We start from the raw sequence: 70,474 nt of genomic DNA, 5'->3' as shown, positions 1-70,474 counted from the left end.
CAAGAGCCTCCAAAATTTGAGGTAATTCATATTTTAAGGTCATAGCTGTCAAAACGAAACGTATTGGAAGATGATTCATTTACTTATTTCTTTTTTGTATCATCTTTGAGGATGAAGAGGAGTTCCCTGGCTTGGCTGTCGCTTTCACTGGGACTGATAGGTTAATAACCAGCAGCAATACAAAGCTATGCAGTCAGGTAAATCCCAGCAGAGTGTCGTTTCTGTCATGGATTTAAAAAAAAAAAAAATGACAAAGACACCGAGCTTTTCTTTGTATTTGTAAGGAAAACCAAAGAGAGGGAGGCGATCACCAGTTTGCAGAACTGAACAAGGAAAGGTTTCCTGCAGGAAAAGCTCAGTCTACAGAAGCTGCTAAAAAAGGACAGGTTTGTGCTTGTTGTATGTTGAAATTGACCCTTGACATAACTGTTATGCAAAATTGTACAAAATGAGTCTAGCTCTTTCTTGCAAATGCAGCTTTCTTTGTGGTCTTCGGATTTGTAGAAAGCAGAGAAAGTTTCTGGGAAGAAGAGCAAGGCTCCTGTACAGCTGGACATCGGAAACATGCTGGCTGCCCTGGAAAAGAAGCAACAGTCTCAGAAAGCCAAGCAGGACGCGAAGCCGGTCATTCTTTCAGGTTGCTTTTGTTCAGCTTCTCTTTGCTCAACTTGATACTGATTATTTTCCCTGAAAATGGCTAGTTAAAAATAAAGGATCTGCTTTTCTCCGCAGTTGGTGGCGGACTACCTGTTGTCCAGAAGCAACCACCAGCTCAGAAGAAGCTGACGGATAAAATTGCACACAATCCCTTGGACTCAACCAGCCCTTTGGTAAAGAAAGGCAAGCAAAGAGAGGTTCCCAAAGCCAAGAAACCTACCCCTCTCAAAAAGGCTAGTGGCTATACTCACTCTTGAATAAAGACACATATGTCGCGTTGTTTTGGAAAGTTGAGCCTTTTCTTTACAGCTTATTTCCATTGGATCCTCAGGTAATTTTATTTATTTATTTTATTTTATTTATTTATTTATTTTTCCTCAGGTAATTTTAAAGGAAAGAGAGGAGAGGAAACAGCGGCGCTTACTGGAGGAGAGAGGAGTGCTACCAGAAGACGAGTCCAAACTCTGCACTGATGCTACAGAAGAGCACTCTGATGCAAACGCCCCAGGTCTGAGCAAGCATGTTAGATAATGGAATTGATTTAAGTCTGATTATAGTAATTAATAATTTATTTGTGTTTCTAAAATGCAGATGAGGTTGGCAGTTCTACAGAAGGGTTTGATGATCAGCTGGAGTTAAGTGATACAAATCCAGTCATAGGAGAAGGGGATGAAGTACCCAAGAGAGAGGAGACCATCCAGCAACAGATCATCCATGCAGCCAATGCACCCAAAATCCACAGCAGGAAGTTCAGAGAGTAAGACTGCAAAGCAGCATGCGGTTTGTCTATAGAGAGAAAATCAACTCCATATTATTGTGTATAGGTGTGTGTGTGTGTGTGTGTGTGTGTGTATTACATGATTTGCAAACTGTATAAAGTAATTTGTGTGTAACTTTGGGTAGTTGTGTGTGTATATATTGCATCGTTTGTAAATCATATAAATCATTTTGTGTGTAACTTTGGGTACTTGCAAACATTTTTAAATGTTCATATATCTAGAAATTACATGCAAAAAAAATTACACACACAAATTGCAGAAATGTGCAACATTGATATTTTACTCACAAAATTTTCACCTTCATCCTCACAAATCTAATAGTTTATTGCTCTAAAAGTCTCCTTTGAATTTATGTCATTAAATACGATCATGAATCGCCTGGTACGCACATACAAAACAGCAACATTTACACGGATCAGTTTAAAAGTCTTCAGATGTTTGGTGACCATTTTCACTCTGTTTATTTATTTATTTTTTTTAAATTTTTCCAAGCCTGACTGCTTTGCACTCGATGGTATGTTTAGGTGTGTGTGGAAATCTGGGTCATCTGGGTTTTCATCTGATTTTCTTTTCTTTTCTTTTTCTTTTAAAATGGGAAACACAGGATCTATGGATGTCTTTCCCACTAATGCCATCAATGAAGTCATCTCTGATTGATATTTTCATCCTTTTTGTGTGTCAGCTATTGCAACCAGATGCTGAGTAAAGACGTGGATGAGTGTGTGACAACTCTACTAAAGGAGCTGGTTCGCTTCCAGGACCGCTTGTACCAGAAAGACCCCATGAAGGCCCGCATGAAGAGACGGATCGTGATGGGCCTTCGGGAGGTCCTGAAACACCTCAAACTCCGAAAGGTCAAATGTGTCATCATCTCACCGAACTGTGAACGCATCCAGTCCAAAGGTACCGTCAGACTGAGCCACTGGCTTGCAGCATGTGCAGAAGACATTTCATGAAAAAATAAACCAGAAAGCACTTTTATTATTTTATTTTTATCAATTATGGGTTTTAAGAGTTTTATTTGATGTTTTATATTGTTTTCTGCTGATGTACAGTACAGTATCATTTTACTACTAGATGTGTTTGAAGAGTCAGAATACTTCTTCATGTAGGTTAGAAGTTTAGTCAGGAGGAACAGAGGCTTATATTCAGCAGTGATTGGTGCTTGGATATAGCACACAGTTTTCCAGATTGGTTCTAAAACTTGAAGTTGCTAAATTAACTACTGTTCATTATAAAAGTTTTAGATCTTCGTCTTTTGACAGAGTGAAAATGACAATGGAAACCTTTATTCCTGTTCTGCTGTTATGAAGTGAAGCACAGAAATAACATATGATAATAATTATAAAAAAGTTTTCCATCTTACCTTTACATTCGACTTTATTTAGCGTCAAATCACGGCGATGCCATCTCAAGACGCTTTACAGACAGGAAAAAAACATAATGAAATCCAATAGCCTGTATAAGGAAACCAACAGATTTGAGTTGAAAGCCTGCTTTCTGTGCCCAGCAGTGTGTGCACAGTAGGTTTTGATTGTCAACCCAGCTGAGCATTTTAAACCTGATGGATTTGATGTTAATATGACAGCTTGGTGTGAAAACATGGCAGACGGAGAGAAATCGGATCCATTCAGTCGGTGACTCATTCATTCAGAGCAGAGGTGTATAAAGTAGAAGTAGAAAGTAGAAGTCCTGTCCGGCAGCTCTTTCCAACCAGTCACTGAACCAGGTGCATTTAATTCGCTCACTTCCACTGCAGGTAGGTGACCCTGTTAGTAAAGGCACCTGTTCTAAATGCATTGGTAGATCCAAAACCATCTACCGTACTTTATTTTTTACTTCTACTTCATACACCTCTGATTCAGAGACAAGGTAGACCTTGGACTAGTTGCCAGTCTATTGCAGGGTCAGAGAAATCTGATCCATCAGGAGGAATTCAGATTAAAGGCCCTGCATCATAAGTGTGCAGAAATATGCCAGGCTATCAAAGCCGCATGTTTGACAGACAATGCCACCTTTTGCAGGTGGTCTGGATGAAGCCCTCAACACCATCATCAACACGTGTCGCGAACAGGGAGTACCGTTTGTGTTTGCACTTTCCAGGAAAGCGTTGGGACGATGTGTCAACAAGGCTGTACCCGTCAGCCTGGTGGGCATCTTCAACTATGACGGTGCACAGGTCAGGGTTCTGCTCAGCAAACATATACACTAACATCAGACAAGCAAATTATTGTAGGAAAATCAGTACAGTATTATAAAAACAAAAGCTGAACCCTTTGGTACTCCAGGACTACTTTCACAAGATGATCGAGTTGTCGTCTGAGGCCAGGAAAGCCTACGAGGTGATGGTGTCAAGCCTGCAAAGTGATGAGATGGACACAGAGCTGGAGGCGAACGCTGAGGACCTGCATATCAACAGCCTGACCGACCAACCTGAGGCTGGTCCCGACACCCCAAAGGAACCAGAGTATAGTAAGTTATTTGTATATTCCTTGAAAACACTGCTGGGAAAGGTGGGAAAGGCTTATTTTTATATTGCCAATTAGATAATTATGTTGAGGAATAGAAGAGCTTTGATATGATTTTACCCAAAATAATAACGTCTCCTTTCTCTGCTCAGTGAAAATCTGGAAGACGGTATTGGAAAAAGAATGCAACCACGCACTTCTGAACTTTGAGGAGCAGTTAAACTCCATGCACTTGGACAGCGAATGTACAGAAAACAGTGAAGAGGAGAAAAGTTGATGGTAGAAAAGCCTTTTGTGCCTAAAAACTTTGGGGGGTGGGGAAGGGAGGGGGGGCACAACCATGCATCATTTGCATATCAAATAATAAAAACTATGTAATATTTGCAGCAAAGTTTAAATTCTCTTTGTAAGATGAACCAGAACAGAACCAGTAGCTTGAAGAAATCCCACAATATGACTGGTCAGCCATGTGACCCTGCAGGGAGGATGTGGAAGGGAAGCTGCAGCAAGAGAGGAATATTAACCCGTAATGGACAAATGATCTATAAAGATTTCACACTGTACTTTGAGCCACCTTGTCACTTTTTTAATCAACAATTATCAATGTTCAAATAGTTTCCTGCCAGTTTACAACAGTGAGCAGATGATGGGCCTTTATGAGCCAGACTTTTACGCAGCAGCAGGCTAGAAACAGGGTAGATATCATTTAGAAATTATGCATTTATAAGGTATTCTCTTTTTTTTCTTTCTTTTTTTTTTTTTTTAAGATGTAACATTTTTGCATTAAAAATTCAGAAGTCCAACAATGTGCAGAAAAAAATTTAAGAAATGTCAGCTCTCAAAGTTCCCACGCTTTCCTGTTCCATGAATGTTGCACTTCACTGGATTAGAAAAGCAGAAAAAAGTCTGACTTTAAATTTATATTTGTGCCCTAAATTCCATACTAATGTTAAACATTAATGCTGTGTATGCTGTTTTTTTTTTTTTTTTTTTTTTAAACGAGGATTTTAGTATTGATGTTGGTATATGAGAAACTAAAACACATTTTACTTAAAAGAAACAATACACTAATAAGATTTGAATGTAGCTAGAAGTTCATTCTTTACATCTCTACAGCAAGTATGTTTAAGTTTACCAGTATACACTTCAATTAATAAATATTATTTACATTTATTCCTTATTAGTTCTCAATTTTTCAACATTTTTTTAGTCCTAGTTTGTCATAATATGCTGGTAGGGATGCCAAGCTGGAGGGTATTAGATGAAACAACACCCCTGAAACAATGATGTTAAATAGGATTTTTTTTTTTGCTTTTTTAACTGGAAGAACCTTAAAATAAAAAGTGACTTTGAAACAGTTTTTTTCTTGTTACACAAAGTAATGAACAAGTGTAACGTAGTTTAGTTATAACGCTGATCACATAATATCTGTGCTGGATGACAATCAGGTAGAATAAATAGTTAATTGTAAAATATGTCAATTAGAGACTTTTCCTTATAAATTATTGGAAAAAAAATTATGGACGGTAAATTTATAACAGAAAATGGATCAAAATCAGTCCTGTTTTAGATGGTGGTATAGAATCAGGGTCATATGTACAATTTTCATGGTGTTTTCATGGGAAGCAGCATGACATGCTGCAGGAAGCTGGAGAATCATCACCATTCAGGCATGTCTGGCACATTTAATGGCTACAAAAAGGAAACTACTGATAATAGCCATGAAAAGCATATTGTGAAAACTAAATCATAGGTTTTATGGGAATGTTTGATGTCTGTGGTACCAAGAGACAGGATGTGAAACAATTTTGAAGTGTGTTGTTATTAACAGAATATATTCAAACAAGTGGAGATGTCCTGTGTTTCAATAATATATTTTTGATGCAGATCTTTTACAGATTTCATACAGATAAGGCAATGTATGTGACACAAATGACTAAAAACAGCAAATCCATAAAATGTAGAGGTTTTTTCTGTTTTGTTTTCAGTAAATGATGGGGAAACAAATTGGGACTTTTGAGTTGATTTATAAGTGGGGGGAAGACAATCACATGTTTTAAGTTTAGTGGACCAAGTTTCACAGAGGGAAGGGACTATATGATCAATGGTGGTCATTTAATCTGCAAAAATAAACAGAAAATGTATATTGTATTTTTGTCTTTTGTCATGTTTGTCAATAGATGCGACAGAGAATGAGATTTTGGTCCAAATAAAAAAATATTTGAAAAACAAATGTATTCCCTGTTTTTTTCATTAAAAAAAAAAAAAGATTTGACGCACAAATAGACATAAACAAAAATGATCTAAAATCAGGGATCAAACAAATTTGCTCATGAAGGCCTTTTATTATAAGTTTTATGTACACAGGTGATCTTGTTTAGATCAAATGTGAATATGCAGAAGAGTTTCCGCTTGCTCATAAATCTCCACAGGAGTTAATGTAGTTCCTGGAAGTGAAGCGGCTTCAATGTTTGTTTCACTTTATAACTTTTCAAAAGACCCGTTTACTGTCTTAATTTCAGTGGAAAAATTGATTAAATCTCCAGTCGTGGAGGATGTGAAATCTACCAAATGATAAAAACTAAATATACTTCATTTAGTAGCTCAATAAAGAGGCTTTGTTCAGTCATTTTTAATAGTCTTTTAAAAAAAAAGGGCAGAAGGAAAATTAACTTGCTATCTAATTAGCATTTCTAAAATGGAAAAAAAACTAAAAAATGAGTGCAGTGGGGAAAGATGTGCTTGCAAACTTTTTGCAACTCTTGTCTGATCAACACAAAACATCGACAGATGGAAATTATAAAACACACTAGAAGGTAATCAAACACAGCAAAGGGTAAAAGAAAATAGGAACAGAAGACTCAAATGAACAATTAAAAAAAAAAAAAAAATGCTCAGCAAAGGAAATGAGTTGAAACATAAAACATCACCAAGATTTAAACAAAGTAAAAGAAAAATAGTGAAAATAGGGATAAAAGTGGTCAATAAAAAAAAAAAAAAGCTACCCTGCAAAGCTGAGAAAGTCAGAAGCTGACTGAGAAATACCAGTGAAGTCCATCCATATGTACGTTTTTATATGTTTGGTTTTGTGGTTATTAATGTAGCTCAGTTTGTCCTCCTGCAAGTGCTCCCAATGATTGTTTGCTGTCTTTTCCTCCAGAGGCCTTAGTGGCCAACTCTGGTTCTCCAGAGCTATAGTCCTGCAGGTTTTAGGTTTTTCTGCTCCAACACACCTGAATCAAATAAAATGGCTCCGATTCAGATGTTTGGTAGCAAACATCCCAAACCTGTAGGACTTCTGCATTTCAGACAGACTTTGCTCATCCTCATGCTTTGGGAGGCGTTCTACTAAGTTTCTTTACAGGTGTAGCAGCTGATCATCTGACTGTACAGGTGTTGGTGGTGAATTCTTCCACTTTTCTGTGTTCCCTCTGTCAGGTCAAGCATTATTATGTAAATACATCCTTTTATTAACTGCTTCTTATCCAGGATCGGGTTGCAGGGTCAGCAGACAGAGCAGGGAATCTCCCCAGCCACATTTGCCAGCTCTGCAGGGGGCATCTAGAGGCTTCCCCACACCAGCTAAGAGATTTAATCCCTCCAGTTTGTCCTGGGTCTCCCCTGGCGTCTCCTCCTGAGGGGATGTGCCGAGAACACCTTCTCAAGGAAGCGTCCAGGAGGCATCCTGACAAGATCCCAGAGCCACCTGAACTTACTCCTCTTGATGTCGGGGAGCAGCAGCTCTACTCTGAGCCCCTCCCGGATGACGGAGCTTCTCTATCTCTACAGGAGAGCCCGGCACCCCTGCAGGGGAAACTCATTTCCACACCTGTAATTGCAATCTTGTTCTTCCGGTCACTACCCACAGCTCATGACCATAGGTGAGGGTAGGAACATAGATCTGATATAAATATGTAAATTCATCAATAAAAAAATTAAATAATACTTCAGTATGCGATGGTATGGTGACCTGTCCGGGGTGTACTTTGTCTCTTGTCCAATGATTGCTGGGATGGGCTCCAGCTTCCCCATGACCCTTAATGGGACTAAGCGGTTAAGAAAATGACTGACTTAAGTACCAAGAGAAACTTTCGTTGTGCAGTCATGATGCTGGATAGGTTAGGGTTACAAGTTTAAAGGGGGAAAAAAAACAAACAAAAGTTTTACATTTTACTACAGAAATAATTTATTCCACATTTTTCTCCATTCAATTTAAATAAAAAATGGAAACCACAAATTTTTTAGGATTTTTTTTTAAAAGCAAATAAATAAAAGTTTTATGTCTGTGTGATGTGTATCTTTTTTTTAATGGCTAAAACATCAAAATATCTTGGGTGTTTATCACTATTACTGTTTCATCATTTTATTTAAAAACGCTGCAACATACTGCTGTGCTTCAAAAAATAAATCATTTTCCAATTAATCTTCAACATATCATTCCATGCGTTTATTTGTTTGGGAATATCTATTTAAAATATGTGACTTTTCCCCCCAAAAAACAAAGGAAGACATGAATGGAGTGGAGGACTGCCAGGAAGTTATTCTCTAAGCTAGGGTTAGGGGATATTCACGCCTCGTAGGATCACTGTATTCACTTTCAATCCCAGATGCTGCTTTTTAATTCTGTTTAGATTATTTTACATTTTTCAATCGGGAGCATCTTTAAACATATAACATCCCATAAAATAAAGTATTCAAATACTAAAACTTAAAATTGTGCCTGATAGCGGTGATTTATATCAAAGCATTATCAAATGTTCAAAAAAGAAATTGTGACTCCTTTGCTGCTGTAGTGTTATATTACGATATAAAGGCAGCAGCACAGGTCTCAGATAACCCAGACTGACTTTAATCTACTGAGGCATTCAGTTGTAAAAAAACAAAACATTTAATTACTTTGACAACTCTTTAACTGGTAAAGCTGAAGACGTTCTCATTTGTTAACACGTGATCCTACTTACAAGTACTTTGTGTAGCTGAAGCTTACTCTACCTGGATGTAAAGTCAGTCATTAAAAGCAGCTGTGTTCCAACAAGACCTTGGGGTTGATAAATGAACAGCTCTAAGCTCTAATGCTTTGTGCTGTGACAGCTGATGTGCTGTTGGTGTACCAAACCTCAGGTTAAACATGTCGATAAAGCTCATGGAGCTTCCTTACATTTACCAGTTGGCAGCCACAGTGAGGATTTAGGAGTGTCATTATGTCTGTGTATTTACATACCTTTGACCGGATGATGGCCCTATCATTGCTATTTTTTTTAAAAAGTGTTTTGAGCTTCTGTAGCAAAAATTTCACAGCAATCCAAGAAGTACATGTCATTCAAGGTCAAAACTGTAAGATAACACCACAACATCATCATGCACACACTGTTTTACACCAAGGAACCAACCGCAAATGTCTGAACAAAAGCAAAACAACAACAAAAAAAAAAAAAATTCACTGTTTAAATAAAAGCTTAAAGAAAACTCAATTATCCCATTCTGGAGCACAAGTTGGACATCCCTGCACTTACAGATGTCTAAATTAAATGGAACATCGACCCATGCAGTGCTTTTAAAAACAAAAAGAAATGTTAGAGGTGTCCTTTAAAACAAATCACTTCACAGAAAATTTAGGAACAGCGTCTATGTATCCATTACTAATCAGTTCTGTGCACATTTTGCTGCATTCACTTACAAGAGGTTTGTTTGGTTTCTGAGGGGTCCAATCTATGTTGTGGTTATTCTGCTTACATACAGAGTTTTGGTGTTTCTGCAGGAAAACCATGTTGTTACCGTTCACCTCTTTAACTACGCTGTAGTCCTCTGGCATGCCCTCTTGCTGACTTTGAATATCAGAGCTGAAAGGGACCCTTTGTTTCTCAAGGATGAGGATATTCTCATTGTTCACCCCTTTAACTACGCTGTAGTCCTCTGGCGTGCTCTCTTCTTGTCTTTGAATATCAGGGCTGAGAGGGACGCTTCCTTTCTTGAGGATGAGAATATTCTCATCGTTCACCTCTGACACTCTGCTATAGTCCATCTGCGTCCCCTCCTGCATGCTGTCATGTCTGTCAATATCCACATAGCCAGTGCTTGCATGAGGTTGGATGGCGTTCCCTGGAGTTGCTTTATGCTGGTTTTCTCCACTTAACCACGGCCGTTTCTCAGCAGTCGGCCCAGGTGGCTTCACTTCCAACAAGTTGTCCGCGTGAATCATTTTATCTTCTCTGTCATCTGCCTTTTCAAAGTCACTTTGGCTTGAAGTTGAGTTGAAGTTAAAACTGGCAGGAATAGTCAAGCTTTTCTTCCTCTTGTTGGACACATAAGGATCTCGCAGAAGCCATTCATTGCTATCAGACACAATGAGAAAGTCCTCAACCTGGTCCATCCATACTGTTGTAGGAGGAAATGTTTGGTTCCCAGATAGAGCATTAGATACGTCTTCAGATCGCCCACTCTGGAATGGTTAAATGAGTATATTCAAAACACCAAATTAAAGGTTTTGAATGTTTTGGAAAAAATATAAAGATGTAATATTACCTTGAGAAGTTGAACATCAACTCCTCTGATCTTTGGACCAGGAACGGGAGGTAGAAGCCATTGCTTCATGCTGAGTAACAAAAAGAGAAAAAAAACCACTAATGAGTCAGATAACCTACATTAAAGAGTTGTAAAGTTACACACTGTATTTTTCTTGTAACAGATGCTTACGATTTCCTTTTTATGACCAAGATGCACATTACTGCTGACAGTGGAATTACGGTGCAGACGACAGAGACCAGCATCCAAACATGGTTCTCATTCTGAAAGTCTAGATGAAAAAGAAACATTGTTGTTTTAAGTTGCATGCTGGTGTTAAAGCCCAAGATGTAGCAATGAGACTTACAGCTTGGTATTTTCACAGAAATGGCGGTGCTCCACTCGCTCCAGGAGCTGTGGTCTATTGTACAATGCACTTGAACAACATAGACAGCACCAGGTTGGACATTATACAGGTTGAGAAAGGTTTGTCTCTCCGACTCGTAGAACTAGATGAAAGAACAGATGGAAAAAAAAAATGACCACTTTTATACATTTCACTATCATTTTTAAAACACACCATCTTCAACTATAAGCTGGAAAAATAAACCCAAAACTAGAAATACAGTTTAGATATAGCTAATGTTGATGTCCAATATGAATAAACATTTAATTTGTAATTTAGGCAAGTTTTTCCACACCTTCCAATCTTTGCCATCTTCTTGTTTGACTCTCAGCTGATATTTAACGGTTACCCATCCGGATATTATGTCTATATTGGGGGGATGTTGCCACTGGATGTGGAGGTATGGATTGTGGTTCCGCTCCTTCACGTGCACCGTGACGTTTTCAGGAGCATAGGGCTTCACTGTCAAGCAAAAACAAACAGGAATCAGAGTCTAAAGTTACACTTTGTGGGGCTGCATTAAGACAGAACACATCTATAAAAGTTTGATAACTCCCTGCAGCATGCCTGCATGCTAAACTCTGCTGTGCAGCACTGAAAGCAGATTCAAGCTAATGCTGATAGGAATAATCAGCTTTAGTATTTCGGGTGCTGTGTCAAAATCAATACATTGGACCTTGTTAAAATAAAACATGAATATACAGAAAAGTAAACCTGAAACATTGTGTCACTATCTACATTCAAAACACTAACAAGAGGTGTGCATGAGGAAGGGAACAATTTCACGCGGTAGTCTTATAGACCTACCTTTCTACCAACTTTTTAGAAAATGTCTTGTAACTAATTGAGAAAGCATTAATACTAGTACTCTAATTTTATTGCAATTAAATGTTGCTGATAGAATATAATTGCTGGTTGAGATACAGAAAATCTTGATACCTGTTGAAAATATCAGTCCTGATCAACAAACAGCCCAGTAATGCTATCCAAGGATGATGGAGTAAAAACTCTGATACTGTCTGCAAACCTAACTTTGAGAGCGTTTAGATTAATGAAGCATCAGCAGCATGCTAGCTTCAGCGCACAGTCTTGCCCATATGGTAGGTGTTGTGTCATCCACATCAAAGCAAAGATTGCAGACACTGAGTTTATCAGGAAGAGGTTTGGAAATGTTTTAGCAGGTTAGCTATAACTAGAACTCATTTAACAACTGAGAGGCCAATGGATCAATTCCTAGTCTTCGCAGAATATATGCCAAAGCATCTTTGTGACAAACACTGAACCCCATGTTGCTTCCTGATGTGTCTATTGGGGCATGAATGTGTGAATTAGTTACAAGCATTGATTATAAACCAATATATTTGCTGTATGGCTGTGTGTCTCATTGAGTGAATGTTGCATGTAGTGTAAAATCACTTTGATTGGGCAGCATATGACTAAAAAAAAAAAAAAAAAAGCATATGACTAGTCTAAAGTGGAATAATATCCACTTTACTACAGTCAGGGATCTAGGTTGTAAGTCTCAACTTGGCATCTGATATAGGTCTTCCAGAAGTTATTCATGGCTTCAATGCATTGAGAGCATCAAGGAAGTAAAGTCAAAGTTATGTGTAAGGGGGGTTGATGGAGAGGCTTGACTACCTCACACATGACAGAAGTCTACCTAGGATTTTCTCTAAATGGGACAAAACATAAAAAGAAGAGGGGGGACTTGAAAAAGGATCAATGAACTTCATACAGATCATGATCATAGGTGAGGCTAGAAATATTGACTGACTGGTAAATAGCGACCTTCACCTTTCAGCTCAGGTCCTTCTTTGCTACGACAGACCCACGTTGAGTCTGAACCACTGCAGACAGTGAACTGATCCTATGATATCATATGATATGAATATGATATCATATTCATATGATGTGCCAGTTCCAATCATATGAATGCCGTCTGCTGGTTGTCAAAAATAATACAGATGTAAGGAACTTTAGTGCTAGTTTAACTTTTCAGAACCAGAAGCCACATCCATTTTTGTTTATCCAATTCAATTCAGTCTATTTGTAATGCACTTTAAAAACAAGTCAACCAAAGTGCTATTTTTACAAACAGAGTAAGGAAGGAGTTTTTACAGTTTATGAAAGGGGTGTAAAAGGGGGTTTTATAAGACTGTTCTTTCCAATCCTTTTAGACTGTTCTTTATGTTGGCTCTTTTAAATTTTCAGACAGAAGTAGGACTGAGCTGTAATCTTTCAGATGGAGGTCAAACTTGAACTTTCATGTTCTCCAAAACTGGCCAGTGTCCAAAATGTTAACTACAAGACACACAACTTATCCTGTGGACTAATAAACATTAAGAAGTGAAGGATCTGCAGCTTTTAGCGTCATGCATGAAAAACCTGCATGTTTCTCAAACATGCGGGTGCATAAACTGGTCCTCATACAGTACAAGAATGTGTCCTCACTGGGCAATGACAAATATTCTGTTTAGCTCATTTTTATTTCAAGGTTTTATCCAAATAAAGTTTATATTCCTGCAGGAAAAAAAAAATGGAGGTACAGTTTGTTGTGCTTACACATGACAAAAATCACATATGTTTCTGCCTGCATAACCAAACAAAAGATATGAAATTTGATCTGCAGCTTGACACGAGTTTTACACTGAGCTCAAACCAGTTCCACCTCATTCAGTTCAGGTTTTCATTTGTGCCTTGTGCCAGTCACTCAGTACTTTTCCATTCTTCAGTAAGCTCAAGACTTCAGGGCAACCAATAAAACTGAGCCAATCATTAGCTCAATCTATACAGATAATGCTCAGTGCTTCTGATTTGCACCCTGAAGAATAGACACATGGAGTAGAGGTCAATAGTTTAAACTTCTTTAACAGTTTTTAAGAGTAGTTTACAGTGAACAAAAGCCAGAAAATCCTTATTAAATACATTCTGATTCAGTGTTGTAAGGTAGGTTAATACATATTTTTATTAACTCAAATATATATATATATATATATATATATATATATATATATATATATATATATATTTTTTTTTTTTTTTTTTTTTTCCTTCAAGCTTTTAGATTTTAAATGACTCCTTTTTCTGAAGTATTTCTTTTTATTTATTTTTTTTGTTCTCAGTTCATAAAGTTTGAATAATTTGTGATTCAAAACTTACAGATTTTCATCACATCAATCTTTGAGAGGTCTGACGAGGCATTCCCGAGGTCATTGTAGGCCACCACTGTCAAGTAGTATTCTTCCCAGATGGAGGTGTAGTTCTTGTCAAAGAAGCAGGAGTTACTTCCTGCTGAGTGGTAGTCTGGACACTCGTAGATCCCCTTCAATCTGTAACAGCCATGACAACACTTATTCTGACAAGCAAGTGGACACAAACTCCTCAGTAGAGTTTAGATAACGGACACATATGAAAAAGTTAGCATTTAAAGCAAACTGAGGCAGAGGGCAGTAAATAAATGGCAGCAATCTGTAAACATGCACATATGTTCATGTTATGAAACCAGCATCGCCACTATAGACTCACAAATTGCTCTCCTCTCTCCTGAAAGTAAAGCCTTTATGGACATGTTAACAAGTCCATCAGAGAGTCCCCCCCCAATTCTGTTACAGAGGATTTCTGCTTCGAATCTGAATAGCACCAACTTTAGTCTGAGAAAAATGAAAAACATTTAGAAATGAGAACCTAGACCAGATTAAACAGGATATGAACTAACCAGATTTGGGGGAAATAAATAGAAAGTGTCTTCTGCTCTCAAGTAAAGATGATCAAAAGCATTTAGAGTCAGGCTTGATAAACACTTTTAATATTTAAATACTACAGCTAAAACAAAAAGTAGAGTAACAGACAACAACTAGACTATGACATGAAGTAAATTATGCTTAACATCCTAGTTAAACCTTCTACAGAGCTGGGTTTTGGACTTAAACCTAATTTATAAAAGCCAAGGACGTCATAGCTGTAATTTTTCACCTTTCAAGGATCATTGGTCAGTTTTGTGGCAAGTCTTCTTTCAACAGTCCTAAACAGCTAGTACTAATACTTCACCCTCCAGCCAGGGTAGGTGGAGCTGACCCATGTGTTTGAAGTGTGCAAGCGTACTTGCACAGCAGCAGATTTATGCTCACTTCACTAAGCACATAGGTCTGAACAAAAGACCTGGTAGTTTTCCACTTGCTTGTCCGGAGCAACAAGGAGAAACAAGTTTTATACTCGTTAGCTCTCTTGGGTGATAAACTTATCTAAAACTCAATGGGCCATCTGGTGGCTTTGTGGCAAAGACAAACACAGCATTTCTGGTCCAGCTGACACCCAATTTTGTTGTATAATTCCTATTTTTGCTCCTTCTTTATTAGAGCTACTCAACTTGGTCCCACAGTCCTGGCAATGTTTCCCTGCTCCAAGACAGCTGACTCAAATTAATGCAGAACTTCATAAGCTTTTAGATCTATTTAATTTGAGTCAGGTGTGTTGGAGCAGGGAGACATTGAAAACATGCAGGACTGCTGCCCTTGAGCAGCCCTTGAGTAGCCCTTCTTTATATCTACTGTGACCTGGTTAACTGAACGGAAACAAGACAAAACAGACTGACTGGTCTCTCTCGTAGAAGAGGCGGTGACTAGTCGAGAGCCCTCCATCTGAGCCTGGTGTCCACCAGCAGGTAAATGTCTCCTTCTCAGGGGACCTGCATCCAACTAAAACTGGCTTTCCCGGTGGAGACGCGCCTGGCAACAAAAGACAACCATCAGCTTCAAATTCCCAGTGTAACACCTGGATAATGAAATATTTACTGCAGTAAGACAGTGGATTAAAAGACACATTAAAGGACTGGTTTATTTCCGGATTTTGTTTCAGATATTCCTCTGCCAACTTGAAGGCGAAATTAATTGGAGCTTAGAGCAGTTTTTCCAGAAATGCTAGATAAATGGTTTGGAAACTGTCTCTGAAACGAGCAGATGAGAATAGACGTTAGAATACTTTTAGGTTCCCTCCCCACATACTCCAAACCCAGTCTCAGAGTAATCTGTGAAGCAGTTATGTAATATGACTAGCCGCGCTCTGCATTCCTCCTATTCCATGTGAGCAGTTGATTTTTTGCACAGACCCCATTATCACACACTATTAGTTAAAGTTAAGACTCTGGACATGCATCATGTGATACATTTAATGCTCTTTTGCTCTTTGGTTCTCTGTACTTTGGCCTCTCTTGCAGTTTTTTTTTTTTTTTTTTATTGCTGCTAACATATCCAGTGGTGGCACTATTTAAACTAGATGTTGCTTTTCTGACAGTACCACAGAAGTCTATGAATACTTTATTACAACAGTGCACTGGTCATTGCACATCAGTAGCTGCATAACATTACAATCAACTGTGCTGCAGTCACAGTATTAAAATTTTTCAAAGTGTACTGAGCTGAATTTTCTGACTTTTCAGCAACAGCCAAAAGAAGCTACTGAACCAGATCCTCTACTTCTATTTGGCAAACTAACTGTACGAACTTTACCCTGAGAGCCACAGTTGAAGGTGCCCTCTTTCTTGCTTTTCCCCAGCCTGCAGCAGTGGACTCCAATATAAGAACAAAACTGTGTAATAATCCTGTTTCATTTTTCTCCATAAAGCTGAGGTCACGGCAGGATAATGTTAGAGAGGGCTTGAAAATATAGCCATGAATGAAAACACCAACCAGATGTCATGGTGTGCATTGGTATATAGGACCCTCCATTTAGTCTCTCCTTTTAAACCCTTTAGCAGCATTCATAAAGCTTAAAGCTCAGTTCAGATCGAGACAGTTTCCTTTCATAGAGTGAAGCATACCTTTTCATTATTTTAATGACATTATTATTTCATTTTATTTTTATTTTGTGATATTTGACTCTGTGCAGCACTTTGGCGACATTCTGTTTTTAAAAATGTGCTTTATAAATATATATGGATTGGATTGGAAATCTGATCATACTTTGAGATTTCATCTGTAGTCATGTTTCATTATTAGCTACAATTTTACACCGAGGAAAACAAATGTTTGCTTCTTGGTCACTTTAAGGGAGAAGTTTAAGTATCAAATATTATGCAATTAAAGATATTTAAGAATCATTCGAATTATATAATTAAATTAATGTAAAATCAAACAACCTTCTCAGACGATTGTCGGTAAATCAAATCTTGTGTTTTATGATCTTTTTAACACCCTGCTTTTTTCTCAGACATTAGGGCATATCCAACAGAGTTTTTTTTAATGGTACATAAGTGTGCACAAAAATAATTACTTAAACCAAGAATTACAAATAAGAAATGACCAAAAATTAGTTGATTGAAACTTTAAAAAAGTGTTTTTAAGAGGCAAAAATTAGTTAGTGTGTTTGAACTTACTTTTACACTTTACAGCTTCAGATAGCATCAAGAGCATCACCAGGCTGAGCACCCTCCTCATCCCCCCAGCAGCCATCATGTTCATAAGACAACGAAGTGACATCACCAGCATTCATTTAATGAACTTGTATAAACTCGTGACTCGGCTGCATGTCCTGTTTTCACCTTAAACAAGGCGCTATGAAGGGAAAACAGCAAAAAAAACCAGTAACTGTTTGTGCGTGTGTTCGTTGACATATACAGGCCGCCTCAACAGTTGCAGCAAACAGTAAACAAACACGTTAAACGTTACGCATCTCCTTTCAAAACTGGATTTACTGAATCTAAGCACATGATTAACTTGATTTAAGCTGGCAATGTTGTTCTGATTTCAGTCATAAATGTTCATTGCTGGGAATCAATATTTTACTTAATTATTCACTTTACAAGTGTACTTTAAACTATTTTTATGTACTTCCTGATTCCTGAGAGTTCATTTTCATTAAGATTCACAAATCCAGATAAAAGACAAACAGGTAAAAGCATTTATAGTGCGCATATTGATGTTAGAAATTCATGTCAGAGTGACAACTCCAAAGTGCTTCAGGGTTTTGCACCCACAGGAAATGTACCAACCCTGAAAAGTCACAATACTTCAGAGTTTGAAATACTTGTTTCAGTTACTCATCTTTCTTGACAAACAACATGTAATTTAGGTGTTACATGTTTCCAGAATTTCTTCTCCCTCTGCTGTGCAGCAAACATAGTGATAAACACAATTTCCTGCTGCGACATTTGCTCTGACAAGTTTCAACAGGATCGCTGGCTTGAACTAGGCGGGACTTGGATGAGGCTTTTTTCCTGAAATCTGCCAAAAGAGGAGGACTGCATCTAGAAAAATTGAGCTTATGCTAAAAAAAATATATAGTTTTATTAAATTGTCAGTTGAAGGAAATAAGTTAATGTTATGTCATATCATCTTTGTGCAGAATGAATCAAATGGCTGAAGCTGAATGAGCTTTTAAATTAACAGTAAGTATTAAACTGGGATTTCTCATTCATTTGATTTGTACAAAAAAATTATATAACTACCAGAATTATAAGCAAAATGTGAGAAGAAATATTGTCACCAAGACAATTATGTTGCCATGTTATTATATTTAACACATCACTGTAATGCATCTTGGGCTTGAACAAACAGCAGGCCTTCCACAAATGAACTGAATGTTTATGTTGTGAATGATTAGATGTAAATAAACTCTTTAAAAAAAAAACCAAAAAAAAAAAACAAAACCCCTTTCCCTTTTTCTTTCAGCTTTTTAGTTAGATCTTGTAATAGTGAATATTGTTGAAAATGATCATACAGAATAAAACTTTTTCATCATGTGGCGGCAAAGAATTATTGACATATAATCGTCCTGGTATTATAAATTACTCACGGATAGTGTCTAGGCCTTGTTTCAAGGTGTTACATTACACTGGACAACTATTTAAAAAAAAAAAAAAAGGTAGCCTTGTACAAACAAACTTGTTGCCACACACAACACTCCAGCAGGAAAAAAAACAACAACTTTCAAATGATGGAAGTTAATTTATTACTTTGCAAGGGATTTCTATCCATGAAACCATCAAATCAGCTGATCACAAATAAAGAGTAGGACTCACCCAAATCAGGAGTCAAACAGCTTTGGGAATGATCTTCATTCAACTGATGTTCACACACACAGGTAAAAACCAATAAGAGGAAAAAAGAGGACCCTTCTCTGTCATTGCATTGCAATGCAACGAGCACCTCACACCTGGCAACCGTTCCACCCGACGACTCAGGTATGATCGCCTTTGATGAGGAAGAGAGGTGTCCTCCGAGCCACTGGAGGGATGGGCCTGTTGTCGTCACGACTTGCTCACCTGAGAGCAGCCAGAGATTGTAGACGAAGCGAGATGCCTCACTTCACCTTGATTTTTTTTTTCCCCATCCACTTGTTTATCTTAGCTTCAGATTGGTCCCAATCATTAGTCCTAAAAATTAACTTACCATACTCGTATTTACCAAATGTGGTAACTACAAGAATGGACGTCTAACATAGTAAACTATGGGCTTTGAATTAATCACGAATCATCACCCTGTCGATAATGTGAGAGTGCGCGCGTTTTTTGTTTTATAATGATTAAAATCTTTGGTAGAATGTAGCCAGACAGGTCACCACAAACTCTAAACAAACGATCAATCACATTCTGACACGAATGACTTCTTAATTTAAACATGACAAGAATTTAAAGTTAGTTGTTGGGATTAAACTGACTGGCCACTTTATTAGGGACACCTGCTCCATTGCCAGTCAACACAAATAGCCAATCAGTCATTCTCATGACAGAAAGTCACCGCCTTTAGGCATTAAAACATGGCCAAGATGACGTACAAAGCGAATATAAAAATATGGAGGAAAGGGAACTAAATGACTGCTGATCTGCTGCTGTTTTCACACACAAAAATCTCTTGAGGTTTACAGAGAATTATCCAGAGAGCGGAAGTTACCTGAATGAAGTTGCCCTGTTGATGTCAGAGGTCAGAGAATGCATAGACTGGTTGGAGATGATATAAAAAGCATGATCTAATAACCACAACGTGGAAGCAGCAGAATACTCACCGGGTGACACTCCTCCCAGCTAAAAACAGGAACTCAGGCTAAATTGGTCAATAGAGGTTGGGAACTTGTTTCCTGGTCTAATGTCGTGATTTCTAGCGTGAAATTTAGATGGTAGGGTTAGAATTAGGTGTAAACAACACAAGCTCCATCCTGGTGCACAAGCATTTGCATGCAATACAATACAATTGCTCACAACTTTATTAGAAAAAGAGACGAATAACCACAAATTGTTTGACCATTTTTATTTTTTAAAATGTAAATTATTAATGCACTCAACATTAAGAAAAAGTGTCACAAATTTAGGGTTAAATTAAATGCTCACAAATTTAATTATTTTAATAGAAAAATAGATGATCTCTCTATTCCAGTCAGTTATTAAAGGCTTTACTTTGAAGGTTTAGGTTTCACTTTGTTTAGGTACAGATTATAATTGTACCTAGTTGTCTTGATTGCGACCTTATAAGTGATCTTTTTATAGGACAATCAGACGGCATTGTGGGGAGATGGATTAATATTAGTCCACTACAAAACACACTTCAGCATCAATATATTTTTTCAAAATTTCCCAAATAATTTATCAAAAGGTTCACTGATTTACCCAATGTCACCTCATACAAGCAGCATCTATAAAGAGTTCAAAGCCCTTTCAATATAATCTCACCAGTGTGTGAAATCTCAGAACTACAAAACAAATCAAACTTCTTTAGTTTTTTTGTAAGTATTTGTACATATTTTCATAATAATCAATTATCATCAATTTGTAAACATATTTCATATTTCTATATCTGTAAACTAACAATTTTTAGCTGTTTAGCTCTTTTAAAATTGTGAGCAATTGTCACTTTTTCTTTTAGTTTTGTAAATAGATTTCATGGAATAATTTATTCTGCCTTGCATCCAAGGTCCACTATCCTGCAGGTATTTCCCTGCTTCAGGTGACCATTGAAAGTCTGTAGGACATTGGGCCTTGGGGACTGGAGTTTGAGGTTCCCAGTATAGGGGATATTTTCTTGGCACACTTTGGATTTAGCACTATTAACTAATTATCATTTAAACACACAAGGCTACCTGAGTTTTGTTGCTAACCATCTACATGTCTTTCTGCATCCAATCTTCCGATGGCTACTTCCAGCAAGATAAGGCACCATTTCACAAAGCTCAAATCATCTCCATGTACTCTAGTGGCCTCCACAGTCACCAGATCTCAATCCAGCACAGCACCTTTGATCAGCCGTGGAATGAAATAGTCTCATAGATGTGAAACTGACAAGGCTTCAGCAACTGTATTATAATGTTAATATGGATAAAAACCCTTCAGAAATGTTTCCAGCATCTTAAGTTATGTTACAAAGAGTTAAGGCAGTTCTGTAGGCGAAAGCGACGTGTATCTGATAGTGTCCAGTGAGTATGGCTCAGAAAAGGCATTTTGTTGCACTTGGCCAACATGAAGCCACTTCCTATGAAGACATTCTTATGACAGAGGTGTAATTACAGGAAACCATTTTAATTCTGTAATATTACCAGTCACAGGAAAAACTTGCAATCTGCAGTTCATAAGTTACTTAAAGTTGCATAATGTTTAACACCAACACAGCACTTCAGGTGTGGCAGTCAAACAACAATGTGCACTTTTGAAAAAAGGTGACTCACTGCAAAAGAACTGTTTTTGTTACATTAGATATGAAATTTCTGTTAAGAACTGAAAGATTAAGTCACAAAGATCACAGTGTGTTTTCACCTATATTGATTTTCTTTTACCACTCTTTGAACCTTAGCTTTTATATATTAAAAACAATTGGAGCCCAAGCAACAAAAGTAAATAATCCTGTTATTACTTAAAAAAAGAGGATGTACAGAAATAACTTTCATTCTTGAAAAACCTTTTCTAGCCGCTTTTTGCTAAAGGGGGGAGTGTTGCATAACATTTCTCTAAAATTTAATAAAGATGTTCTTTAGGATTCAAGTCAGGTGATCATCTGGCCAAGTTAAAATTCTCTTTTTGTGCCTTGGGTTGTTGTTGAATACTTCTGGCACATCTCTGGAAATGTCAAGTTTTATGCTATCGTCAGTATGGCCCATGCCATGTTTAAATTCCATTTAAATGCTATTTTACAAGTTAATGTCATACAGAAAATAATTTCAACATGCTTCAACCTAATGCTTAACGCTAACTTAAAACTTCCCAGAATTTCTCTTCCTACACAATAATAATAATAATATGAAAACTCTTCTTCTCGCAGTTAACAGCTATATAGCTTGCACATTTTTCTGTTCAGTCATTATTCTGTCACAACACGTGTTTGCTGCATGACAGGAAAACAGAAGGCTACGTGTAAGTTGGCATCTCACATACAGCCATTGAAGCCCCATAAATCAGTTCAACCATCACTGAAAGTTATTGGAACAATTTTCATTTAATCTTTCAAATCCTGATTTAAGACTAATAGAAATACCTCTGATTTCCCCTGCAGTGGAATATTTTGAAACATAAAAAGTCAGAGCAGCAGGTGTTTGCATCACAAGCAGTTTGTGCTGCACATTGCAATATAAAACAGAGTAAAAGTGAATGGTAAGGTAGGTCGCTGTGCAAACATGCCCTCATGAGCAGCTTATTCACTTTCATTTATAGCTTTTTGATTACTGTAATATTTCTTTGCTAAATACATTGACTTTGATAGATTTCTTTTATTATTCCCTGTTGGCAGTTGTAATGAGTTACCCTGAGGATCCTTAATACAGCCACACACAGGGAGTTCTGGACAAATGACCAGTTTATTGGTGGAGGAGTATGAACAGAAGATCAGTCCAGGGGAGTGGTCTGCAGAAGAAACCAGGCAACAGCTGGGAGGTAAACAGGATGACAAAATACTCATCCAGGCAAAGACAAGGCTCAGAGATCCAAAGACAGGCAGGGTCGGTAACCAGAAGATCCGAAAGGTAGCGGTATCCGTCGAGGGCAAGGTGGGTAATCCAGGGGCATGAAGCAGAGGGTCGGCAACTGAGGAACAAGCCGTAGAACGCTGGAACAAAACTAGACATAGGTCTGATTATTATCTGGAAGAAAAGGAGGGATTGGAGGGAGCTTAAGTAGGCAGTGAGAGAAAAGGAAACCAGGTGAACTGAATGAGGTAGCAGAGGCAATTAGGAAGCCAGCAGGTGGATCGAGTAATCAAAGATGAGCGCCAGGAGATCAGGGTGGCAAAAACATGACAGGCAGTTAAAGCAGCAGAAGAAGCACATCTGCCAATAAAATAACCGAACAAGTAAAAAATTCCATAATGCAAAACGAATATGAGCGATTGTGAACTAAAGGCATTTAGAGACGATACTTTAGAAAAGATAGTCTTTTTAACTGCACGTGGGTCATAATCAAGACTGTTTTCATATAAACACAAACCACTAGGAGACTCAGAAGCTTTGCCCGGCTGCTTTTACATTTACTGTTTTGTATGTAACTCAATGTTTTAGTCTTGTATTTGTCACCAATAAAAACCATCAGCATGGTCTTTCAGCTTTAACTTTAGCAACCAATATAACATGTATGTAATAAAAGGGCATAAAACATATTCTTTGAATTTTAACAGCTAACAAGTAAACATATACCACAGAATGCTAATAATTTACAAATATATAATTGTATGAACGATGAGATATGTTGCAGCACTATTTACAACACAGGCTCTCAAGGGCAGGTTTTGGATGTTTGCCTGCTGAAACAGGTCTGATTTGAATGAAATGTCTTTCCTCAACAGCTTGTTGTCAAGTATGTTGGCCCATTAATCTGATTCAGGTGTCCTTCAGAAGGAAATGTCCAAAGCTTGGACTTGCCGATCCTGAGGACCAACTTTGCCAAACTCTGCTTTAGAGGCTGAGGCTAAACAGCTGCTTTATGTAAAACAGTAAAAGTATTACAGGTGGCACAAAGAAAGCCTTAAAAAGTAGTAAAAGGCAACAACAAATAGCTAAAAAGAAACAAATACAATGAAATCATGAACTAACTTACAAAACTGAGCTGGAAAACTAAAATATATTGAACTGAAATAACTCAATTTGATTAAAAAACAAACTTCAAAAAGACCACAACAGTTGACTTGCAAAATATATTCACTACAATCTTTAACATATTCAGGAAACAAAATAGATTTACCAGTTGGTTTGAGCTCAAACTATGCATATCTGCGTAGGTCAAGTATTTTGTTTACACTGGTCACAGATTGCCACAATGTGCAGGGTTCCTCTGCTGACGACAGCCTCTATTTTGAACTCTGGAAATGCCAACAACAAAATGTGAAAAGTGAATGTTATTGGGATGCTCCCATCTGAAACTGGACCTTGCTCTCTTCTCTGTCAGCAGTGTTATTTTTTCAGTAGGAGCACCAGGCATCCCTGGCAAACAAGACTTGCAGCAGCAGGTTTGGTCCTCAGTAACCTGATAAGTTGACATTTGTTCCCAGTAAAATAAAGTTGCAGGAGAATTGTTAAATATTTTAATTTGATATGTTTGCTTTAAAGTAACTTTAGATCTGTTGAATTTAAACCAGTAAAAGTGATTGCTTTGCTTCATGGGACGCTCTGCGTGTAAAGTTTACAAAAGACGTGTAATCTGACTCGTGGCTGTCTGCAGGTTTTACACAATGGTCATACAAGTTCAGCCTCATTCTGTTCAGGTTTGCGGATTTTGTCTGTCACTCCGTACTTTTCCATTCTTCACTGAGCTCAAGAAGGCAACAAGGTTAATATAAAACTGCAGACTTAAACTCCCTCTTAACAGTAGACTGTCTCTCTAATAGAAATACATGTCCAATTATAGTCAGTATGGTGCGAAATTCCCTCCTAATCTCACATGGTTTTCAATTCCTCATGACTGAGTTGTTGAAAGTCAGAGTTAATCATTACCAAAAAATTCTATTTATACCCATTTAGGCTCAGGGTTGTTAAACAACAAAGCATAAAGTCAAAGAGAGGTCATGATAACGCAGATCAAAACACTGATACCAAGCTTTATCAAATTACATTTTCTTTCACTCTTTGTTTTTCTCAGTTTTACTTTTCCATATTACCTCTCTATAAATACAAAATATGACTGTGTTGATGTCTACATACACGATACATGCAGGCCCGGCAATATATGGACAGGACAATAACTTTCATGGTTTGGGTTCTGCATGCCACCACAAAACCATTTTTGTGCAAAGACTCCTCATTTCAGGACTCAAAAGTAATTGGACAGTCAACATTTCTGTGAATAAAAGGTTTATTTACTGAGAGAGTCTTTCTGTAGGCAACAACTGCTTAAAATTTGGAACCCATAAATGTCATGTAACGCTGTCTTTCCTCATTTGTTATCCTTTGCCTGACCTTTGTTGCAGCTGTCTTCAGTTGGTACTTGTTTGTGGGTCTTTCTGTCTTAAATTTAGTCTTTAGTGAATTTCATGATCAGTCAGGTTAAGAGCTGATGGCTGACTCCTGGGCTGCTTTTACAGTATGTTTTATGTCTCTGTTTATCTGTCACGGTGACATGACTGTTAGGGTTTGGGGGTTTTCCTGTTTATTTTGTGTATTTTTCCTGTTGTAATGGTTTTTGCTCCTCTCCCTTCCTCTAGGCAGAGGCAGAGCCATGGCCCTGGGGTGTGTCAGCACACCAGCACCTATCATCGTGACCTTTTTAAGGACTGACGTCATACTCATTCAGTACCAAATGGTTGGCAAACTTTCCTACTGATTTGGCTGTCAGACTGCCTGGGACTGTTGCCTTATTTTTGATTTTCCAATGAGGCACTTTGTCATTTTTCTCAAACTGTTTGAACAATACAATCTCTTTGACCATGTTGCAAGTTTTTCAAACTCTTTTTTTTTATGGGTTGGCATTTTGGTTCTAGGTTCAATCAAAACATGACCCTGACATCCAATCAGCTTTTCTGAATCTGAGAAGAAAGCAAATCCTTATAACTTTATAAACAATGGTGACCCAGAGCCACTGGAAGCCAAGCATGCCAGTGCCATTTAACTGCCTGCACCATGTTTGACAGAAGACATTTTGTACTTAGGATCACAAGCTATGCCAAGTTTTTTCCATCCTTTCTTCATACTATTTTCATCTGTCCAAAGAATGTTGTTCCAGAAATGAACCAGCTTTTTTTTAGATGGTTTTTGGTAAAATGCAATTTAAACTTTCTATTCTTGAGACAGATTAATAGTTTGCGCCTCATGATAAATCCTGTGTAGTTGCCACATGAAGTCGTCCGTTAGTAAACCAGGGGTGTCAAAATTTGGTCCTTGTGGACTGCTGTCCAGAAGGTTTTCAATGTATCCCTCTTCCAACACACCTGGCTTCCATTTAATGGATCCTACAGCCAATGAAGTTCTGTGAAATGACTGAATCATTTGAGTCAGGTGTTCCAGTCACAGGATATATTTTAAAACCTTATCGATGGTTTAGGCCCAGAATATATCTGTGTATATTCAGAGAATATAAACCTTGCAGAGCTCTTAGATCCAAAGACTCAGGTCAACAAGTTCAGACCAGAGTCTAGACCAGGAGTGTCCAGCTCCAGTTCACAAGGGTCACAATCCTGAAGGTTTTCTATGTGTCCCTGGTCTAACACAGCTGACTAAAATGAATCAGTCACTCAGTCACACATCGGCCCTGAAGCACCAACTTTGGACACCCCTGATCTCGACTAAACATGGAGAAGCAGCATTTAGCTGTTATGCTGCAAACAAGTGGAACAAACTGCCAGTGGAGATGAAACTTTCACCAGGTTAAACTCATTTCTTCTCACATGTACCTATGGATGAAGTCTGCACAGTAACTTTTGTTTTATTCATTTTAATTTAATTTCTTAATTTCTCTTTATTGTGGTTTTGTGGACCCTGCGTTGGTCTGTTGTGGTGAAGAATGAGCTGAGCCAGAAGGCAAAGCTCTTGATTTACCAGTCAATCAATGTTCCTACCCTCACCTCAGGCCATGAGCTGTGGGTCATGACTGAAAAAACGAGATTGAGCATACAGGTGGTTGAAATGAGTTTCCTTCGCAGGGTGGCCGGGCTCTTCCTTAGAGACAAGGTGAGAAGCTTGGTCATCCTCTGCATGGAGAGGAGCCAGCTGAGGTGGCATCTGGTTAGGATGCCTCCTGGACATCTCCCTGGTGAGGTGTTCTGGGGACATCCCAGCTGGAGGAGACTCTAGGGAGACCCGGGACACGCTGGAGGGATTAGATCTCTCGGCTGGCCCCTTGGGATCCTCCTGCAAAGTTGGCAAATGTGGTTGGAGAGAAGAAAGTCAGGGCTTCCTTGCTTAGCCTGCTTCCTTAGCTGCTCCCTTGCTTCGGCTGCTGCCCCAGATAGGCAGCAGAAAATGGATGGATGGATGGATGGATGGATGGATGGATGGATGGATGGATGGATGGATAAAATAACAAAACTTGTGCATCTATGAGCTGTATGTGCATCTATGAGAAGCTGTTAGTAGCAACGTAATTAAACAAAGTCTGAAAATTTGTCGATATATCACTGTTGGTGCCCTGTTTATGGGCATCCTTGCAGTTTATAACAAGGTATATAACAAAGTTAATGGACTGAAAATTTGAATATATCATCAAAACTGTGTTTATATTGGTATCATATCCCTTTATTAAAATAACTATGATGTTTTATTATCTTGCACTGAGACATTTATATTTACTTACAATGGGTTCATGTACATAGAAGCTGCCATATTTGTGCCACCAGTTTTACTGTGGACTGTCTGAAAGGACAACCTTCTCTGGGTGTAATGTGAGAACACTCTTAAGCTTTAAAAATGCAAGTCTGTCTGCGCTACAATGCTGTTTGGGGTAACTGACAGGTTAATAAACACAAAGAAAACAGTACAAGTGTACACAATTTTGATATAGTAGTCTGCAGTCCAGTCATTACAGCACCTGAAGTCACTGGATCCACAATATGTTTATATCTGGAGAATTTGACCTCCATCGTCCATTTACAGCTGTGTGTAGAGGTGATTTCTATGCCCATCTGTACCACTAGATGTCAGTATTTCTCACACACTGAACCTTTAAAAGAAGCCTGAATCATTCATTCATTCATTCATTATCCTAACTGTCTAGTCCAGGGATGGGCAACTCCGCTCCTCGAGGGCCGCAGTCCTACACGTGTTGAGAGTTTCCCTGCTGCAACTCAGCTGCTGCAAATCAGCTGGTAATTAGCAGACTAGTGCAGTTGGATGTCAGGCCCTGCAGCAGTCTGCTAATACAGTCTGATGTGAGTCAGCTGTGTTGCAGCAGGGAAACTCCCAAAACTTGTAGGACTGCAGCCCTCGAGGAGCGGAGTTGCCCACCCCTGGCCTAGTCCGATGAAGGGTCGCGGAGAAGCTGGAGCCTATCCCAGCAGTCTTTTGGCGAAAGGCAGGGTACACCCTGGACAGGTTGCCAGTCCATCGCGGGGAAGCCTGAATCCTTGTAAGTAAAATACCGAAGAGAAAAACCCATATGCAAATAAGCTCTCAGTCATTTGTTAAACTCTTTAAAATGACTCACTGTTTTTGGAATTTTTATGATAATGTTAATGTGTGAGATAAATGTTGTTCCTACTCAGCAGCTCCCAGTTCCTTTCTGTAAGTTAATCAAATTTGTTCATTATATTATTGCATGAATATTTTCATTTGGTTTTAGATAAAGCTGGAAATGTGACAAAAATATGGTGTTTATTACACAATTTAAAATGAGCTTCTCCAAAAGATTGATGATAACCACTGACACCAAAACTGCTTGCCCGGGCTATATTATTTTGTTCTGTATAGTTTATTTTTTCTCCTTTCTTTAATTTATTTTTTTGGTTTCCTTCATCGGTTCAAACGAGCATGCAATCTCAAACTTTATTGTTTCCATTTTTTGTATGTAGTTCAAATAAATTTGACCCTGTGGATTCCCTAAAGCATCAGTTTCTTGTTTCTGCATGTTTCTGCTTGGCTGTAACATCAGTAAACACAAGATCATTCCTAGTCTACTCATCTACTCATTAATGAGTAGATGAGAAAAACCACACAAAAACATTTTTACATACCTACAATTATTAATTACTGGTATGCAGAAAATTGTTTTACATCATCTACTCATTAATGAGTAGATGATGTATAATCATTGTACTATCCCAAAAGGACATATTCTACAAAAATGTGACAAGTGAATGTTGGTCATTATCTAGAGAAATTAAGATTTTGTTTACTGGAAACCGCCTACTGCAGGGGTGTCCAGCTCCCATCCTCGAGGGCCATAACCCAACAGGTTTCCCATATATCCCCACTCCAACACACCTGAGTCAAATGAATCAGTCATTGTGCAGAACATCATATGTGGTTGGATTTATTTAATGGAGGCAAGTTGTTATAAAACAAGGATATGTTGAAAACCTGAAGGACAGCGGCCCTAGAGGACTGACTTTGGACACCCCTGGCCTTCAGTAGCAGGGTATCACATGATTATGAAGTTTGTTTCCATTAGGTCAAGAGATGAGCAGGGATCAATCTAAAAATAAGCACTTACATGAGCAATTTACAAAATCACCAATCTAATGCATGCATTTTCTATCCTTCTTCTAATTCTTTCTGGGCAATGACCTTAATGTAGTTAGGATTGTTAAACTGTAGTATCACATTGTGAGTTATTTGGCAGGTAAAGTACTATTTTGAAAAGCTAAGTTAATATTTTCTTTTAAATTTTGTACCAGTCCATTTCATAATTGTTTGTTTTTTGTTTTTTGTTTTTTTTGTTTTGTTTTGTTTTTTTTGCTCTGGTAAAGTTACTAATACATAATATCAAGTATTTGAGAGTATAATCTTATATACAAAAACAAAATGTATTTATTTCTTTATTTTTTATTTGTCATTCATCACTGTCTGACAGCGTTGGGCAAAGCAAGCAAAGGATTTCAAGTCAGCTAATGACTTTTTAAAGCAGCAAAATGATTGATCATCTGACTTGCACAGGATATCCTGTTGTTTTCAACTCTGCTCTGCCAGAGTATAATTAAGTCATTCTAGTTTTAACCTGTGAGTAATATAATCACATTATAGTTTCAGGTGTGTGAACATTTGTTGTCCACTGTCCTGACTGTGAACACATCTTTACGTAAGCAAGATGTGAACATTTTTGGAGGCATCAACTACATTGTGTAAATGCAGTGAGAATGACTTGAATTTTGGCATAATCACCAGTTTACACAACTTTTTAATTAAATGTGTTTATGTTATGTTTTTGTTAGTTGGAGGTAAAGGAGTAGCTACTTATATTTCCTCGTTTCTGAGTTATCTCTAGAAAATAAAAATCTGTCAGAAGTTGACTTGTTTTATATTGCACTCTGTCACTTTCTTCTTTTCTTTTCCTCATGTCATCCATCTTTTCTTTCTTTACAGAATGAGCCATGGTGCATGGTCCACAATGGTCAGTGTGTTACGTCAGGTGACACAGTCTATAAATCAAAAAGAAGCAGTCACCAGATGCTCTGGGCTGGCACACAAAGTTATGTAATGCTGTTTCTCTGCCTTGGGATGCTGCAGGGAAGTAACAGCCCAAGGAATGTAGATATGAATTATTATGATTATTATAATTATTAAATAATCGATGTCAGCCTTTCAAAATGAGTCAGATGCGCCTTGTTTTAAGGTTGAAAACTTAAAGTATTGGTTTAACTAAAAAAACAAATGGTACACATAGACATGTAAACACCAATACTTGTGGGCAACTTTACAGCTGTACAACTTTTTTTTAAAAAACATCTGGAATTGTAGTGAAACGTGAACCTGTAAAATTCACTCCATTTAGTGCTCTTTGTTTGTTTGTTTTTAAGTTATGCGCTGTCCTCGTGACATCATGATGTGACATTGTATGAAAATAAAATATTGTGATAAATAAATTCCAGACAGGCCTGTTATCCTTCTTAGTTGAAGATGTTTTCTGAGGTAGGAGGAGGCAGGCCCACTTACCCGTCCACCTGAGTTGACAATAACCGAAGAGTACACACCGAACAAGAGCGTTCAGTGTTTCGACTTCCTGAAGTTGCTCATTCAGCAACACGCAAACAAAGATTTAGTGGGTTGTCTGTGTTTTGGGACACGTTATGAGAAAAATGTGCCTAATTCGTTTCTAACTACAAGAATAAAAACAGAAAAATATCTAGGGAAAAATGTTCTTTAGTGTTTGCTCACTGATAATAACAGCGAGGACAAATCAATACTGCATAAAGCCAAGCAACGGCGAAATACTCTGTAACCTCGTGTAAATTGGCGCAACCTTTATTTTGATAAAATTTTAGTAGATTTTGATTTATTTATTTTTATTTTTATTTTTTACATTAAACCCGGTGTATGTGTGCTTCACTTGATGCGCCATCCAACTTAATTTAAATACGACTGAATACGGATAACGTATTCAATCGTATTTTTAAATTAACAGTAACAAACAGGCACCCATCTTGGTATTTAAACCATAGACATCATAGACACCGCATTGTATCACGTCGCCTATACGAGCTGACGTATCATCGCGCCGCCATCTTGGATGGGTCTCCCATGCGACTCCAACGCATTTATTTGTAAGGTGTAGGTCCAACCACAACAATAACTTTACTAATTTTGACCTGATTTTGTCACAGTTTGGTTTGTTACAAAGGGCAGAGATAATGCTATGATATGTATCACTATAAAACATTAAAAACAACGCACTTTTATGCTAAAATGTTTTTATAATGCTATTTAACTAAGACATATTATGGTAGCTACAGTATAAATAAAGGTATAAATTAACTTGATACAAACATGTTTGATTGTTTATTGATGCATTTGGATTTATCTATTTTTATCTGGTCAAATAACAAATGATCATTCTACCTTCTAACATGTAATTTCATACAATCTGCTTTCAATATTTCACCGGTTATTGCAACCATATGTTGAACAAAATACGGAAATAGTTGCTGGCTTTCTCTTGACTACGGTTGACTCTTTCTTTCATTTACTTTTATTAATTTATCAATATAGAGATACAGTTGTACAAAGTCTAAACATAAAGTATTGTATCAAAACTGTGCAATTAAGAAGTTACCCAGAAAAACACTTGGGGAGTACAAAGCTCCGCCAAGGCCTTTAAAACGTTTCTGAATCCAAACAGTGATCCGGATCACCACCAAAATCAGTTCTCCCTTTTAACATTTCCAGCAAGTCCTGAAAATTTCATGAATATCCGTCCGTAACTTTAGTTATCTTGACTGGAACACAAACAGATAAAGCCGGTGAAAACATAGACATCATATATGATGTCTATGGGGGAAAACATGACCTCCTTGGCGGAGGTAATTATGCTACCATGTAAAACTCTCTTTGTGAAGCTTCAATATAATATTTTTTCATAAACACCTCAAAGGGTTAAAATGTATTATTATCATTTAGTAGATTATTCACTGCGTTGTTCCACAGAAAACAGTTTTGTAGGGAAACTACGTTGACTCTGCAGCAAAACGCGAAAGCGAAAACCCATCCAATATGGCAGCGACGCTGGTTCACTCTTCATCGCGCAATGAGGCGTCTATGTATATATATGTCTATGGTTTAAACAATCTGCGCTTCTGTGGGGGAAACCCAGATAGTACAGTAGGTGTGTCTGCAGCACTGGCGAATTCTTTCAGGAAGTAAAGTGTTTTTGCTTTTTTTTTTTTTTTTTTGTGTCGTGATGTGACTTCATGTAAATACCAGTGTGTGCAAAGCCCTTAGAAACCAGTTAATGTTCTGTTTTTGCTGCTGGTTGTTATGGCGGAGTTTTTGGATCGGTCGACAAATATCAACTTGCTGAAAGAGCCGCTTAAGAAGCTGTGTGAGGTGTTGGACAAATCTAACCATAAAGGATGGCGAAAACTTGGAGAGATAGTCGACAATGACAAACGATTCAAAGTCAGGTAAGTATTACTGTTATTCCTATTAACTATTCTAACCGATAGACAAACACTTTAAGTTTGTTCATAAAGTACGCAATAAGTCTGCAAGCAACATGAACTATTATAAAATGTTTAAAAAATTAGTTTGTTTTCTTTCACCTGGGCCTTCAAAATTACCATGATGACACCATGTCCCAGAATCTAAAAGTCTTTTTTTTTTTTTTTTTACAGTACCACTAATATACTTTATATGTGTTCCCTACACTTTAATAACATGTATAAAGTTTAATTTTATTCCAGTATTTTCTCCTGTATCGTCCTCCAGCTCAGACGACATGGAGATGTGCTCTCTGAAGGTGCTGGAGTTGGCGGGGAGCCCAAGCCTCGCGCTGCTGAGGCTGATGGGAGAGCGAGGCTGCACCACTGGTTACCTGATCGACTACCTCCAAATTCTGGGGAACTCAGAAGCCCTGCAGTGCCTGAAGGCAACAGGTACAGTAAAACAGCCTCCGACCTGTTATTTATCTGTTATGACACCTAGTGTTTGTTTTCTGAAGCTTAAAAGGCAAATCTATGACTCATGTTAAGTTTCCTTAAAACTTCAGTTCTCTGGAACCATTAAACTATAATGTCAAGTTAAATTAATTTGGGTTTTTCCAACAAAGGAAAGATAATTTGATGTTTTTAATAGATGTGTTGTTGCATGGGTGTAGCTCCTTGAACTACATTTTAAACTCTTGTCAGAAGTGAAATCAGATACCACATCTACTGTGTGTGTGGCGTGCGAGACAAAGGGATGCATTCATAGTAAGTAAACCTTTTTTCTTCACAAATTTACAGCCTTGCAGATCCTCATCCAGCCCCAGTCCGTAGCTCTCGTATGTGGCCACAATCTCCGCCTCAGCTGCCATGCTGTGGGGAAATCTCCAGTGCAGTACCAGTGGTTCAAATCCAGGGAGGAGGTGAGCTGCGACACACATCCTCACACATGCACACACACGTCACACACATCTCCTTCCTGTCGTCTAAGTGCAAGAGGTAATAGGGTTGAAGTTGAAAAATACCAGAATTTTTCTGTTTTTTTATTTTTGCCATTTTCTTAACTTGTTCTTAACTCTGTTTAATTCCAATTTGCAATTTTGAATAAAAAAAAAAAGCGTCTTTATGATGTTGTTACATCACATTTTTGGTGCTTTATTAACTTTATGATCTATCTTTTTTCTTTTCTTAGTTTTGTTTTAGTGAATTGACAACTAGAAGTAACTTTGATAAAGATTAAAATGTGTGACAACTGTAAGTCCCTCTCTCGGCTGATTTAAATTTCTAAATTTAATAAAATGCATATACATTTCCTGTTTTAATCCACATTGTGGAAATAAATGATACATGATACATCCACTGAGCAATTATTCTAAATATTTAATAAATGAAGCAACAATAATGCACAAGAATTAAAACATGATCTTTTCAACTCAACTCAACTCAACTTTATTTATATAGCACTTTCACACAACGCCAGTTGCAACAAAGTGCTGAACAGTAAAGACATGCAGTGAGATTATAACAACAGAAGTTAAGGGAATAAAAGATAAGGGAATAAAAGATAAAACAATAAAAGCAATCAAAAGTAAAAGAAATTAAAACATTAAAACAAAAAAAAGCAGTACATAGGAGAGAATAGAAAAGCAGAGTCTCAAACTGGATAAAATGCCAGGTCATAAAAATGTGTCTTTAGGCGTGTTTTAAAAGTTGGCAGCGATGTGTCTGCCAACACTGATACTTTGTAGTGAGTGTGACTCTGCATCTAGAGCTAAATCATTCCATGCTGACTGAGCTGTTCATGTTTTTACAACCTCAGGTGCCAAACGGTGCCTCTCCGGATCTGGTGATAAGTCCCGTTCATCTGAAGGATGCTGGCTTTTACATCTGCAGGGTTAACAGTGGAGATGTCTGCGAATTCAGCCAGTGGGCTCAGGTGGACGTCCTGAATGTTGGCATGTCTTACGGTAGGATTCTGCGCTGTTTCCTGAAACAGATTTAAACCCATTTACTGAAGAAAATGTACTCTACTTTATGTACTTTACTGAATAAGTGATGGCTTCTGTTTGGCACCAACAGGGCAGAGTTATCAGTCTTTAGATGGTCGGGTGAAGTTGGTCATTCAGCCTCAGTTCCAGCGGCTACATGTTGGTGAAACCCTGCAGCTGGAGTGTGGAGCCGTGGGACGACCGATTCCTCGATACCAGTGGCACCAGAACGGAGTCCCAATCCCAAACAGCACAAAGAGAAAGCTCATGGTGATGCTACTACTTCTACTCTTTGAATGATTTAATTATTTAAAAACACACTAGAAAGCACGACACTGCTGGAAGTTTTTTGTGTGAGACATAAAGTTGTTGATCACTGTCAGCGTTTTGCTGACAAAGCCAAATAAAGATGATGTTCTTTTCAGATTCCTCATGTGATGCAGGAACATCACGGCAGGTATCGCTGTGAGATCATCAGCAGTACTGAGAGATTGTGGACTGTTGAAGTTGACGTTGTGATAGGTATGTTAACTCTTAAGTACATCTTTTTACATAAAAAATGAAGCTCCTTGATGACGTCTGAGCATGTTTTTGCTTCTGTTCTTGAACAAAAGCACCTAGGATATGTGTCCAAATTACAGGGGCAATGGAGTGCTCTGAAGGTAGAGTTGAACCTGATGAACGGTGTACTGAACGGACTTAGTACTAACATGCACCCAGCTGCATGCACTTTGTTCTAAACTTTAATGTATTGCTGTAGTTGCATGTGGATTCTTTTCTGGGTTATCAGCAGCACAAGGTTCTGTATTTTCACACTTTACTTGCATGCCGTTTGACTTCACCAATGTCATGGTTTCCAATCAATACGAACTGATAGTGATTTTTTTTCCTGTAGATCCTTAGAGCTCAAAAATCCCATGAAAAGACTGAAAGCAACACTGAACTGAGATTAGAGACAGAATCCAGACAACTTTGTAATATTTGAGTTAAACTGCATGAAATCGGGGACCAAAATAGCCATTAAATAATGGAATAAAAGAATAACTTAAACAATATTTTTAATGTATTTGTGACTGTTACTAGACACTCATTTCCATTAATTTATTTGGGTATATATATATAAATTTAGGTTCATCCATTTTCTCAACCATTTAGTCCAATTTAGGGTTGCAGGGAAACTGGAGCTTTTCCCAGCAACCATTGGTGGTGAGGCAGGGTACACCCTGGACAGGTCACCAGTCCATCCTAGTATGAATTAAATTTTTCCTTTTTGTCTTTTCATTTTACATTCATTAACTAATATTTAAACTTATATGTATTTAAATATATTTCTTTATTGTATGATTATAAAGTAGGCATTGCCAGCATTTTTCTGATATGTTTGTTTTTTTATGACATATATATCGGCAAAATTACCCCCCGTTTATTGGAGCATCCAGGAAACTGGATTACATCATTGTTGAACTTTGTCTTTTCATGGAACCTGTTGGAAATCGGACTAATATTATGTTATAAATCTGATCATTTGACTCATTTGTACAATTTCTTTTTCAGTGATCTTCCTTTCTCTTTATTTTCTTCCCTATAAATACTCTTTGGTCTCATACTGCATATGAAACATTATGCTCAGGTGGTGGTAACATGTTTGTGTTTTTGATTCACAGATGACATTTATGCAATCGGAGAAGGTAAGACTAATCAAACTCAGTAAGCATACAGATACAAATATCATATTTTTACTTTTGTGAACCTTTTTCTTTTGTTTGACATTAAAATTTTAGGTTCCAGCGATCTTTTCCTAAATAGTATTCCAGAACAACTTTATGGTGAGTCTGTCAACACTTTAAGTGCGTGTTAGCGACTGATCAAACTTGAAGAAGGAGGTTTTTGTGGTTGATGGACTGTTTATATGAACTGCATGGCAATAATATGCAATACAATCAAGATTTGTGTCCTGATGTGTGTCAGTCCCACTGATGTCAAACTTCAAAAGATGTGCAACTTTGGTGTGTTAGAGCAAGGTGCAAGGAGCAGATAAAACCAACAACAGAAATAAAACCACATCTTGTCTCATCTTGTCTGTTGTTGGGTTTAGTATTTATTGCAGTATGATTTCCTTCCTTCCTCCCTCCATCTCTTTGTATAAAATCTGCTTCAGTTTTTGAAGGAGTGTATAAATTTAGTCTCTTGATTTTAGATGAAATTATCCAAAAATTCAGATTTTCTTCACAAAAAGTTTGTATTTTCTAGGACTTTTTGTAAACTCAACATCATCATTATTACTCCTAAATATCACCACAGGAATCTGCAGAGGCCTCTGACAGTTGTTGGTGTCAAACTTCTACATCTTCTACAGTAGTCAGCCCTTGCTGGCTTTAACAGGAAAGTCAGATCTCATGGACACTTCCATGTTTTATATGCATTAGTCTGCATTTGTTTTTCCACACTGATTATAGACATACTCAGTGGAGAGTAAGAGCAAATTTTCAAGGTAATGAGGCTTGTTTTAGCTGAAGCATGGAGGTGGAAATGTTATGGTCTGAGGTTGCTTCTCTGCCTCACTGGGTAAAAACACTTGAGGTCATTGATTAACATATGATTACTGCACATCAAAAATAGCCTGAAAGGAACAAGATAATTTTTCCTGTTGAAGTTGATTCTTTCTAAAGGGTCCGATCATCATCTCACATCTGCACTGAAGATTAGTTTAAAGCAAGAAATGAAGGGCCTAAAAGGGGCACACCAAAGCCCAGATTTGAATCCTGTTGAGCTGTAGTCGTCGTGTCTGATAGTAATCCTCCAATTTAGCAAGAAATAGTGATCTGAACTGTTGATGTCAAAAACTGGTAAATAGTTATACAAAGCAAATCATAAAATCAAATAAGACTTATTTTTGTATAGTGATTTTAATACAGAATGGAGCACAAAGTGCTTTTTTATAATGATAAGAACTGCAAAAAGTTGCTACTGCTTCTAATTACAAAGCTGTATTCACTTATTCCACATGCAGCACCTACATCGGTATGCAATCTTTCAAAGAGGACCAAGTGTTTTCTTGTCCTAAACTGTAAAAGTAAAAGACAATAATGTATTGGATGTGGTTTTGTTTTCATATTTTAGTAATTTAAGCTGAGTAAAATCAATATGACAATAAAAAAAAAACATTTAAGACCATATTGACATTCAATGCTCAAACACATTTTCACTAATGCCGACTGTTTGTCCATTTAAAGATCCACTCTTCTGTCAGAGCCTGGTCAGGACACTGTGGCTAACCAAACAGAGCTATCTGGGCTTTTTTTGGACGTTGGTGGTCTCCCAACTTCTGCTTTTACAACTTGCAGTATCATGAGAATTTTGAAGCATGTAGTTGAACTGATACTTGACAGCAAACAGGTTTATTTTGCAACAACCTGAAAAACGCTTCATTAAGCTGTTAAAAAACCTTCATAAAAAATTAGAAGAGTCGAACTTTTTAAATCCAAACTCATCATTTGTCCCCTTTTTTGTAAATTTTATATTTATCCATCATAATTTTTCTGCTTCTTTGTATCTTTTAGGGGTCAGAAGACAAGTATCAGATTGTGTTGAGGGTTTTTAGCAAAGCTTTTCATGCTAAATGTCTCAAGTATGTATCAGTACTTTGGCATCATTGGGTTAAGCATGAATAAACAAATCTACACCAGGAAAAAAACAAACAATTCAGTCACTGTATTGAAGAAACAGTAATATTAGAGACGTTTTGTTTCCTACATAACAATCAGGTCTTTTTCCTCCTCTCCTGTTTGACCCCAGCGACGGACAAAGTGGCTCTGCTGATTGGCAATCTGTCATACCAGAACCACCCACAGCTCAAAGCTCCCATGGTGGACGTATACGACCTCACCAACGTCCTGCGGCAGCTGAACTTCAAAGTGGTCTCACTGCTGGACCTTACAGAGTCGGAGATGAGAAACGCTGTTGACGAGTTCCTGCTGCTGCTCCACAAGGGAGTCTACGGTGAGATGTACATAAATGGATGGTTCTGGTGACAGAACAACACACATCTGAAAATAAAACTTGAGACACTGGCTGGTTTACTCACTTACTGAAGTAAATACAACAGCCGCATCCCTAGAGACACGACAGTTTAGACTTTTCCTGTAATTTATTACATATATTGATAAAAATGTTGTTAATCTTAATAGAAGCTGAAAAGGAAGGCGTTAAAGCTCAACATGTAGAGCTACATTAGACCTGCTCTATTCAGGTTACTTGACTGAAACGTACATTTCCTTCTTTAGGTTTGCTCTACTATGCTGGTCATGGATATGAGAACTATGGGAACAGTTTCATGGTGCCAGTTGATGCACCAAACCCATATCGGTCGGCCAACTGTTTATGCGTGCAGAGCATCCTAAAACTAATGCAGGAGAAGGAGACGGGTCTTAATGTCTTTCTGCTGGACATGTGTAGGAAGAGGTGAGTCCCTCCTGTTACAGTTAGGTGAGATTGAAAAAATACCATTTCCACAAAGTATTTTAAACTTTATGCATGTAGGGAGTAGACCACTTTAGCACTTTGACATTTTGGAGGAATTCCTCCACAAAGAATAATTTTTTTCTTTAAATTCATGCTTTCTCTGTAGCTTGAAGTGTGATTTTATAGGTTATCTTCTTGTTGTTAAAAGGGAGAATTTTTCTTGACTAGATAACTAAACATGTGATCAGCAGAACATATTCAACAGGTTTATCTTTGCTTTTATAACGGGTGTGGGGGGTTTTTAAACAGTTTCAAGGGAGGTTCAATGACCTGAGGTGAGAAAATATTAATCATTAAATGAATAAATTTACAATTTGTGATGTTGTTGGAGAGCTTAGATACGGCATTCCTGAGTGAATCAGACTGTTCTCCCAATCAATAAGGTAGATCATTTATGTATTTGTTCAGTTTAAGTAGCAATACATAGTTATCTTAGCTCAACTGCCAGTGTATGTATTTCATAAACAACATAATCACAAAGCTATAGGCCTGCAGGAGTAAAACCAAATAAAAAGTTGGTCTGAGGGGCTCTTTACAATCTTAGACTTAAAAAAGCAAATTTGGTCTAGAAGATTAAAGATGAAATGAGCAAAAACAACTATTGAATTAGCACTGTTGCACTTTGTTAAATAAGGCAGGACAGCTGTATTCTCTTCAATCAAATGTCCCTGAACATAACATGAACTGATGACAACTTATTTGCTTTGGTTTGTCAATGGAATAAATTGATCAGTTTATTCATTTTACAGGAATATTCACGATGACAGCACTCCAAATATCGTCCTTAGAGTCACGGCAAACATTGTCTTTGGATATGCTACGTAAGTCTGAAACATGCGTTCAATTTAAAACCATCTTTAAACACTTTTTGTCATGGTATAAAATGTTGTTTTATTTGTCTGGCTGCTTAGGTGCCAGGATGCCGAGGCCTTTGAGCTCAGCTCCACTGGTTTCACCAATGGTGTGTTTGTCAGGTTTTTAAAGAAGCGGCTGCTGGACGATGAAAAGATAACAGTGGTGCTGGACAGAGTGGCTGAGGGTAAGAGATGGAAAGAAACAGAATGTTAATATTAAAAAAGGCAATGCTATTGTTTAAAAGAATCTGTTATTAAGAAATTGTTTAAAAGAAACTGTTATTAAGAAATCAGTTGATTGATGTCATAAACCTTGTAATAAAAAAGCAAAAGAAACCTCAGAGTATTTAGCAAAGTTAGTTTGTTGTTGCCCTGTGATAGACTGGCAACCTGTCCAGCGTGTACCCCGCCTCTCGCCCAGTGATTGCTGGAGGCTCCAGCTTTTCTGTGATCCTTGATCAGACTAAGCAGTTCGGAAAATAAATGAATGAATGGTTTGTTGTTGTCTTTTCCAAAAATGTCTGTTTAACTTTGTCACTTAATAGAAGACTAAAACTTTAACTAAATACTGCTTCCTTTGTATTGTTCATGGAAAAACTGTATCTAGTTGGCAAACTGGGTTTCCTTTAGGATGACTGTTCATAAGAGGGGGTGGGGGGGTGGGGGGGGTGGGGTGGACAATTTTATTAAAGTGGAACTATTATGTGCATTTCAGGCTAATTTATTTTCATTTCTGAGACCAGAAGGACTGGGATTGATTGAGTCACAAATTGCTTTATTTACTTCAGACTGACCCAGAAAGCTCAGAAAACTTGAAATACCATAATAGCACCCCTTTAAACAATGTTAAAGAGGTGCTATTATGGTATTTTGGGTTTTCTGGGCTTTCTACAGTGTTACAGTGTTGAATCCTCATCAGACATGTGAACGACACTGTTTTTTTATCACCTAAACGCATGTTTGAGTTTGAGTTTGAGTTCCATCACTCTCTCCGTTCGGTTTCCATGGCGACGAAAAACGCGTTGTTTTAGAGAGTTTTTTCTACTTGGAAATCCTTGTGACGTCCCGGGGGATAAGGTTCGGTGATTGGTTACCTTCTACTTGTTAACAAGGGCATGTACAAATACATCAGGCGGGTGGAAAACGTGGGATAAAGTTATTTCCAACGATGGCTGGTGAGTTTACCAAAGAGAGAGACATCCTGCTGCATTCGTTGCTGTGGGTTGCTGTTTTCCACTTCGTTTTCAGGGTCTGATTCAGGTTCCAACATGAAGGGCTGTATGCTATGTGTTGACATTGTATTTTGTATTTTTTTATTGAGTTCATATTAGCCTAATCCTTCTGTTTATGAGATGTTACAATGACGGCGAAAGCGAGTGCGGTGCGCGCTCCCGATGTAGTGCAGCGGCGGGAGGCGGGGCTTAATGCGGAAGAGTCTCAATCCACTCGTTTTGTCCACAGACTGATCTGACAGCCTACGGAGAGGGTCGGTCTGAAGTAAATAAAGCGATTTGTAACAATAACTCGATCAATCCCAGCCCTTCTGGTCTCAGAAATAAAAATAAATTAGCCTGAAATGCACATAATAGTTCCACTTTAAGAGCATAGACAGGAAATATTTTTCACATGAACACAGGCTAGAAACATCAAAGGTTCAGTTCCATAGTATTTCTTGTTTTTTACTTTATATGTAAAGTTGAAACAATAAGGGATGCACTGATCCATTTTTTGGGAGTTCCGATCCGATACCGATATCTGGAATTTGAATATCTGCCGATACCGATATTTGCCGATACCAGATCCGTTTATGTGAACATTATTGTGACTATTATTGCTGTTATAACTGTGTAAGATTTCATTAGGTTGTAATAAATGACCCATCCTTTCTGAAGTTACCTCGCCAATACAAACATAACAACATTACAGATCTAACAATTTCAACAAGTTTTATTTTGATTTGGCATTTTACCTAAATACAACTATAAATGTGTGGTTTTGAAACAATGATCTAGCTTTTAGTGTGACAAAAAATGTCACATTATAACATTCAAGGCATTTATTTCTTTTAAAACACGTCTGAAGCATGTCATCAAACACATCTGCGCCAGCTTGACTAGTGTGGTATCGGGTATTGGTTGTGGTATGAGTACGAGTACACACGCTTGGTATTGAGGTGCATCCCTAGAAACAATGTTCATCTCCTTAAACATCACACAGAGCCAGCTGTTCCTCAGCCTTAAGCTGGAGCTAGCTGTTAGCGGGCATTTTCCTGAACAGGGTAGAGTGGGCAACCAACTGGGCAAGAAACCCGCCTGCTGAACGCCACTCCCTAAATGTTTTCCCTCATTCTGTATTTGGAGGATGGTTGCAAAGCTAATCTATAGGTACCTAAGATGAAGAATGAAGTGAGTTGAAATGATCTTGCCAGATCCACTTCAGCTCAAGATTAAACTCACAGTGGAATCTGTTTGAGCTCCTGTAAGTCAGCAGGCTAAAGGCTGTCTTAACTTGTGTTTTTTTTTGTGCTCAGACATGGGTCAGTTTGATGCAACAAAAGGTAAACAGGCTCTGGAGATCCGCAGCAGCCTGTCAGAGAAGAGAGCGCTGACCGATCCTATTCTGCCTGGGGACAGTGTGGATCTCGTTCATGCTCAAAGTCACCAATGGGCCAAAGCTCACGGTAAGTCTAATCAAAAATGACAAAGTCTCTGTTAATCTGTTATCAGTGCGCTGGGAAGTCCCTGTTTGCTCACTGCGATTCAGCGCGGTGCACTCAGACAAATGTTGACTTTTGTTCATGCTGATGAGGCATACATTGCTCATACACTTTAAATGCACAGATATGGGAGTTTCCTAAGACAATTGAATTGTTTGACACTTGCTGACTCACAATGACGTCAGTATCCCTTCTTGCTCTTCTTCATGTTATGAATACTTCCGTACAGAAATGTTTGCAGGGCAAAATAAATGTATATTTTTTTTACAATTCCTTCTGGTAAGTTTGAAAAAATTACAACAAAGATGTTTACAACCTGTTTAGTTTATAATTATATGAAATAAACAAGACATCCTGGACTGCCTACCCCTGCAGGGAATTGTAACCTACATCTACATCAGAGGAGGATGGAAAATCTGTCCATTAGTGTTTTTTAGTCTTCCTGCTAATAAACTAGTCAAACAAAATACATCAACCATTTAACATCCCTCACTGAACACAGTCCCTCTAATATTTAAAAGAGAAATAAATCCAGATGAAACATTTTGAGAGTTTGACCCGAAATGCTTGTTTCTGTGTGTTTTTCTAGAGCTTCCTGAGAGTATGTGTCTCGACTTTGACTGTGGTGCACAGATCAAGTTGGGCTTTGCTGCAGAGTTCTCTAACGTGCTCGTCATCTACACGCACATCGTTAAAAAGCCGGACGATATGTCTTTCTGCCAATCTCATGTCACCGACTTCTCACATGTAACTATGTTAACATGTTTAAAATGAGCTCATGGAAGTAATATTTCTTTTTTATTCCACTATTCTGGTTGGAAAAGCTTCAACTTCCATCAAGTGTTAATACATTTAAGATGATCTTGAGTTGGTCTTTGAAACTTCCTTTTCTTGTTGCAGGACCTGGATGTGGATCCTAAAGAGATGAACAGAGAGACTCCGGAGGAGACGGGGATCTACCTCCTGTCCAGCAGCCTTCCGCAGCACTGCCTCTACACCAGACTCAGCTCGCTGCAGAAGCTCAAGGTTAAAACTTCACACCAACTTGGGCTGAAATTTATTTATAAAAGTCTAATTTATTTTGAAATAGAACAACAGTCATGCTCACAGTTTGAACTGGTATTTCTCAATAAAAGGAGTATTTTATTTCTGTTAAGGGGATTTATCATCCATTATTTAATATTAAGAAAGTCTGCAGTCACGCCATGTCTCTGCAGCTGATGTGCTAACATTGTAAGGACCCTCTTAGTTCAGCATGTTCTGTTTTACTTCATAACTATTTAAGACAGTTACACATTGCCATGAGATGTCAAGAAAAAAAAAGTGAGGTTAAAGTCACAAATTTAGAGACATAAAGGTCAGATAACCTTTATTCTGTTTACTCTATACAAAATATCCTGTTGAATCCAGTTCTGGGTTCTGTGATTTATGTTAAAATCACGTAGGCCTATATTAAAATCATCCTATGTCGTCTCAATCGTACATGCAACAGGAGGAGCTGGTCTTCACTGTGTGCCTTCAAGGGACTTTTGCAGCCATGGATGATGATCATCCCATTCACTGGACCAAAAGCATCAACATTGGAAAGCCGCTGATTGCCCGACTGGACCTCCATCGAGCCATGCGTCGAAACAGCTGCCTGCAGACCTGCCTTATGCCCCACAGCCCGTCCCACAGCCCTTGTCATAGCCCTGGGCCCGAACACCACCTCCACCTCTACCACGGGTCACATCACGTACAGGATTACAACCGCCTATCGCCACAGCACCACTACATGGACATTTACGAGCATCCTCAGGGTGCAGTGGGTGGCTTTGGTGCTCCCTACTATGACCATCTCAGCCAGTGTGGCTATGAGCCAGCGTATGACTCTGGTGGGGTTTCAGGCTCCCCGGGCAGGGGCAGCATCCCCATAGAGGCTAGTGATGACATAAACGAACTGCAGACTGTGTTCATCAACAGCTTGCAGCTTCAGCCACAATGAAACGGGGGAATTGTGGCTGTATTCTGCTGCTTTCTACTTATAGTGTAACGTATTTTCCTATTCTGGAATTTGTAAGCATCCGTTGTTTCAGCAAGCTGTAAGCTAACTTTGTACTTGTAAAAATTATGTTTTATAAATATATTTTTAGATTGATTTTAAAAGGAAGCTCCAGCATATTGAGAGTTAGTGGTTGCTGTAGTTTTATTGTTTATTTCAGGATAATGAGGCATGTATTGTCATTCCTTCTGTAGCAAGAGCACATAACTCGAATTGTAAGCTTTCAAATGTTTTTTGTAATCTATGAGGCGGTTGTACGCAAATGATAGCGGCATTAAAGGAACATGGTTTAGGATTTAGTGACATCTAGTGGCAAAATTGCAAATTACAACCAACCTGTTGAGATCTCTGCTCACTCAGGTATTAGAAGATTTGTCTCAAGTGTCTTATAAAGCTGCTGACAGATGTTTACTTTAATTTTTTGTGTTTTTTTATAAATAAGACAAAAGCTGTGTCACACCCTCAAGTTAAAGCATGATTGGTTTCAAGGGGTCTTAAACACAGAAAAAATACTTTTTCATGAAATTCATGAAAAGTACTCTGATGCCACAATAATGCATTCTTTATTCAACCTGTAATCCAAGTGTGCTTTTATTTACAATTTTAACCAAGTAAAAACAACACACTGCACCTCACAGCTTTTCATATCTCCAGTAAAATCAAACTTATTTATGAAGCACTTTTTATACAAAATCAGCTCAGTTCTTTACATGATTAAAACAAATTTTGAATACATTTGAAGCCGTCACACACTAAAGTACAAATAACACCCACCAGGTCATACTGTCTTTTGTGCACAAGTCATCATTCTCACATCTACATGACAGATAGGTAACCCCCCCCCCCCCCCCCCCCCCCATCCCGCCATTTGCACAAAAAAGCTTTAAGTTCTAGTTTCTGTCTCTCTAAACTTAAAGATCATCATAAAAACAAACGTGGAGATAAACCTCTGAGAATAAAAAATCTGGCATGATGCTGAGGTGAGAAAAGAATATCTTGGGGATCCAACAAAACCAGGAGCCACCCCGCCAAGGACCACAGATGTCACCAGGGGAACTGGCCAGATCAGGCAGGCAGGAGTCTTCACCACAACCAGGTCTGCAGTACAGGACCCTCCAACCATCCTGAGCGGATCTGCATAATCTAAAGATATCTCTTTCATAGAATACATTATGTTTTCCTCTCATTTTCAATGAAGTGTGAATAAAAAAAAAGAAAAGTAGAACATGCTTGTTTGGCTCTTCCTACTGGTCATATTGTGGTACTACAGTGTAGTGGGACTCATCGGTCAGGTAGAGAGAGCTTTGTTGTGTTTCATCATCTACTTGTACAGAAATCCCAAATCTGAGTCCAACACCTTTTCCTGTCATTTCTTGAAATGCTTAGTAAATTTAAAATACAATCACAAGCACACAGGCAGCAAAGTACTCTTAAATTCACAGGAAAATAAAATAAACCATCACTTTTAGTGGTTTGCAATGGTTCCAAATATTCTAATCTGGATGCTTGAGAGAATAAAAACTAGATTATTAAAATAAATCTAGTTCTATGAAAAGTTGCAAAAAAAGAAACATATTCTACTGAATTTATAGAATTATTCAAGTCCCTAAACTGACAAGTATCTAAAACATCAAAATGTCTAAATGTTAAAATGCAACTACTTTTAAACACTAGCCATGGATAAGACGTCTGAGGACCTGATCATTTTAAAGTTGTCCACCTCAGGATGGCGGTAGAATGTTTTTCTTCTGTCCACATTTTATCCTCTTGCAGCTTCTTTAGTACTCCTCTCACCAACTCTTTTCATGACACTATGAGGTCAGCTTTTTTTATTGTATAAGAGAGGACTCGTGTAGCTCTGACGGCTCCTCAGTGAACCGTGAGGCATTGCCAGAGGACCACTCCAGTGGTGTTTGCAGGATAGTGTTTTTATCTCCACTTGTATTGGTCATTTCTTGAGGTCCAAGTTAAAATAACAGGACAAGCCAGACTTTATCAATGGCGTGGAACGTCTGCTGTGTTTAATCAGGAACAATCTATGTTTTAAACAAACAGAAAAAATCTAATTTTACTGATAAAATACATTTTGTACAGATGCATAATAAACTCAACAATGTTTAGAACACTTTGATAAATGTTACAATTTAAAATCAAAGGGCTGAAAAAAAAGCATGAAAAATAACTGTAAAGAATAACTTTTAGGCAAGGAAAGAAATTGAATGTTTATCATTATTATCACTAAAACACTTACAAATGTTTTGTTTTAGAAATAACAATGAAAGAACTTGTTTCTTCCCTGAAGAAGAATCGTGCTTGTCCGATTTCTCAAACCTTTCAGGTTTAGATTACTGCCTGTTTGGAGAGGAATTTGGGGATCGGGTTGCACACACCTCCATCAGTGCCGCTTATTCAATATAAGCCAATCTCTCTCCGACTCCAAACAAAAGCAGATGTAAAAAAAAAAAACAAAAAAAAAAACACAAAAACATTGAACACAAAAGATGTAAAAAGAGATAAACTGTTCTTCACTGAACCAAAAGCAGTCAGGGGAACAAAAATATGCTTACAAAAGAGTCAAATTTGTATTTCTATTTGGTTAAAAATAAATAATCTAAGCATTAAAATCAATAATGTGGTTGGACTAACAGGAAAACATTAGATTCTCTGATCCTCTGTTAACTTACCACTATTTATTGTTTAAGTTTTATTGTAATGTAATATACTGTCCATTACTTTTCAGAGATCCTGTATAATGTTAGGGTGTTATTTATAAGGGGATTTTGGACCAGATAAGACCCTTTTCGAACTTAAGAAGCTTGTCTTGTTTGTTGTAATGACTATTTGTTCTGTTTTAAAGTTTGTTTTTTTTTAGTTCAAAATAAATTCTAAAAAAAACCAAAAAAACAATCATAAAAAATTAATCATGTTCTTTTATATTTATAAAGATTTGATAAGATTATTATGTTTCCTGTGAAATTTAATTGAAAATGTCTCTATTTTACTGATTCCAATCATAAAACTGAAGTACAAGTACACACTGAAAAAGTGGAATGTAATAAAATAAACTCTTGATCTTAATGTCCCAGTCCTCTTTGGACTCTAAGTAGTTTTTGCTATTTATGCTTTCATTTGCACAGTGAGCTGTAAGAGCTAAACAGACAGCAGTGGAGTCTGTAGGGAGAGCAAATGCTTTTTCCCAGGGTTTTATGTTTCCAGTTCAGTTTTGTTTGAACACATATGAACCCTTCTCTAACCTTAGCCAATGTCACAACAAGAAAACAGAGTCGGTGTGCAGCTTTTACAGGTTGCTGTTGTGTGTAATGAAGAGCTGAGTAAATGTTCACCTTGGAAATGACTTTTTTTTTTAAAAATTTTTTATTTGCTTTGTATCCACTTATCTTCAGGCTCCATCTTATTCTTCAGATTCCCGTGAAACATGTCACAAACAGCAGCCAGGGGTGTTTCAGTTGACAGAGAAAATGACAGTTCAAGTTGTGTGCCATTCCTCTTTTCACTTTGCTTGTGTAATGAATTAGTTCAAAATGGAAATGCCTAAGGTTAAAGTAGGTGAAAGGGGCACCAAACTGGTATTTAAATCATACCAGTGCCAATCCTGACAGTGTGTATATGGAATAGTTCTGTTTTATTTTCATTATATCAACATGTTTTGTTTTGTTTTTTTTTTTACATATGTTGTATTGTGTGTAAATGCATAAAAGGAAAACCTAATTAAATCCATATAAAGATGATAACACAGAATAAGAGATGAGGGTATACTGGTGCCATCCTGGCCATCGTTATTGCTTAGCCTCTGCTTATGAGGGTCCTAACACCACAAAAACAGACATTATAAGTTATCATTCCTGCTCTGAATACAAACTCTGAATCTGAACAATTTAAAATATTTGCATCGCTTTTGACACAATGACACCATGAATGTTCTGCCACAGTGTCACTCATACGTAGAAACAGATCAAAACCAAGCCCTTACTGAACAATTAAATCCCACTTTTCCTTTTCACTATTTTTTCACATTGTCATGATGACTTGTTAAAAGTTGTATCTATAAATAAACTTTGAGAGAAAATAAATCTGAAAAATAACAGTGAAGACAAAATAGACATGATAGAAGTGGTAAAAATATAAAGCAGGAAAACAATTAGCAGTATATTATAAGAGGACTTACATTCTCCACTCAAGCAGAAATACTTTAAACTGAAACAGTTGCTCCTGCTTAGACGAGTAACCTTTTTTTTTGCGGTGGTTTTATCATGTAAATCAGCATAGTATTTAATCTAAATTACCGTTTTTTTTTTACAAGATGTTTAAAAGGCAGACTAGCTCCAACTCCTTGCTGTTTTCATGACAGCAGGCAGATTATGTGACTTTCGGCTGCCAGGTCCTCTTATGTAACACAAAAGAGATCTGTGCAAAAAAGTTACACGGTAGCAGCTGCATAGTACTCAGTCGGGGACCAGAGTGACAATTTTCTGAACATCCACCAACACTTCACAAGAAGTAAGTAATAAAATCTGCATTTTATTTGCATGCACAGTCATGCAGAACAGGACACAGTGAGCACGGCTTCAAGGTACGAAGCCTGTCTGGCTGAATAATGGATGGAGTCAGTCGGCCACCCACAGGATGCAGGGTGATATCATGACTGCGTCACTGTGCAGCTGAGGAAGGAGGGGGAGGAGGGTGGGGTGGTTAGACGATGCAGCAGGCAGAGACAAGAGTGAGAAACCTGCTCACAGAGAGAGGACACAGGGAAAACAACCATGGCAGCCTCCTGGAAGCAGCTACTTTTACAGATTCTTCAGATTCTTCTCATCTGCAGACACATCAACACAAGTAAATGAAATTTGGGTGTAATTTGGCAGTTTTGTGTGGTTGTGCTAAAGCTCTGCTTCTTTTTTTCTTTTTTATTACTAAATGTTCCTTTAACCTTGTGGGGGGGAAAGGGGATTGTCCCCCCCACACACACATTTACATCAAACATACATACAATTTCCAGTTAAATGTCTTTATTCTTCACTGTTTGATTATCCCCAAAAAGTTTACTTGCCTAGTTTACACAGATTTGATCATTTGATTTAGATGAGCTATTTTTGTTTAAAAGTATCAATAAAAAAGGGGAGTGCTGAAGTCTAAAAGGATTATATGTCTGTTACTTTGAATGCATAGACATCAATTCCTTATAAAAGGATTCATATCTACAGGTTAATAGAAAAAGAGCTTTTTAAATAGTCATTTTGTCCTTTTATTAATTTCATGGTCCTTAAGAATTCAGTTTGTGTACCATTTTACTTACTTTACATACTTTAATTTCTTTGTAGTCCCTTTCTTCATAACTCAAACATCAGAAAAAAAACCAGTCCAAAGACATAAAGCCTTAAAGTGAGCCTGTTAAGTAAGAACATCTTGGCTTCACTTTGTTTAAAAAAACAGCTCATGTCATATTACGCCATGTCGTTAATTATTTAACAAAAACTAACCATAAATTCAGACACAATAAAACTAAGTGGGCTCTTACTGCTTACCCAGAATTCAAGAGAGGTAAGTTGCAGCCAGGTGCTGCTAATCAAATGCTGTTAATTAATTGATCATCCGCAGGCGTGTGTATGAAAGCAGATGTTAGGTAGTTTACTGCAGCAGTCAGGACAACAGCTAGAAGAGAAAACGGTTTTAATCTTGGAGAAGCAATTGTTATAGCTGTAGAAGGGTCGTAAGTCCATTTCTGAACAATTTGTCCGGATAGTGAAAAGGGAAACTAGTGGGAAGTAGTTGTCATTCTTACCAGCATTGAACATCTGCGCAGTTACTTGGAGTGGGTGATGTTACAACATAAGAAGTATTAGACATGATGATGATGGTAAATTAAAACAAGAAAAACATGTGAAATACCTCTTTTTTATGAATAAAATATAAAAAAAAAAAAAGAGAGAGAAAAAAAAAAGAAAATCACATTTATATTATATTTGCATCTGACCAAAGAGAATCTGTTTGGCTAAGACAAAACATATCACACATCTTGTGACGGTGGAAGCGTAATGATTTGGGCTTGTTTTGCAGCCACAGGAGTGAGATACTGAATTCGATATTAAGCCTTCTGTATACTAATGTGTTAAAGCAGGGGTATCCAGCTCTGGTGCAGTGCTGCGGGTTTTCAGTGAGTCCCTCCTCTAACATGCCTGTCTCAATTTATTTGGCTAAACACTGACAATAAGAACTTGTTGGTTTTGTAGGTATCATTATACTTTTTCTCTTTCCAATGAAAGCAAAACATAGTTTGATAACTCATTTTACACTGAGGGATTTTTTTTAATCCAAAAATTTGCTTCTTAGTTTTTAAATTTCTGCCAAACTGGTTGGGAATTGTGGTTGGTTAATGAGACCACAACTGACCAGTCGGGAAGAAAAAGAACCTTAATGGGGAGAAGCATCTTCCTTAGCTTGTGTTTCAGGAATTCTGCATCTGTGCAGAAGCTTATAGCACTCTGCTGGCAGTGAGTGTAAATAAAAACTGTTGACTGTGGCTGTCTCCATCTTCCAAGAGTTACTTTCTCATATAAACGCAGCAACCACCTTTACCAACCTTCTGTATCTCAAAGATAATAAAAACACGAATAACAGCCGTCACTTTCTGAATAAAAACAGAGTTTGGCCCTCTACTTTGTTTTTTTGGCCCTCTGTAAATTTGAGTTTGACACCTCTGTTCTAGGTTGATGCCTTTTTGTTTTTAGCATGCAAGAAACCTCACAGCAACACATCAGTGTTGACAGGAATATTCTGGCAACATTCAAATAAGTTACTATACTAAACTAACAACTACAAAGTTCTCATCCAAGAAACTTTTGGGTTTCAATTTTTTGTTTTTTAGAAAGTGCTACTAGCAATTGTTAGATTAACAATAAATACTTTATTCCCTTTCCTGACAGAGACACCAGGTCCATCTCCTTCACCATATGTTCCTCCCAACACTCCTCTGCAGACAGGTGTGAAAAGCACCGTCCTGAAAGGTGACTGCTTCATTTTTAACATTTCATTCAACACCATGTTATTCTTGATGCTTCTGTTTAAAAAAACATTATTTTAGTACAAACATCATTCATAATAAGTTGGAACACTGAGTAACAAAATAAAATAAAATAAAATAAAGACTTTGATTTGTTTTTTGTGAAAAATCCTCTAATGTTCCCTCCAGGTGAAAGTCTTTCTGAGATCATTGAATTGCAGAATCCCATTAATCAGACACTGGAGTGTACCTGGACTGGCAACCAGAACAAACCACCAAACATTACTGGTTACTGGAGCAAAGACGGACTGGAGATTCAGGATAGCCGTGTCATATTGATGCTTGAGAATGAGCAGTATAACCTCAAACGAGTGTAAGTGCTTCATGTTCATTATTTCATCTGTCAGGCTTACAATATGTTTTTGTTAGATACATTATTTTGCGATGTGCAAAGACTAAATAAACATTAATTTCCAAAATATTTAATTTTATATGCCTATTTGCAAAACCTTTTACACTTTCAATCTAAATGTCTTTAAATTGACAGCCCGACTGCAATTTTAATGGCTACAAAACTGATCAAATACTTAAACCTGATTACATTAGGCTAAACTCAATGTAACATATTGATCTAAATCACTTTGTCCTTTGTTGTTATCTTTCCAGGTTCAGTATCATCAGTGAGGAAAACCTTGGAAATTACTCTTGCATGTTTGGAGATGAAGCCAAAATAGATTTTATTCTGACAGGTATGGATCCTAGATTAGTTAATGTGTTATTTCTGCAAACACTTCACATTGAGCCAGCATTTGCTTGTTAGTCCTCGCTGCCTGTTAACTGAAATCCATAACAAACCTCATCTTCTCTGCTTGTTTTTTAGTTCCACAGATTAATGAGGTGCGAGATAAGCCGTTAGTCAGCTATGTGGGGGATTCTGTGATGATGACATGTAAAATGGAAAAAAGCAAAGAAAAGCCTCTCACCTGGAACTGGTACAAGCACAATGGGACTGATAAGGTGAGCTGCCATAATACTTTAGTATCATTTTTAATTGATATTTTAATCACTGGTTGTTTTTTTTAATAAAATCATTTCCTTCATAAATGTGCATATTCAATATTTTAACATATAGAACATTAATGCATTACATTATTCAAAATCTCACTTATAGTGTAAAAACATGTTTATGTTTCTGAGTAACTAGACTAATTACATTTTACTTTAAAAGTTGGAAATATTTTATTACATTTTGTTTATTTTATGCTCTCATTTATTTCAGCACAACTGACCTTTTTTTTAAAAAATAAATTTGCTTAAAAGGATCCAATTTTAAATATAACTTAGTCTTTGACAGATGTTCATGCTCGAGGCAGCTGACAACTGTCAAACATGGCGTGTATTAGAGTTCATTAAAGGTTAGTTACCTCATTGTAAGAGCTAGTTAGACCTGTGATATAAGACCTTAAAACTGCCAAAGGGGGGCGTCATTAATTTCTCTATGTATTTTCCATACATTAAAGTAAGGTGATCCCTGATTAATCAATATACCAATGGTCTATTCTTTGAAAATCTCAATGTTTTTTAAAAACTCACCCTTCTCTGATATTTCCACTCGTTTTGGACGTGTCGACAGTAAGTAATGTTTTGGGAATATTCCTTTATGTAGGAGCAGATCTTTCCTGCCGCGGCACGCTTTGAGATCCACAATGAGAACTGGAAGACCAAGCTAGATGCGAAAAACTTGACAGAAGCTGACTCTGGCATGTATTACTGTGGTGCCGTGTACAACATCGGAATCTCGATGAGCCACGTGGATCTGAAGGTCAGTTCTGGTTGACTATACAGTATTGAGCCGGAGTACATCTACATAGACACACTGTGTATGAATAAAGGTTCTGCCAAACAGCTCATTTCCATCCATATTGCTGAGAATCTTATTAAAAAAAATTTGTCCACAATCTTCTGAGATCAATTCCAAAATTAATGAAATCAATCGTAAGTTGGATCCATTATAAAAAAAAACAAAAAACAAAAAAACTACAGTAGTTCTTGCTTGAAGTTGCTAATAAACAGACAAACAAGTAGGTAGATGAACAGATAATTGAAGGCAAAAACATAACCTCCTTGACTGGGGTAATAATTAATATTATTTAACCAGAAATGTCCCGAGCATTCGGCTTTAACCTTTGGCCTTGTCCTTAGCATACAGAGATTTCTCCTAAATCTCTACAAGTCTACTTCACCATGATGGATCTAGTTGGTTCATAACAAAGGTCCTCCATGTATTTTGGCCTTTAACCATGAAGTGGTTTGTAAAGTAATAGTGACGTTTTGAAGTCAGTTCTTGAGTTAAATGATTCACTTTCTTGGTCTTAAGACTTGAGCAGCAGCGTTTTGGACCAACTGCAGCTGTCTGATGGACTGTTTATGCAGATCTTTTAAGTAGTCTAGTCTACTAAAGGTAAATGCATCCAGTTTCCTCTAAATCCTGCAAAGAGCTCAATCCTATAACCCTTGGTCGGTCGACTTCACAGCTGTCTTACTGCGACTGCTGAAATTCAGGTCAGTCTATGACGACTGATTTCTGACCGAATATTTGTTTTTAGCATTGCTGTTTGAAGCCGAGTGCGGATTTAAGATTGAAATGTGGATTAATTGTAGCGCAGTATTTTATGTTTAATTGGTGCTGTACAGTGACAATGAGTCTGATTGCAGGTCATCTCCTTCCTGGAACCTCTGAAGCCCTTTTTAAGCATCCTGGTTGAAGTTGTCATCCTGGTCACTGCCATTCTGCTTTACGAGAGGAGTCGCGCCAAGAAAAACAACACAGAAGGTGGTCAAACTTGTGTGTCTTGTGTACTTTAGATAGCTATAATGTGTTTGTATGCAAATATCACCTTGAGCCTTTATGGACTGAACATTTAGCAGCTGGTACTGGCTCTTTTTCAATCCACTTTCTGCCTTTTCCTCAGAAAATGGAACGAGCACTGACCAAGTGAATACGCTGTGAGTACTATAGAAATATCTCTAAAGATGTTTTTTTTCTTTTTTTTTTTTTAAAAAAAAAAATGTATTTGCACTTTTCTATGATAGATTAATTGATTATCTGCCTCTCATCAGGCCACAGGGAGAAGATAATGGACAAGAAGAAAGTTCCTCAATGAGACAACGCAAAACATAAGTGTGAACAGATTCAAGCTGCTGTATATAGTCTTCGTGTTTTAAGACCTGAATGACAGCTTTAAAGCAGTATTCCAAGAGTTATTATGGGAATATATCATTTACACCAAACAAAGTGCAATGACCATGTTAACATTTTCCTTTACGTGTTGCAGTTTCCCTGTTTCACTGGAAAAAAAATCAAATTATTTTTAAGACAGTTGTCACAGTGCCTGAAAGAGCAAAACATTTTGTTCGTACACTTCCTGTGGGGAAACTGAACTTGTGGTTTACTTCACACATTTCAAAACTGAAGTGTGTTTTCTCCTTTTGAGTCACTCTCACCGTTGCTGCATTTGGAGATGTGGTTCGCAAGCACTGCCTTATATGCTTAAAGGGCAACTACCAAATCATTGACTGTGTTGGCAATGATTGTTTTGTCACTTTTCAGTTTCTCCTCGCAGTAGATTGTGTCCAACGAGCTGTATTTACATTAACACAAACAGTATATTATGATATAGCCTCTTATGATGCAGAAATTTGCCTGTGAACTTCATATTTGTGTGTTGGAAAATTATAATATTTAACTTAAAAGTGACCGCAGAATTCACTGTATATGCAATCAGATTAAAACTACATGGATTACTTCAAACTTTCTGTATTGAGTATGACATGGCAAGAGTTAAAGGGGTAAATCTGCAGTTATATATCAATTCAGTCATTTTATTGTTTATAAATGCAGCCATGCAAAAAGCTATAGTGGAGGTTCTTTACTGGATTATTTGCATTAAATTATTAAACTGCATCTACTCTGATCTGGTCAAGCTGGTTTGCAAAGTTCAGTGCACAAGTCAATACCTCTAAATTTAAAAAGAGTGCTGTCCTACTTATTGAGGCATTTATGACCATACAAGCAGCAGCTGTAAGTACAACTGGTTTTGCTGGCTGATTTTGGTGTGACGCTGGATTGACTCAGTCGTGTGAAGTTAAGTCAATGACCTTCCAATGATTAAACCAAAATTAAGCTGAAATCCGACAAATAACATTAACTCATTATAATACATTATAATAACTCAACATAACTAATTTAAAAGCCTTTTATGAACTGAACTGGACCAATGCTCCCATTATACATATTGATCAGAAGGAAAGCAACGGTTATTGTTAAATGGGAGAAAATCACTGAGAAAATGTACCAAACAGAGATGTGGGTGCGGTATTTAGTAAGTTTTGGCTTAAAACATCATCCAGATTTTCTTTTATTTGAAACTTTTATGAACATTACCCTTTATACAATCTGACAAAACTCCCTCGTGTCAGCGTCTTTCACCACTCTGAGGACCAAAATTTCCTGCATGTCCTCTGCAGCATGAGATTTACGGCCGATTCATGAGGAACTGAACCAGCAGCCTGATGACGTCGTCATTCAGACCCACCACCTCTCCATCCTGCACACCCTCATACAGTCGCAAGCTCTCTGTGCCCCACAGGAGGTTCTTCCTGGGGTTGTTGGCATCTGTTTCCACAGAGAGAGCCACCGTGTTGAGCTGGTAGCAGAAGAAGGAGAAGAAGTAGCCGTCTGTTATCACCGCCTGCGAGACGAAGGGTCTCGACACATCCTCGTGGTTCCAGAAACCTGCAGACGAGAGGAAGGTGTGGCCAAGTCGTTTTAACTGTTAGACTCCTAAAATACTGTTTAAAAACTTTATACAATATGCTTAAACTGGCTGATATTTTAAAAACAGAAAAGCTGTGAGGAATATTTCCTTTGTAAAGCAAATTTGGTGTTTATAGATGTTTTAAATACATCTATGAGCTCCTGATGGAGATTCATTTTAAAACAAAGGACGGCCAAGTATCTTGGAGATACTCAGCTGTTGTCCGTCTCATTTATTGGTTCCTTTAAAGTCGATATTCTGCGATCAAGACAGAAAAACTCCCAAAATTGCAAAATAAATAATGCAGTATAAATAGAAAAATAATTTCTTCTGTGTTGTAAACTTACCCTGGTACATGGCCTGAGCTCCTGTCCAGGCAAAGAGGCTGGCAAGTGCGTTTGCTCTAAGGAAGACCTCCACCTGGTCAGACTGCTGCAGCAGAGCCATGCGGTCTCTGTGGTATCGGTCGGGCACCAGGTGAAACTGGGTATGACCATAGCAGGCTGGATCTGGTAGCTTTGCACCTATTAATGAGACCAAAACAGGGTTTTTTACATAAATATAGCATCAGTTCTTGGTCTAAGCATGCATGTGTCATTTGAAACAGTAAACCTCCACAATTACATATCAAAATACAAAGATATGATGAACCAATTGAGGCTAAAATGTAAGGATGTGACGATTCGATTCAGAATTTATTCAAAGAGATTTTTTATTCATAATCATTACACTTCAGTAACAAAATGTGCTAATTTCCTAATTAACTTGAAGATAATTCAAGTTATCAGTTTTTTGTAGCTATGAGCTACAAAGAACTGAGAAATTATTAGGGCCGATTCAATTTAAAGTGCAACTTTTTTTGCTCGTCATTTTTCTAAAACGACACAGTAGCCAGACCATCATTCTCTTGCTATAATGCCCAAGAAGAAAAGTTAAAAGATCAATAAAAATGGCAAAAATTTCATAATGGATTATTTTATTAATTTGAAAAAAAAAAAAAAAATCAAAAAGCTTTTTATTTATTTATTTTTTTAAACAAAAATATTGATTTTGAAATTGTGAAGCAAGAAAAATCTCGATTTTTGATATTTTTATAATAGATTCCCGACCCCTTTTAAAACAGTAGTTTAGCACCTCAAATTTCCACATGACATCTGGTTTCAGCTTTTGTTAAAGGAAAAACTGCAACTTGCATTTTTACACATTTTTCTCCTTTGTTGACCAAACAGTAAACTGATAAATAATTCAATAGAAGGAAGATTAATTGCTGAAGCAAATATTTATTTTATCTGCTGCTCTATGTTAAATTATTTTTAAAAAAGGGAAAAACTAAAGAGTTAAAACACCAGGCACACAAAGAACAAATAAACCACTGGCTGTTTGCAGAAATAGCATCCAACCCTGACACGAAGAAGTAAAAAGTAGAGGATTAGTTGCACACTGGTGCCCCCTGCTGACAGAGAATTTCAACTTTCTGATATTACAACCAGAATACATAATCCTCTTGCTTAGCTCCCAGTATGCCCACATAAACAATACTTAGACTGAAAATTAATGTCTTGTGACTAAAAAAAAAAAAAAAGGGGGTGACAGGTCTCCTGTTGCTGCGTTACCTGTGAAGATCTTGTTGCTGTACTGTCTTCTGAACAACGGCATCAGGTTTGGAGCATACTTCACCTTCGGTACTTCGGCCGAGAAGGATGCCTCCAGTGTGGTAAACTTAGAAACGGTACAATGACAGGATTGACAAATGAAAATCCATCTCCATCATGTGAAAAATCTCACAAAAGAATTAACCGAATAAAATGACAGTCACATTTTCCCAGATTTACATTGACTGATGTTGCAAAGCTCTCTGGTGGAAGGATGATGTTTACCTGAGGCAGCTGCTGAGCTATCCTGATCTGACTGCGTGGACGATCATCGATTTGGAACCTGAATGGCTCCAGATGGCCTCTGCGGTGCCCTTTTGGGATGATTCTACTTCCTCTCCTCCAATAAAAGTTCACATGTGGACTGATGTCTGATGGAGAAAAAAAACATTAGATACAACACATGGCACCAGCAGAGGGTCTGGTCTGTTGTGCAGTCCTGGAAGGTGTTATTAAATGGAAGATTGCAGCGCTTAACTCGATAAACTGCTGCTTGTGTTTAATAACATCAAATCAAGCTTTATTTCTATAGCACTTTTCGTGCTTAAAAAAAACCAATACAAAGTGCTTCACATAAAACAATTTACATCAAGCAGATAAAACATGCACATTCATCCACAGTCCCCTTACAATATCTCATTTTAAACTCTCTTGCTTTTTTTTTTTTTTTTTGTGTTTGAATAACAACTTAAGTCTATTTCCACCAATTTGACAGAAGAAATTTAGCTTAAAATTAACATTTGAATAAAAAATAGTTTAAGAAATGTGTCATTTTCTGTTGATGGTCTATTCTACTCTGACAGCAAAACTTTTACATCCTCCATCACTTATAATTCATACCCAGACTGGAGAAACGGAGCAGTGGGTTGTACTTTGCCACACTGGAAGTCAGCTCAGTCACCAGGTTGCTCAGAAAAGGTCCCACCAACTGATCCTGGCGTCTAAACATGAAAGGTTTGCGTGTCTTCTTCACATGCCAGTGCTCGTGTAAAATCACTCGGGTTACCAAGGCGCGGATGTCCGTGAACGCATCATCGTCTATCCCCAGTGATGGCTGCGAGCCTCCCACCTCTGCAGGTTTCTCCTGACCCACAGTAAACTTCTCAGGCAGGCCAGAAATATACGCAGTCTTTGTAAAGTGCTGGTACCATGTGTCTGCGTTCCTCGCGAAAGTCTGAGGATAAATGACAAATTTTTTCCGCTGGATGCGGGTGACGAGGGACATCTTCTCTTCCAATGGAGAGGTGCATATCTTCTTAACCTTTTCCTCGATCTGTCGCAGTCTTGCAGATTTGCTTTTAGCCGTAAGAGAGGCGACTACGGGAGGATAAACAGGCTCTTTAACAGCAGCATCGGTGTGGACAAGCTTTTGATTTCTGAATAAAAGCAAGTTTTTAGGGAGCAGCAAGGGCAGCTTTGTGCGGACTGCCATGTTTGTCCTTTGACCTGAACTTGTTCTTCCGTTTTAGTGAAACAGAAACTGCCTGTTTCTGCCGACAGCGCCCCCTATTACGGAAAATACAGAACAAATTATGCATTTGTAAATGTGCATTATTTATGCAAAATTATGCATTATATAATGCATAAAGAATAATATAATATGTATTATAAAATTACATAAATTATGCATTTTGCAAACAAAATGCAACACAAATTGCTTTACATGATGTAAAAACACTATAAAGAAAATCCATCAGCCCCTCCCTTTACACACTCAAACGCATACACACACACCCAAACAATTTCCAACACTTCTCTTAAACATCACGCACACCCCTACCTAGTTATATATATAAATTGCTGAGCACAATGAGCCTGGTAAGGAACACCATAGCAGGAGCCATCTGCACCGGGAGTCGACCAGACCACAGTACCAGGGGCACCAACCCTCTGAGGAAACACCTGAAAATATACTAAAAATGATTTAAAAAAAACAAAAACCATTAAAAGAAAAATAAAAATAAAATAGTAGTAATAATAAAACAATAAATATTTCAAGTAAAAACAATACAATAAAGATTATAAAAGCAGATTTAAAAAAACTCCCTAAAAAGAATTGGGTACAAACAAACAAATTAAATGTCTGGACTAATATAGTAAATACTAAGTAAAAGCCAAGTTAAATAGGTGAGTTTTGAGCCTGCTCTTAAAAACAGTAATGTTCTCTGCAGCCAAAGACCAAACAAATTACATGCAAATTTCCCAACTCATATCTAGTGGATATTCACCATCAAGTTACTGTAAATTGCTTTGCTATTTAAAATCAAGACTATTTAAGATACAGTTGTGCTCATATTTATTCATACCCTTTCATTAAAGAAGGGGGAAAAAAACAGCTGCCTGTAAAATAAGCTGAAATTGACTAAAGTTATAATAAATAAAAAATTTTATGAAAATAATTACATTATTTTCTAATTCTGGTTCAATAGAATTTTTTTTTTTTAAAGAAAACAAATAAGATAATTTATTACATATTACATCACTCATAAACTAATACTTTGTTGAACAAGCCTTTAATGTTTCCGCTCCAGTCAGGTGTTTCTGTTCCTCTCAGTCAGACTTCTGCACCTGTTGACAGGTATTTTGTCCCACTGTTCAACAGAAAAGTGCTCTGATTTGTCCAGGACCAGTTTGTTTGTTTGTTTTTTTACTTTCTTCAACTCAATTAAATGAAAAAAAAAACTTGTCTTATATTACTAAATTGTATTTTTGCAAAGTTTTAGTTGTTGTTCCTTTTTTAAGTCTCCAGTTATTTGAGTGACTGTTGTGAATTCAGCCTTTTCTTTAATAAAAGGGTATGAATACATATGAGCACTGTAGCTTTATTAACAATAAAAGCGTTCATATTAGCATAGAAGAACAATGCTGCTCTTGAAGAGAGCCCTGGACTCGTAATCAGAGCCTCCTTCAGGAGCACTACAAAAACATCGAAATTTGTATACTCACAACATAAACAGTCTAGCCACAAGGCTGCAGTAATATATACATTGATTTTTGTGGGTCTATAAATTGAATAAAATATGGACTAAAGTAATTGCTAACAAAAGTGGAGCACGTCCATATGAAAAGGTGCGTTTTGTAGCTTTAATCAGCAGTCATCTTTTGAAAGTGCTGGACGCCACGAACTGTTTTGAACGCAACATTACTTTGGTAGGTTATAGTTTAGTTGCACACCGTTTTGAGCCCATGACGGGACACGTATAACCGAGAAACAGAAATTACTAGTAACTTAAAACGTCCAAGAGTAAACCATGTATATTCGCTGCATTTTACGACCACAGTTCGTGGGGACCAGAGTGGCTTGGTTTAGCCGCTTGCACCATGTTTGTCGAACCGAGGTAGCTTCCCTAAAAATAAAGCGTGCGCTTATTGTCATTTTCTTGTCGTTTACTGCTGCTGAGCCTTTTCACAACACCTGTCCTGCCAGCTCTGGTGGTGGCTGTGGGAAACCTGGGGGGTCCCACCCCCACCAAGAGGTTTGGTTTGTACAGCCACCTAATTCCTGCTTTAATGTTTGTTTTATGATGCATTAATCAGTTTATTTTGCTCTCATTCTTATGTCCCACTAAACTTCAGAGATCATTTTGCTCCAAAAACGATGAAGTGAAGCTGGCAGAAGAGGCCACTAAAAGGTACGGCTCTCCAGCTCCTACCATCTTCTCCAAAGTGATTGACAAAAGCATCCCTGCAGATATCATCTATGAAGATGAGAAGGTAAACAACAATTGACTTAAAGCACGTTAGGTTTATTTTGTCTGCTCCAGTCCACATGAAATCTAGAGATTTACTGACACAATCTTGTTCTTTAAATCTTTAAATGTTGTTATTGTGTTTCCCAGTGTTTGGTGTTTAGGGATATCAGCCCACAAGCCCCTGTTCATTTCTTGGTTATTCCAAGGGTCCCTATTCCTCGCATAAGTGCAGCCAAAGATGATGATGCAGAGGTAGGTTGTTTAGTCTGAGTTATGGGCATCATACATCCACAACATGGTGTTACTCGGAACATCTAAACATAGAAAACATTCAGAGATCAACTCAAAATCCGCTATGAAAGCACATGTATTAGATTCTCAAATCGCCACCACATCATACAGCAAAACAATACATGACCTTAGTTAAAACACAATCTAGACCTTGTTGCATAACATGTAGTGAAGTTCTATCTATTGTTTTCACATGTGGGATTAGGTTTGAAAGTTGATCGTATTTTTGTAGGCAATTAACTGTTACATAGATATTTTAATTAGGTCATGTATTTTTCTGCTTTTTTATTTTATCTGTTACTTTACGATTAACTGCCTATCTGACAAATCCCCTTAAAAAGTTTATTTATTTGAGATAAACAGAAGTGGAAATGTTGGAAACACTCTTTCACTCTGAGGCGCCACCTTATTTTTATCTTTCCTTTCCATTCATTCACAAGTGCACTGCTAAATTTCTAATTTCAAGTTAAAGTCAAGACACAACTATTAGATAATCCGCATATATTTCTTTTAATAATGTTCAGAAGACCACTGAAAATCCCATGCACAGATCTTTTTCTTCTCCACTTTCAGCTCTTGGGACATTTGTTGATTGTTGCTAAAAACGTGGCAAAGCAAGAATCTCTAAGTGAAGGATACAGAGTCGGTAAGTTACTAAAAGTTCTGTTGTACTGGCTTTCGTGTTTATCTGTAAGCTTTTTATTTACCTTCACACTTAATTCTCAGTGATCAACGATGGAAAGGACGGGTCTCAGTCAGTCTACCATCTTCATGTCCATGTCCTGGGTGGAAGACAGATGACATGGCCACCAGGATAACTGTGTCACACGCACACTGGCTCTCTGTCTTTTCTACATCTTCACTCGGGTTTAGTTTCACAACCACAAGATGGCGTCGGTCTACAGAAATCTGTCTTTATAAACGGCAATACAAACAAAAAAGTATTAACATTATAATTAAAATGTTCTCAAATAAAGACTCTCTTATGAAATGCTGAAAACTCAGTTTAGTTCTTGAAGCAGGTATGATTTTAAATAATTGATGAGTGTCTGCCACAAATTATTAGAAAACTCTTTATCATACAGAAAATGCAACTACAAGTGCTTTACATTAACCCTTTCATGCATGAATTAAGAAAAAACAATGCAACATTATTTTTAGATAGAGTATTTTACCTCTACAAAAATATGCAATGATACTTTATTGTTTATTAGTGATATTTAGAATTTGTCATAAATTCTTCTTTATTCTAATGTATTCTGTAAGATATTTATAAAATAATATACAATAATAATTCTATTATGTAAATCAGGGGTGTCCAGAGTCGGTCCTCGAGGGCCGCTGTCCTGCAGGTTTCCCATGTATTCCTGTTCCAACACGTCTAGCTTCCACTAAATGGATCAAACAGCCAATGACGTGCACAACTGATTAAGCTCTACTACTAATTAATTTGAATCAGGTGTGTCTGAGCAGGGATACATAGAAAACCTGCAGGATTCTGGCCCTCGAGGACCGGAGCTGGACACCTCTGAGTAAATCTTCTATAACGTATAGCTGTATCATTTTCTTTTCCTGTTTATCGCAAAGGCAAACTTGCGTGATTACTTTATGTTCAATTATATCATATATTTATTTATTCTCCAATGAGTGGAAAGGTATTGGATGACTCAATAACATCCACTGACATGGTTTATTTACAAAAATACCATCCTCATTCATGACTATGCAAGAAAAAGTTCGTAAATAGTTGTCCACTACAGGGCCACTATGCATGAAAGGGTTAAAAACATGATGAACATGGACCACACCCCCTTCTTGTTCCACCCTTCCCTATCAAATATACATTATTATTAATTTACCAGTGTCACATTTATTTAAACAAACATCTACAGACACACATAGACGTAAACATACGCACACGAGCTGCACAGTGAAATCGTTGTGGCTTCACAGCAGCGAGGTTCGAGCCTCAGCAGAGAGGAGGTTCTTTGCAGAGTTTACATGGTCTCCCCATGTGTGTGTTGGTTCTCTCCATTTACTCTAAAGTCATGCATATTAGGTTCACTGATCACTCTAAATTCTCCCTTGTAGTGGGTGTGTGTGTGAATGGTTGTTTATTGGTCCTGTGTTGACCTGATGACCTGTCCAGGGTGTGCCCTGCCTCTCGTCCAATGATTGCTGGAATAGGCTCCCAGTTTCCCCGCAACCTCTAATTGGACAAAGCAGTATAGAAACTGAATGAATACCCTCTCTCTCTCTCTCACACACACACACACACACACACACATCCACATACACATTTACACCCATATCCATAAAACTTACACATGTACATATACTTCACCATTCATATCAGGAAAACTAATACACTGGATAATCAATACAATATGTGAAATAATATAAAAATAAAACAAAATACCCTGAAATGTAACAGGTAAAATACAATAAACAAGGTTTAGAAAAAGACTATAAATGATCAATTGTAGTTTAATCAATTAAAATCTCTCTTAAAAAAGTGAAGCCTTAAGCTTTCTCTTATAGATATCAACACTTCCCGCTGGCCTCAGCTTGTCCTGCGGGCTCTTCCACATGTGAAGGATAAAATATGTCTCTCTGTATCTTCTGGTCTCCCCTCCAGGAAAAAATAAAAGCCCACTCCCTGAAGACCCCAGAGCACTGGGAGGTTCTTACGCTCAAAGCAAGTCTGATAAATACTTATGGCTGATATCTTTTAGAAGGTGGTGAACCGTGACACATTGTTGCTTGGAAAGACCAACACCTTGGTGGATGCTCTTTTCACAAAGTCCCCTAACGCCCCAAACAATTAAAGGTACAGTGTGGAAGAATTACTGACATTTAGTGGTGAAGATGGGCACAGCTGTGAATGGACAGCAGGAAAATTCTTCCAGTTAACGTGTTTTCTTTACAGAGCGTCTCGTGGCCCTGTTGCAGTAAAGACTAAATTTAACATGTATGTCTTCTTCTACGTGTCTTTTTAAAGCTTAATTTAACCTGCAACTGTGGCAGCTGCATGTATATGAACCCAAAACAAGGCGATATAAATAAAAAGCTCATTCTAAGTGGAAAAAGAAGACAAGTTATTTTAATAAAGTGATTACATCCTAAGAAAAACTTTTTATTGATATATTGATATTTTCTGTCTCTGACCTTTGATTTAGTTGACTGCAGAATCTGCCAGAAAGATGTTTTTCATTGTGTGACCCTCCTTTACTTTTGAAACAGCTTTTCTAAACAAATGTTTATATTTTTATTGTATTTTCTGTTTATTGCACAAAATTCCAGTTGTCTAAAATTGTGATTATGTTTTTGTTAATAATAAAAATATTAATTTTATTGATATATTTTTAAAGATTCTTGTTTTTTTGTCTTGTTCTGGGGAACTTCTCAGTGATTTTAGCTTGCTAGATCTGAAACTTTACAGGTTCTCTCCTAGAATAAATATGCTTACTGCACAGTTCAGCTACCGTCGTACATTTGTATTCGTATCAATTTCTAAACTGCTATCTGACAATTACAGTTGCAGACATTGTGATTTGTGTCTTCACCAACTTTATACTGGATTTGCTGCCAAATTAAAAGGAAATGTCAGAAAGCTGAGGGAAGAACACAGTAAATGCAGGAGCAGGAAGGCAGCACAGTGGTATAGTGGTCATTACTGCGGCCTCACAGCAAGAAGGTCACTGGTTCTAGTTTTGGCTGGGGGGGAGGTTGGAATAGTGGCCTTTCTGTGAGAAGTTTGCAGCTTCCTCTCACTACCTCCCAGTTGCTATGGTCAATGAATCGCTTCTCATATGTAAGTCGCTTTGGATACAAGTGTCTGTCAAATGAAATAGCTGCAAGTATCTGGATAATGGCTCTTTGAATAGCAAATGTTACTGGTCTTCATATATCATGCAGTTCTAATGTAACGTGGCTACATTTATGCTTCAGATATTCTCAAGTCGTTTTCCAAACAAACGGTGGACTGAAAGGGTGCTGGTAATAAATGAAGTGCTAAAAAAAGACTGCAAAGATTTTTCGTTGGTGTGGCAGTCTGAACCTTCTCTTAATAGCTGATTTATAAACCATTTGTAAATAAAGTCTTGGCTAATAATAAATTAATGAACAGCAGCTTATATGGTGCCTTTTGAAGATCAAATCTTGTTGAAATCTTGTTATGAGCTGCAACATCTAACTGTTCTTTTATGGATTCTTGTTTTTCATGAGTATACGCTGAAATGCTGACACGGATGAAGCCCCGTCATTAATCAGTCGCAGCGTCTGGACTCACTGGGTTCAGTCCAGAGACAAGCAGAGGGGGTCGGGGTCAGGACGGCTGTGGTGTGACTGCGTGGTGTGATTCGGTGACCTTAGTACCTGTGTGAAGTAACTCTGTGTCACTGGAGAATCATGGTTAAACTTTCACCTATATTTACCAGCAAAACAGTATTTTTTTTCCTGCTCTGAGATCATGCGTATCAGGAAGCCGGAAACAAGACCTATTAATAGAAAAAAGAGTTTGGTTTTCTTAAATTACAAATTATGATCCAACATATGATTTATTTTGTGTATTTAGCAGCAAATGTAGATATATTTTGGAGGCAAACTCAATAAAATGGTCCGATTTCATGCTTTGCATTTATTGCTGACATCTCCATGTTTTTAGACGTGTCAGTGTTGCAGAAAAAGTCAGAGTTGCACAAGTTTTAATTATTGAATAACTCTTTTATGGGTCAAAGTCTCATCTGCCCTCATAACCTAAGGGACCATATCTAGTGTTATCATTGCTTCTCTGTCGGGGCTCGTCAAACATGTTGATTATGACTGTCTTCACAAACTGATTTGAGCTGATAAAATCATGGCAGGACCCCACACCCACCCGAGCTTTAATGTGCTGCATTGACTTTAAGAATCCATAAATCCTTCCCCTATTGACTGTTGCTGACTGTCACCAATGCCAACAGTTGTCAGCCTTTGTAATTATTCCAAACACAGCAGGTTTCTGCAGCTGCACTCTGTTTGCAACTGTTCAGGACTTCTTCACCTTGACAAGTCGCAACCTTTGCTCCTTTCTTTTGTGGGTGGATTGTGGATTTAGCAATCCTCCAAAGCTTCAGACGAGGAAGGAAAATCAGCTTTGACTTCATTCATATCCCTTATTGGTTGATATTTCTCCTAGAGGGCAACAGTTGAGTCTCTGAACAGGGCAAAGGTTGATGCTGGTTTGTCCTACACCTTGCTGGTCCTGTCAGATTGATGTCACTTAGCTGTTTGAGCAGAGGAGGTAAGCTACTACTACTCTTTTCCGTCAGCTCTGCTGGGTTTTTTTTTTTTATTTTTGCAAAGTTTTGATGACATTGTGAGAGAGGACATTTACATATAATCCAAAAAACAAAGCTTTTTGTGGAAAATCCTAACATTTGATCTATTTTCTTCTTGAGAATAATGCTTTTAATGTAGATTTGTTTTGTTCATGGTACTGTGGATTTTAGTTTTTCCTGCATCTCTCTCAGTCTCTCTCTCTCTCTCTCTCTCTCTCTCTCTGGGTCATACTGAAATACTTTTTTTTTTTCATGGGAAGACACTTGAATATTTGCACAATTGTGAGCAAAGATTTGGCTGTTGCCACTTCACATTACCACACTGCACTTTTGTAAGTTGCATGAACTTTGGCTGAGGCAAATATTGAAACTCAGACATCAAGCAGAGATGCTGGGTTGACAGATCTTAATCTAATATAGTTTCATTATAAATGAAGCAAAACATTTACTAATCAAAAAGGCAATAATTTGTTCATGATGTTGGGTTTAAAGTAATATAAGCAGATTGCTGTTGTAGTGTAGCAGTAATATAAAAACATATTTCTAATGTAATAAATATAATGAATAATGGGAAGTGTTAAGTTTCTAAACGCACACTTTGGTTTAAAAGGTCTTTTTCAACAATTTCTATTTAACTCCTAAAACTTTTGGCAGTTTTTTGACTTGAACACACTTGCTATGGCAGCATTTTCATTATTTTTCTTTTTGGGTCAAAGTTTCTGACAGTTTGAGACATAAAGTACAAATCGTGCATGGAAGTGAAGCAATGCCTCCTGGCACAGCATGAAGAGTTTCAACATTAGGAGTATTGTGGCATCAGCATTCATCAGTGCTGACCTGTTGCAACGACTTCAATGAATGTCAGTGTTGTATAAATGAGAGGAGCAGTTCTGTTTCGTAAAAGATAATCTTATCAGCCTCCTCTTGGAGGACATCTGAAGACTTTTAATGCTGATTCTATTTCACCTTCTCTGCTTCTAGCAAATAGAAAATGAGTGTCAAAGAAAGTTCAGTTGTGGGTGATAGTGTTGCAGCTATGGGTGACAGGTAACAAGTGATTCTAAGAACATTCTCATACATTCTTTGTTTTATCCATCTCTACACAAACTTCTGATCTATTCAGTCTCAAATTCTGTCTCAGTATCCCCTCCGAGGAGGAAAACCCTGTGTTGGAGGGAGCAGAAATAAAGAACCACTCCACTGTTGTCCTCAATGGTGAAGTGGACACAGCTGATCACAGTGCGGAGGCTATTTCAGAGAACCAGGAATCGCAACCTTCAAGTCACTCGGAGCCGCCATGTAAGCCTCCCAGATCGCAGGAGGTGAAGGAAGCTGTTAAAGGACTCTCACCAGGTAAGACTGTGTGACCTTAGAAAGGAGGAACTACTCTGAGATTAAATATTGTCTCAAAATGTAGGCATGAGACTATAATGAATAACCACAGAGCTCCTTTTTATTCTTTAAAGTTTCTGCAGGATGAATAAAATGATAAATCATTTATGTGCACTAAATTCTTGGAAAACAAGAATATCATTCATGAAGCTGTTTAAAGGAAATGCTTGTCAAGATAAGGCTGGAAAATAAGTTTTTTTAAAGGAAATATAGGAAACAGAAAAGCTCAATTAGCCAAAGTTACTCAGTGCTCAAAGGTGTCCTGTCTCCTTTGAACTTATGACGCAGAAAAGACTGTCTCAGGGTTTTTTTTCAGTGACGCATTTAAAGGTTATCTCTCATACATTTAGAGTAGTCAGCACAGTTTAAAAACAGGACTGACCAGAGTTGCAGGATGATTTTCAGTCTCAATTGTCATATTTACAAGGACTTTGTTTATTATTATTATTCTGGATAATACTGGATGAAAATCAGCTATTATAGTCCAGAGATGCATTAAAAATAAAAATTTTGTCTTTCCAAATCATTTAGTACAAAAACAACTTGGTTAATTTTTTTTTCTTTTACTTTTTTAAAGAATACAAATTTGACAAACTTAAGGGTGGCAGGTCTGGGAAGGAGGTGGACACACACGTTAGACAGGGAGAAGCTAAAACAGTCCTTTAATTTAAAAAAAAGAGAAAAAAAAAGGCAGGATCAGCTGGCAGAAATAGAAGGCAAACAAAAAAACTGATCCAACTCACGAAGCCAGGTTAGGAGAAGCAGAGAGGAAGGTAAAGGCAAAGAGGACGTGGGAAAAAATTACGGTTCAGAATTACAGAAAAACTGGAGGAAAACTCAGAGTTAAGGCTGGATCGCAAGGTGAGACTCACAAAACAATGTGGCTAGACAAAGAGACAGCCAGGTACATAAATACCCACAAGGGCGAGAGAGACACAGGTGAAACACATGAGGGTAAGTAGAAAGCTGGGAGGAGAAGATGACACATGAGGGAGGGGCAGACGAGGCACCTGGAATGACAAGAGAGTTAGACACAAAATCACAACACCAGGAGTGCAAAAAGGAAAAAATTCAATAAAAACCCTGACCCAGGACCTGAATCCTGACAAAGGGAAGTTCTACACCTCAATGTGCAGATAGATGTTGTAGATTTAGTAGCAGATAATGCACTCAGAGACTAAACTGGTTTTATATATATATATATATATATATATATATATATATATATATATATATATATATATATATATATATATATATATGTAAAATGCAATTGTAGAAAATGACACACATCTGAGATAAAAGCAGGTCAAATAAACCTGTGTCTATATGGAAAACAGGAACTTGCAATTCTGGGTTTTTTTTTTTTACACCACTTCCTCAAACCAAACCTGATTG

At 37.6% G+C, this 70,474-nt stretch overlaps 5 protein-coding genes across 5 annotated transcripts in view; 4 read left to right on the top strand and 1 right to left on the bottom strand.

The window, feature by feature from the left end:
* LOC306763756 (selenocysteine insertion sequence-binding protein 2-like) overlaps positions 1 to 4,197 on the top strand; it is a 12,289-nt gene extending 8,092 nt beyond the window's left edge. Inside the window, exons 8-18 of the mRNA XM_079250652.1 lie at positions 1 to 21; positions 111 to 197; positions 285 to 386; positions 505 to 637; positions 733 to 890; positions 1,039 to 1,165; positions 1,249 to 1,414; positions 2,119 to 2,339; positions 3,461 to 3,615; positions 3,725 to 3,908; positions 4,057 to 4,197. The exon at positions 1 to 21 is cut by the window's left edge and continues 123 nt beyond it. Of these exons, the coding sequence (XP_079106778.1) occupies positions 1 to 21; positions 111 to 197; positions 285 to 386; positions 505 to 637; positions 733 to 890; positions 1,039 to 1,165; positions 1,249 to 1,414; positions 2,119 to 2,339; positions 3,461 to 3,615; positions 3,725 to 3,908; positions 4,057 to 4,181 (1,479 nt within the window). The 3' untranslated portion in view covers positions 4,182 to 4,197. The remainder of the gene's footprint in view (positions 22 to 110; positions 198 to 284; positions 387 to 504; positions 638 to 732; positions 891 to 1,038; positions 1,166 to 1,248; positions 1,415 to 2,118; positions 2,340 to 3,460; positions 3,616 to 3,724; positions 3,909 to 4,056) is intronic.
* Positions 4,198 to 32,609: 28,412 nt separating this feature from the next.
* malt1 (MALT paracaspase 1) lies at positions 32,610 to 44,836 on the top strand (the record flags this gene model as incomplete). Its single annotated transcript, XM_079250642.1, has 17 exons — positions 32,610 to 32,755; positions 33,060 to 33,226; positions 33,575 to 33,696; positions 34,593 to 34,740; positions 34,853 to 35,031; positions 35,187 to 35,283; positions 35,376 to 35,423; positions 36,426 to 36,449; positions 36,543 to 36,587; positions 38,557 to 38,760; positions 39,045 to 39,222; positions 40,032 to 40,103; positions 40,194 to 40,321; positions 42,667 to 42,816; positions 43,442 to 43,599; positions 43,753 to 43,878; positions 44,345 to 44,836. The coding sequence occupies 17 exons, from the start codon at positions 32,610 to 32,612 to the stop codon at positions 44,834 to 44,836; spliced, it is 2,484 nt and encodes an 827-aa protein (XP_079106768.1).
* Positions 44,837 to 49,641: 4,805 nt separating this feature from the next.
* On the top strand, positions 49,642 to 56,506 carry emb (embigin). Its single transcript, XM_079250881.1, has 10 exons — positions 49,642 to 49,747; positions 51,835 to 51,915; positions 52,101 to 52,284; positions 52,578 to 52,660; positions 52,792 to 52,928; positions 53,578 to 53,733; positions 54,627 to 54,744; positions 54,884 to 54,917; positions 55,032 to 55,092; positions 56,439 to 56,506. The coding sequence occupies exons 1-9, from the start codon at positions 49,675 to 49,677 to the stop codon at positions 55,090 to 55,092; spliced, it is 927 nt and encodes a 308-aa protein (XP_079107007.1). The 5' UTR covers positions 49,642 to 49,674; the 3' UTR covers positions 56,439 to 56,506.
* On the bottom strand, positions 56,322 to 59,812 carry mrps30 (mitochondrial ribosomal protein S30; the record flags this gene model as incomplete). Its single annotated transcript, XM_079250880.1, has 5 exons — positions 56,322 to 56,706; positions 57,076 to 57,252; positions 58,342 to 58,447; positions 58,606 to 58,751; positions 59,221 to 59,812. 5 exons carry the CDS (start codon positions 59,810 to 59,812, stop codon positions 56,447 to 56,449), a joined length of 1,281 nt encoding a protein of 426 aa, XP_079107006.1. The 3' UTR covers positions 56,322 to 56,446.
* A 1,734-nt stretch (positions 59,813 to 61,546) lies between these two features.
* On the top strand, positions 61,547 to 63,351 carry LOC306764613 (putative HIT-like protein). Its single transcript, XM_079251795.1, has 5 exons — positions 61,547 to 61,718; positions 61,957 to 62,094; positions 62,220 to 62,324; positions 62,937 to 63,009; positions 63,090 to 63,351. Exons 1-5 carry the CDS (start codon positions 61,632 to 61,634, stop codon positions 63,179 to 63,181), a joined length of 495 nt encoding a protein of 164 aa, XP_079107921.1. The 5' UTR covers positions 61,547 to 61,631; the 3' UTR covers positions 63,182 to 63,351.
* The last annotated feature ends 7,123 nt before the right edge of the window (positions 63,352 to 70,474 follow it).

This window comes from Telmatherina bonti (genome assembly GCF_933228915.1).
Source record: "Telmatherina bonti genome assembly, chromosome: 13".
NCBI classification, from domain to species: domain Eukaryota; kingdom Metazoa; phylum Chordata; class Actinopteri; order Atheriniformes; family Telmatherinidae; genus Telmatherina; species Telmatherina bonti.
This window is presented reverse-complemented; position numbering and strand designations above follow the sequence as displayed.

Bases quoted from the DNA above. Each gene is read 5' to 3' on its own strand.
- LOC306764613 (XM_079251795.1), top strand. From the start codon at position 61,632: ATGTATATTCGCTGCATTTTACGACCACAGTTCGTGGGGACCAGAGTG. The intron at 62,325-62,936 runs GTAGGTTGTTTA...CTCCACTTTCAG, and splicing joins CCAAAGATGATGATGCAGAG to CTCTTGGGACATTTGTTGAT. The intron at 63,010-63,089 runs GTAAGTTACTAA...CTTAATTCTCAG, and splicing joins AAGTGAAGGATACAGAGTCG to TGATCAACGATGGAAAGGAC.
- emb (XM_079250881.1), top strand. From the start codon at position 49,675: ATGGCAGCCTCCTGGAAGCAGCTACTTTTACAGATTCTTCAGATTCTT. The intron at 52,929-53,577 runs GTGAGCTGCCAT...TCCTTTATGTAG, and splicing joins AGCACAATGGGACTGATAAG to GAGCAGATCTTTCCTGCCGC. The intron at 54,745-54,883 runs GTGGTCAAACTT...CCTTTTCCTCAG, and splicing joins CAAGAAAAACAACACAGAAG to AAAATGGAACGAGCACTGAC.